The sequence below is a fragment of the Astyanax mexicanus genome, chromosome 6 (genome assembly GCF_023375975.1).
Source record: "Astyanax mexicanus isolate ESR-SI-001 chromosome 6, AstMex3_surface, whole genome shotgun sequence".
Taxonomy (NCBI): domain Eukaryota; kingdom Metazoa; phylum Chordata; class Actinopteri; order Characiformes; family Acestrorhamphidae; genus Astyanax; species Astyanax mexicanus.
Window position 1 is genome coordinate 14,120,546 of NC_064413.1, and position 72,089 is coordinate 14,192,634.

Sequence of the window (72,089 nt, forward strand, 5' to 3'; positions counted from 1 at the left end):
GCACTCCCACACCAGTAAGAACTGCGCTGTCTGCCCCAGAGCCCATGGACATTCAGAAAACCCGGCTAACTCCGGAGGAGCGGCAGCGCCGGATCCGGTTTCATCTGTGCTTATATTGCGGGGAGGCTGGTCATCTCAAGGCTGAGTGTGGTCTCCTGACCCGACCTGGGAAAGCTCCAGCCCTGGGACAGCATGTGGAGTGCTCTCCACGCGCTAACGTGGTACGTAAGTGAAACTCAATTATTCGTTCCAAATGTTTCACGTTACAAGTTAATATTGTATTACCCGCTGGTATGCTCTCTGTCCCAGCGCTTGTAGATTCCGGGTCGGAGGGGAATTTCATCAGCCTGGACCTGGTTAAGGAGCATGGTGTACCCACCCGAGAACTTCTGCGTCCTCTATCCATTCATGCTGTGGATGGGAAGACGGTTCGCTCCAAGCCAGTTACTCCGCAGACACTACCGATCACCCTACAAGCCAGCGCTCTCCATTTTGAGGAACTGCCACTCTTCGTGCTTCCCAGCACCGAGCATCCAGTTATCCTGGGCATGCCATGGCTCAAGACCCATGATCCCACTGTCTCTTGGCGCGACAGGGATATCACGGTTTGGTCCAAACATTGTCATGAGAACTGTTTAGTTTTGGATAGTCTAGTCATTCAGTCCACTTCTGTGGAGAGTCCCGAGGTTTCTGAATCCCCTGTCATTCCTCCTGAGTATTCTGATTTTTTAGAAGTCTTTAGTAAAGCTAACGCTACTAACCTGCCTCCTCATCGCCCCTGTGACTGTGCTGTCGATCTAGTGGAGGGTGCCACCTTACCCAAAGCTAGAGTGTACCCCCTTACTCTCAATGAGGAGAAGGCTATGGCAGATTACGTCACCGAAGCTTTAGCTCAGGGTTTCATTCGCCCGTCGAAGTCTCCTGTCGGTTCTGGCTTCTTCTTTGTGAAGAAAAAGGACGGGGGGACTGAGACCCTGTATAGATTACCGAGGCTTGAACGCTATTACTAAGAAATTTGCGTACCCCTTGCCCCTCATTCCGTGCGCTCTTGAGCAGTTGCGCAACGCTACCTATTTCACCAAGCTCGATTTACGTAGTGCATATAATTTGATCCGCATTAGGGAGGGGGACGAGTGGAAAACCGCGTTTACTACTACTAATGGCCACTATGAGTACTTAGTGATGAGTTATGGTCTCGCTAACGCCCCTGCAGTGTTTCAGTCGTTTATGAACAACATTTTTAGAGACATGATTGGCAAGTATGTCACACTTTTTATAGACGACATATTAATCTATTCGTCGAATCTAGATTCCGACGTGCAGCACGTGTGCTCGGTTCTCCAACGACTTTTGGAGAACAGCCTCTATGCTAAAGCCGAGAAATGCGAGTTCCATCTTCAGAGAGTCACATTTCTCGGCTATGTCATCAGCTCCCAGGGAGTTCTCATGGATGACTCTAAAGTAGATGCCGTAACTAGCTGGCCCGTTCCCCAATCCATCAAAGACCTTCAACGTTTCTTAGGATTTGCGAATTTTTATAGACGTTTTATACGTAACTTCAGCAGTATAGCTGCCCCACTCACCGCGCTCACTAAGAATGCCACCAAGGTTCTTAAGTGGTCTCCTGAAGCTGACCAAGTTAAAAGCCGCTTTCGTCTCGGCTCCCGTTCTCATGCACCCCAAACCTGAACTACCGTTCATAGTCGAGGTCGACACATCTGATACTGGCGTAGGAGCCGTTCTCTCCCAACGCAGCGGTTCACCACCTAAACTACATCCCATAGCCTTCTTCTCACGTAAGATGTCACCTGCGGAGCGCAACTATGGGATAGGGGATAGAGAGCTGCTGGCTGTAAAACTAGCTCTAGAGGAATGGCGTCACTGGCTGGAGGGGGCTGCACACCCATTCACAGTACTCACTGATCATAAAAACTTGGAATATCTCTGTACTGCTAAACGTCTAAAGCTCGTTGGTCCTTGTTTTTCTCATGTTTCAATTTCTCTATCTCGTTTCGTCCAGGTAACCGTAATACTAAGGCTGACGCTTTATCCCGAGTTTTCAGTTCCCCAGACTACACATGCCGTCCTTCTGAGCCCGAATACATTCTGCCACCCACAGTTCGTGTAGCTGCTATTAGATGGGAACTTGACGATCTTATTCAGCAGAGTTTAGTTAACACACCACCTCCGGAGGGCTGTCCTCCTCACAAGACTTATGTACCCGAACAATTTCGCGACCGACTCATTCTGCCCTTACTTCTGATCACCCAGGTGTTACATGTACGCTACAGCTGATCTCAGCTCGCTATTGCTGGGAAACCATGCGAGCTGACATACAATATTTCGTAGTTTCTTGTTCCGTCTGTGCACAATGCAAAACACCCAAAACCCTTCCAGCTGGTAAACTATGTCGTCTGCCTGTTCCTGAAAGACCATGGTCACACATTGCTGTAGATTTTGTTACAGATCTACCTGAGTCTGAGGGTTACACTACTATTCTCACAGTCGTTGACAGATTTTCTAGGGGGGGTTAAATTTATCCCTTTTCCTGCACTACCTAATGCTCTTCAGACAGCTCAGGCCATTTATACACACATTTTCAGACATTTTGGTGTCCCTGAGGACATTCTTTCTGATAGAGGCCCACAATTTACCTCCAGAGTTTGGAACTCCTTCTTTGAACACTTAGGTGTCCACGTCAGTCTCACCTCTGGGTTTCATCCCACCAGCAATGGGCAATGTGAAAGGGTAAATCAGGAACTAGGCAAATTTTTGAGGTTATATAGTTTTAAGCATCCTACTGATTGGTCTCAGTACCTCATTTGGGCTGAAATAGCTCAGAACTCGCTCATCAACTCCACATCTTTTCAGTGCGTTCTGGGGTACCAGCCTCCGTTGGCTCTGTGGACAGCGTTGTCTTCTGAGGTACCTGCTGTGGACGACTGGATGAAGCGGAGTGAGCAGGTGTGGGAGGAGACACATCAACAGGTTTTGGAGGTTTTGCGCAAGTATAAGGAGCAGTCTGACAGACACCGAGGTACCACCCCCCAATACCAGCCCGGAGACAGGGTGTGGTTGTCGACCAGGGACTTGAGGTTTGAGGGGTCCTGTAAGAAACTACTGCCCAGATATATTGACCCGTTTAAAGTTCTGTCTCAAGTTAACAAGGTAACTTATTAAATTGAGTTGCCTGCTCAGTACAGAGTGCATAACTCTTTCCATGTTTCTTTGCTCAAGCTTCTTGTCCCAGGTCCGCTTGCTGAGGGTGTTCCAGATGACTAGCCGCCCGCGGCAGTGGAGGGGGAGGATTCATCTACCTATGCGGTTCGAGAGGTGCTGGATTCACGCAGGAGTGGCGGTGTGATCCAGTACCTTATAGACTGGGAGGGCTACGGCCCTGAGGAGCGTTGCTGGGTAGCCGCCGGTGATGTGCTGGATCCTGCTCTTCTGGCCGAATTTCATGCCCGTCACCCTGGTAAACCTGCTCCTAGACCCCGTGGGCGTCCCAAGCGCTCACTCTCTTCTGCAGTTCCTGTGCGTCGGGGTTCTCAGTCTCGCAACCCCGCCTGTCTGGCACCTCTGTGGCTACTCCTGTTTCTCCCGCCGGTACTCCCTGCTCGTCGGGTGGACGTCGTTGTGGTCGTCCCCGTTCCGTCTCCATTCCGACTCCCTCGGGGGGAGGTACTGTCACGTCTGGTGCTGTTAGCTCCTCTGTCCCTTCCACACCCAGCTCTAACGGAGGCTCTCAGGCTAACAACTACACTACCCAGAATGCACCACCCACTGACATCACGCACACACCTGATCACATGACACCTCACCTGCTTCCTCCAGGAAGTCCTGAATACTGATTACTGGCACTATATAAGAGCACACCACATACACGCCGCATATTGTAGGTTCTTCTCATTACAAAGCGTTTCTGTATCTCTTGTCTCAGCTATTTTCGTGTATGACCTTGCCTTTTGTTTTCTCGACGCCAATTATTGCCTTTGCCTCTGATATTGGATTTTCTGTGTTTGACCTGGACTGTGTATCATTACTGCCTTTTGGATGATCTCTGCTGCTGGATATCTCGTGTTTGAACTCTGGACTGTTTCATGGTTATGGTATGGTTTTGTCTACGTTGCTCCTGTTATTGGTGATTATCTATTTTTCTGTACCGACCACGATCTGCCTTTGTTTATTTTATAATAAACATTGTTTTATCAGTATCTGTACGTGTCTGCATTCTGTACATGCCATGACAACTGTAAAAAATTGTAAAACTGTAATGTCCAGAAAACGTTCTACTAACCGAACATTGTTAACTGCGTATTTATGTACTACATACTAATACTATAAGGTACAGTACATACAATAATAGTGTGTATTTGGCATAAGAAATTCTGCCTACTCAGATAGGATTCTGTGGTTGGAAGGGACCCAGTTGAAACATTCAGTTGGAAGGGAATTTTATACTATGTTTGAACCCTAAATAAAATTAATACAAAAGAGTTTTTTTGTCTAACTTTGATAACAATCACACTGCTATTGCAGTTGCTATATTTTCTTTATGAAATATGTCTTCTTTTATGTATGAATTATGTCTTTGACCTAGGTCGTTTCTGGATTTCTCTGCCAAATAACTTAAAATCAACACTCTGCTCATGATGAAGGGCTTGATAATGAGTTACAGAGTTGAACAGGGTGCAGGACTGGGACAAATCCAGAAGTTAAGAGCTATGCTCACTTTGGCATCGCCTAAGCAGTGAGCAGCACTCAGGTATTTTCAGCATAGGCATAGAAACCTATGTATTTTGACCTATGTAACTTTAAGTATTGGTTTATATGGGTTTGATCAGAGAAGGGCTTCATAGCCCTCCCCCACATCTAAACAGTAGCCTACACCCTCTCTGACTGCACTGTCACAGTGCTTGATCTGCTAAATTGTGCATAGTCTTTTGGCCTACTTCTTTCTTTTGTCCACTCTCTCACTCACAGCCACACGCAACAGTTGTTGGCAGGTATACTTCATCATTTGGGCCAGGCCAAAATAACACCAATTACATAAGATTATATGAATCCACATCACAATTAATATTACAAAGAAACCCATCCAAGGCTTAAGGTTAGATAAATATATTGTATATTTAAAGAGCTGGGTATTATTAACCATAACTGAGTAACTAATAATTGATCATTATTTGTTTAGAAAATGTGAACAAGTATACATTTTTCGGAATTATGTATCAATAGGTTTCCTTCTTAGCTTAGCTACATCACAATGTTCTGCTTTTTTTTTATTCCAACTTTTTAATGTGAAAGACCAGATCAAACCATTGTTCGAATGATTTCCAATGATGATGACCCATTTTAGCTGACTCAGCCCTACATTATAAAAGAGACTTCAAATGTGAATGAAAACACTCAGCATGGCTGGTGTTGTATGGAGAGCACCACTCTTCACTTAAACCAGTCAGTCAACCTATGTTTTGGCTAATTAATTTATTAGGCTTATGCTAGTGCCATCTCTTTCAAAACATGACTATAACATGATCCAAAAAGGAGTAAATAAAACTGCATTTTGTTCTTAGGCAATTTGTACTTCTTCTGTATCTTTTTTATCTCATGGTGGGGTCCATGTTTGATGTATGTGTGACAACAATACACGTCTGCTAGTTAGCTAGGAAAAAAGCGCACTGGTTATTCAGCTGTAACCTTTGTGTGTGTTTTTGTAGCTGTAGTTTTTTTTTTTTAGGAACTAGCCCATTTTTAAGAGCTTGTGTTACCATGAAATGAAATGTTATGTAGCTACTCCAACCCAAACCAGTTTCAGGTATTTCATCCACTCCATTTTTCCCAGAGATGTAGCCACCGTTTTGTAAAAATGATTGCTGCTGAAATAGATAGAATAGGTAAGGTAGATAGAAATTTATAAAAAAAAATATATATACATAAAAGTTTTAATTAATGCCCTTTAAACCTGTTAGATTGTAAGATTTTGTTTAATTTATTTGTTAGATAGCAGCCAGGCTAAAAGTGCTAGATTTTTGTATTTTTATGTGTGGAGACTATTAGAATGGAATAAACGGTGAAGGCCTTCACTGGAAGGTTTGATTACTTATTTTATTTTGATTTCATTAACATTAAAGATTAACATGATCAAATTAAAGCTTCTATCATTTAAATTTGTTCTAATGCCCTATTTTATGGCGTGATGTTTAAATATAATTTCACAATTTCAAACTATTATTTATGACAGACACCAGATAAAAGCTAAGGTAAACTGTGTGAATTCTGTAGTTTTTAGTTGTAAAATTCACACTCAAGCAACAAAAAGAAAGCCATGCAATGTTAGTAAAACATCACCATTATACACCTCACACACACACTCTCTCTCTATCTCGCTCTCTTTCTCTCTGTCTCTCTCACACTGTATAACTAGGACAGACAGTCTCCAGCCTTCAGGGAAGTGTTGATTAAGCTTCTCATTCTTTTAATTAAAAGTTGTTTGTTAATTAAACCCCAGGCTACACTCTATGCCAACAAGTATTGTGTGTTTTCTCCAGTGGCTGATCAAAACAAAATCTGAAGTATTACACATTGTTTTCAACATATGAAAATCTATTTTGAAAGCAGTATGATTCAGATTAGCATGGCAGACTGCTGCTTTAGGAGATTTAGGTCTTGCCTTATCAGGTTCAGTTTTATCTGTGTGATCAATGAGTGTTGAGTATTGAACTCATTCATTTTTTTATTTTATAAACTCCACACTCTGACATGTGTACAAAATAAACTTTAAATGTGCACAATAAAACCTTTAACTCTTAATCGGACCAGGAGAGGTAAGTGAGTTTGTCCACAATGGAAGAATGTGAGAGTATATCTCATTTATGTGTACACATTCACACCCACACACACACATACACACACCACATATATTTACTGTCAGCATGACCGATGATAACTTGGCCATGTTGGTTGTGTTGTATGGCTCATTTCTTCCATTAAGTGAATTTAGAGTGTAGAGATAAACCGGCAAACTAGTTCAGCTGCTTCTGTTCATTCACACGAACAAATGTCCGACAAAGGTCAAACCACTTCCAGTGTCCTGCTCTTCCTCTTTGGCCAAAGAGGACAGGGACACAGAGTTCTAGCTCTGTGAGTATGTGTGTGTGTGTGTGTGTAGGGGGGGGGGGGGGTCTGTGTTGGTGTGTGTGTGTGTGGGTGAAGGGTTAACAAACAAATTCCTCCATATGTAGTAGGCCTACATTCCTCCAGATGGCACCCCCTGTACTGTAATGCATCAGTCAACCAAAACAAATGTACACACATGCACACCCACTCACATCCATATTCTTCCATCCATACATGTGGATATTTTTTTAACAACAATAATAATATTGTTGCTGTTGGTGATGACGATTCATATTGTTTGAAAAAAAAAAAACAATAATAATGAGACTGATATAAAATAAATAAAATAGTGTTATTATTAAAATTATCATTAGTAGTATGATTATTAATATCGTTGTTGTTTATGGTGGTTGTTTGCTGTTGTCAGCATTATTGTTTTAAATAATAATATAATCATATAATAATATATAATAATATAATATAATACATACTAAAACTGTGATAAATAGATCAACAATATTTAAGAATAACAGGTACTATTTCAAATAAAAAAAAAAAAAAAAACGTTTTGATACTAAGATTTAACCCCAAAAATAAGTCAACAGCCCCGGGTTCTGCGTCCGTTCCAGCTAAACAACACGGATTTTAAATGTAGCCAAAATATTTCCCACCTGTATCCGTCCCGCCTCCCTAGGCTGAAAATGGCATATCACATCGCAGCGTCGTGGATACTGACGGATGTTCTAGCCAATCGTAGCACAGGACTCTCCTTAATAGTCATAGACATGTTTAATAGTAGCCAACAGGAGTGCGAGAGGCGGGGCTTTTCGGAATATGGGTGGGTTAAGAAAAAAAAACATTTCTCCGTGCGTTCACGTCAACATCAACGTACGATGCTCAGCTGGGGGCCAATTAAAATCTGTATCTAGCTGTGATTGACACAGCCAGCGTTGGTTAGCAACGGAGCGGCTCAAATTGCGCCTGGATCATAATTCGTGTTGGGATAAACTTAGCTAACCTAGCCAACGCTGTCTGGATAATAAAGAAAGAGACGAAAAATATGGAAATTTAACTACAGGAGACGCGAACAGGAGTCTTAAATTACTTTTCCTCCACTTGCGGGCAGAGTTTTGGATGTTTGTCGTGTTTTTTTCTTCGCAATCTGAGATTAGCCCTGGTTTCTGTATTTTCCCTCTTTTCTGTAATTCTGACGGAGTGTTAATCCCAGTGCGCCTGTGGTCCGGTGTGACTTGAGTAAAGGAATTTTATTTATTGTAAAATTTCCTTAAAAATGGATTTTCTGCTGAGACAATTTTGCCTGCGCTGATGGAGACTGACCGAGTTTCCCCCGAACTGAGTTCATAACAAGTGGAGCGGATCAGCCGGACTGATGGACGAGGCTTTGTGTTGAGATCTCAGAAGATAAAATGCGTCTTTGCCTGATAAAGGTGGGTAAATGATCACACAAACACATCCCGAATCAGGTAAACACAGTCACACAGACAGTAGGATATATTTAACAGCTATTAAAGCAACTCCTGTAGTTATAACTGACTCCTAGATAAGAAGAAGTAGCGTTATAATATCAGTAAAGCGCTCTCAGCTAAAGGCAGGTCTCTGAGGATCTACAGGGGAATGTTCTATAGTCTCCAGCAGCATCTGTCTCTCTGTATCAGAGCTGCTGTAGTCTGTCAGGAGTCTAATCATTATGCCAGTTCTATTGGTCTTATTTTAATAAAAGATATAAGTTAATAAAAACTAAATCTCCAAAGTGAGATGTGAGGAAATCACCCCAAACAGAACAGAAATTAAATTAACACAACACAACACATTAGCCAAAAATAGATAACACACAGCTTTGGAAAAAAATAAGATACCACTTCAGTTTATATGTTTGAGTAAAATAAACATTGTTGTTTTATTCTATAAACTACACACAATATTTCTCCCAAATGCCAAATAAAAAATATTGTCATTTAAAGCATGTGTTTGCTGAAAATATGTAGCTATAGCTTTCAGATTTCAAATAATGCAAAGAAAACAAGTTCATATTCATGAAGATTTAAGAGTTCAAACATCAACATTTGGTGGAATAACCCTGTCTTTTAATCACAGTTTCCAGGCGTCTTGGCATGTTCTCCTCCACCAGTCTTACACACTGCTTTTGGATACCTTTATTTCAATCCTGGTGCAAAAATTCAAGCAGTTCAGCTTGGTTTGATGGCTTGTGATCATCCATCTTCCTCTTGATTATATTCCAGAGGTTTTCAATTTGGTAAAATCAAAGAAAGATTTCTTAAATTAAGCAAAACACAAGTGCAGTAAGACTTAAATAAAGCAAAAATCACAGATTTTTTTTGTAAGATTTATTTTTTAATAAGCAATCACAATGTCTCAAAATTAGTATTTTTTAAAAAGATTTTAATCAAGCTAAAAATTACATATTTTCGGGGCTATACCTAAACACAATAATCAAAATAACTTTACTGGTGTCTTTTCAGGCTTATTTTGAATTTAAATAACTTAACATAAGGTGAAAATTCTAAGTAAGACTGAATTAGAAAAACTACTTACTATGCTCAGTAAGCCAAATTTCATTTGAGATCTAGTTTTTAGTACCTAAACAACCTAATCAGGGAGATCAGAATGAAGGAAAAAATGAAAATGCTCAAAAAGAGCAAATCAGTGTTCCCTACTTGGTTTTAAATTAATATTTGTCACATGTCTATGATTAGGGAAGTCTGTTATCCATGACACACTGACATATATAAGGACATTAGTAGCTGTTTATATTGCTCATGTATCTTAACTGACTTGCCCCTTTAGTCTTACCTCTTACATCACTTACCCTTTAGTGATGGTGAATGAATTGGTAATTGGTAATTGTTTATTTAAAAAAAATTAATTGTCATAGGACACATGCATGGTGTTAAATCAGGCAAAGGTAGCCTTTACGTTGGATAGTAAAAAATGGCTGTTATTGTGGTATTAACACATTATGTTTTTTTTTTGCATATTCACATTGTGATGATACTGCAATCATATTGTGCAGCCCTATATTGCAGCATATTTTCTTTTGATATGTGATAATAAACAATACAGGATTTTTTAGCAGAAGTGAATTATCTTACATGTAGCAATAATATTATTGCACTCTTTGAATGCACAATTAGAGTGAAGTAAATGATAAGGCCAGTTATAATCAGCCTCTAGTAAGTCATGGCGAATGAGAATACCAAATGTTTACTTTTGAATCAAGCAGTAGAAAAGTTGTTAAATATATATATTTGATTTAATTTCACATTGTGTGTAACATAGGGCTGGACAGTATGGTAAAATATTGTATGATGATATTTAAATAACTTTCATGATATACAGTATTTATCATATTATTTTAGTAGCGACAGATTCTTAAAAACATTATTCATATAGGCTACTACAGTTGTACAATTTATTAAAATATGATAAAATATTGTTGTATTACCCAGCTCTAATGTGACAGTGCATGTCTGGCAATGTGATGCATGCACACACTGTAAAAAAAAAAGACTAAAACAATATATTAAAGAGGCCTAGTAGAATTTTATCACATTGTTCTGTGCCTTGAGCAGCCAGCACTCTGCAGGTTGCCATGAATGCTATCATATCTTTGCTCACAATAATCCCATTCACACTACATTTAAAAGGTTTTGACATTTCACAACTCGAGAAGATTTAGTGAAACCCCAGGGCTACGTTTCAGAATGAATTACCCTCACAATGTGGAGGCGTCAATACTATGCCTATACTATATATTGCAGTGAGCAGTCTGGTGAATCAATGTTTAAATCACATTAGATCAGCATCAGGATTAATATTACAAAGAAATGTTTTGGTTTTACATAGTTTGGTTTAACATATTGTCAGATCTAAACATCTGTCAGATGTTAGTATTTTTAAACAGTTATCTGTAGGTGATTTTGAAATTGTTGTGAATCCCTGATTGGGAAAACCAAACTGTGATAAAGTTGAGAGACTAAAAGTTAGATGGTACTTATTGCAAAAGTACAGACAGTGTTAATGTCAATTCTTTCTACAGCCTGTTTTCTCTTCCTACAGATTCCACCAGAGTTCAGCCTTCTATGTTGCTGAGTTTTCTCATTTAGATAACTAAGATGTTTTAAATAAAAAAATACTGAGTTTAGGAATCCAACAACTTCTTTGGGCCAACCTCTGTTGAGATCTGCTTTTAATTAGCAAAACAATGTTGAGTGTTATGAATATTAGAGTAAGAAAAGTTATAATTCATGGTTTTAAAGCGTGTATAGCATTCCTGATGCACACCAGTATGATGCATTAGGTGCTCATATTAAACATGAAATCGCTCATGTAGACACAGAATGAAATTAACCACCTGATATAGATGTATAAGAAGTGTTGACTTTGGCTCACTTCCAGTTTAGCTTGCAGTGCAGAGGATTTGAACTGGGATTTAAAAAGCGCAGTGTGTTTAACATTACAGGAAGTTTTCTTTCCCTCCAAAGTTTTGCGTCTGCCTCTCAGATTAGGAGGGATTAGGAGCCCATTTTAGAACCGGACTTTACCATGTGGGTCTCGCTAATCTGAGATTAGCTGGATGGGAATAATGGGGTTTCTCAGACACTCAGCTAAAGGCCAAATCCCTGGGATGAGACTGTCACGTCGGAATCACAAAACCACTCACACAACATCAAGGATTTATTTTGGTCTGAGGCACTAGCAATGTTGTGTATGAAGAGGACATTTAGGAATATGGACTCGAATGGTTCGTCCTGAGGATGGGAAATGTGGTATACAATTTGATGTCATTGTACTTTACACAGTAATTTTCGCAGTCTGCACTAAGTATGATATTCAATTTGCGAACATGAATTCCGATTTGATTGTTCTCATTAGGGAGTCTGTTGCTGTATTCAAGAAATGCAGTTTTAGTTTTCTATTATCAAAGTGTTATCAGAACTCTTTCTGTGTATTTATGAAACTCATATAACTGTGTGTCTGCACAGATCTGAAAATTTCAGATTTTCATTAGATTAAGGCAAAAATCCTATTGTGTCACACCAACCACGTAAGGTGAGCATAGTCTTAAAACTAGGGCTTCAACGATTAATCAATATAATCAACAATGTTGATTCTAACATTTTTCAACTCCACATTTCAGTGTCAAATAATTGTTAATTTGTAACGGCTCTGCGCTGCACAAAGTGCTGGGGACAGAAACGCAATTGGAGAGGGGTAATGGGCTCACTTACACAGTTTACACTCAACTTGTGTCTCCAAAAGTGTCCAAACACAACAGATCTCATACTGTATGTGCTTACTAAATATCAGTACTTTCCATATTTAAACATTTTCTGAGCATTTAAATCCCATCTTCAGTTAAAGAGATGGAGGGTGTAGAAGAAAAAATCGTTGACCAATAAAAAAAACATATCAGATTAGTCAACTGCCAGAATAATCATTGTATGCATTGTATGCAAAACTCTGATGTCTTTTCTCCGAGTGATTATTACACCTCAGTGACCTCTGGTCCAGCAATCCGATTTACTTTAATGATCTTATGCATATAAACTTAAGGACCATGTTTACCTCAGAATCAGAGCCACACATATTCATAAAAGACAGTTTCAAATACAGCAAATGAACAGAATAATAGTAAAACAATATCAATATTGTATTAAATGTAACAATGTGTGTGGAAAACTTTCGACCTCAAGCAAAAGCAACTGCAAGACATCAGATGAGCTCCGCATGGGTCTGCTAAATTTATGACTTTAATTATTTTAGGCTACCTAAATCTTTTTTTCTGACTGTCTGAGTCTTGTTCAAAGCCTTTCTGGATTATTATGCTCTGAAATCCCTCTAAGGAAAAGAAAAAATGGGATGCAAAGCAAATGAGAAACTACATAATAACGAATTAGCACAGTTCATAGGTTGCTGGCTCCATAATCTATTGGGAGCAGTAATTGTGATATTTTAATGAATTCCACCATCATCTCACATATATTTGAGTGTTCCCTCCTCACACTTGCCCACAAAAATTGATAATAGTAAAAATTAAAAAAATTAAAAATTGTGTATGGATAAATACTGTTGAGGCTCTTTTTTGCTCAATTTAAATTCAGATACAGGCAAAGCCTTCAGTCTGTACTCTGCATTCATTTTGTCCAAATGTTCTCTAAACGCTAATGGATATAGATGTAGTGGAGCAATACCACTTAAAACCATGAGGGAGTGTAGCCAAGAAATCAAGCAAAACAGGACCACTGCCGTATATATACACAGTGATAAATATTGCAGAACTTTATCATTGCAGAACTTCTTAACACCAATATCAGACTTTTACACTGATGTCTCCTTCTTCATTTTTGCCTAAAATACCATATTACCACCTCCTTCACCATTTCATGTTTGTTGTTGTCAGAAACGTTTGACTCTGCATTCTATTGCAGACTGTGATCATGTGACATAAGGGGCTGGAGGTAAATTGAGGTAGAGGTCCACAATTAACATACACCAAACTACCTCTTTGCCTGGGTAAATTGCGAAGCCAAGCCAAGTGGCAAAAATAAATAAATTAAGAGCTTAATTAATTAGATTTACATCAGTATCAGGATATCCAACATCATCACACTTTTAGTGGGCAGTGCTAATTACAAATGTGATGTTTAAAACTGACTGTATATGTATATGTATATTTTTGTATGTAGAGGGGGTATAATTGTGCCTTGGTATGGGATATTTCTTTTTGATCCCAACTAGTATGTATAAACAATTAAAAAAACTACAAGCCTTCAATTAAAATCATTGGAAAAAGGTGTCCAAATATTTTGGGGCATTTCTGTTTGTCCATTTATCATAAAATAGTAAAAAAAAAAAAGGTAAAGAACACCACCAGATTTACATTATGTCCAAAAAGTACAAAATTGTGAGAACCATAATAAAAAAATTATGTTAACACTATACACTGAAAGAACAAAACATTGTAAACCGACACAGATAAGACAAAAGGTCTGGGATATCTGTAAAGCTGGTTCTTGTAGTTGACATGTTAGTTGATTGTAAGTGGTTGTGATAGAAACAGGCAGGCATACAGATCTTTGACAAGGACCAAATCAGTATGATGAGAGGACAAGCTTAGAGCATCTCAGAAATGGCAAGGCTTGTGGGGTGCACCAGGTCAGCAGAGGTGAGTGTTGCAAGAAAAGGCAAATGACAAACCAGTTTAGGGCAAAGACTGCCCTGTTATTGCTTAACTGACAAAATTGGGCTGTTCTGACGAATACCACATTTTTAAAGCAGTTGTGTAGCTACTAGGGCTGTGTAATGACAAGGACTTGGCAATATGTTATATATTACAATACAGGGGTTGTGTTTTAATAAATCATGATATGTATTGCAATATTGTAGAGAAGGTTATATATTGTAGTTGTTTGAATAAAAATGTATAAAAACGTTCATACTATAAAGCGCTTAGAGAAAGCTCTAAACTGGACCATGGAGCAAGGGATGAGGCTCATGTAGACAGCCGGGGACATGTGTATCCTTTTCCTGGGATAGTGATGACACCAGGATACGCTGTGAAAAAAGACAAGCCCGTGGAGGGAGCTGCTGGGAAACCCTAGGGCCGTTCAAGGTTCAGAGTGTTGCCCTGGACTTTACCCCGATTTCAATCCGGTTGTGTATCTGTAGGGATGTTTTTAATACCTGAAAGTCTGGACCAAAGTTTAAGCCAAAGTTCATGTTTATGTTATATTGTTGACACTGATAGTCAGAATCTAGAAGGGCATGTGTGCCAAATTCTTTCCTCCAGAATCCGACTCCCTACAAGTGGATGTTTGCATTGTAGTAGAATAAGCTTAATAATCTGCACACTCTGATTCTTTTCATTTCTGTTTGATCTACAGTTACAGGATTCCTAGTAGATACAGGAATCACAAACATAATCTGTTGCACACATGCTGCTGTTTGACATGAACCGGAGTGTCAGACTTCTGCCCTTTTCTTCTACTATTGTTTAATACATGCACTGTAAAAAAATATTTATTTGTTCAGCTTAACTCAGTCAAGTTACCATTTTGCTTAGACTCAGTTAAGTTGTAAATATATAACATTTTAAGTAGATTCAACTTAACTCAGTCAAGCTATAATTTAGATTTGTAAATATATACAATTTTAAGTTAATTCAACTTAACCTACAACAATAGTTTAATTAACTCATCAGTTTTTTTTACGTATTGTGGGCTTAAATAATTAAGTTTATTTAGTATATATATATATATATATATATATATATATATATATATATATATATATATATATATATATATATATATATGTGCGATTGCAATATACTCATCAAAGTAATTTGCTCTCACAGCCTACAACACAGAGGCCTGACAATCAACACATATATTATACTAATACATGTCTAGGATAAGGTAGCTTTGGGCAACAAACAGGACAACACAAAGATGGTAAGTAAGGGAGCAACCACACTCATTATGCAAATATATGGTGCCACGAGCATAATGGGAAAGCTGTATGATCCAACACTGTAGAAATAGCTACATGTGTACATTGATACATGTGTAGTGTACTATAAGGTCGGCTCAACAAGCATTTTTAAGTTTTCAGTTTGAAGTTCTCTGAACTCGTTTTATTGAGTGTTACTGGCCGGAAAATTCACTCAACTTAATAATATTAGTTCTTCTGACTAAAACACTAAATCACTTTTTAGAGTGTGGTATTAGCCAGTCTCAACATTGTGTAATTGGTTTGAAAGTCTGAACTATCTAAAACAGTGTTTTCACACTGTCCACCATACTAAACATGGTTTGTTTAATCCAGAACAAGACCAACTCTTTTGGTCGGACAAAATTAGGTCCTTTGTTCTGGACTGTTGTTTTTGCCACATTTTACACCTGCTATTTTTGTTCGGATCAATTTTCAAAGGCAAATTAATTGAATTCCTTGTCCATTTTGTGCCTTAAAAAAGCGTTTGTATAGTTTTAAAACAGGCTTATTAGTTCATATTTAATCAAGTTGCAAGTAAACAACTAAACAACTGGATGTAGTTCTCTTTGGTAGACAGTTATAGTACCTGAGCTGCCAGAATATATTTAATGTGTTTGTCTCTTTCATTCCATTCCTCAGGTACTGCCTGTCCTGTGTTTGTTGGTCACGAGGGTGTCCACTGATCTCACCTGCGATACAGTGCTTATGCTAGCAACTGGAAACCGCACAAGTATGTTACAAGTATGCATGTGTGTGTGTTTTCAGTTTTAGATTTGGCCAGGTTATGAAGCTATGTCCCCCTGCTGCTTTTCCAGACATGCCCATCACACAGCTATTTGTGCTGCCTAGACTGATTCACTATAGATGATGCACCGCAACCCTCGAGACTTGTCAATCATTGTCAGTCCAATTTAGACTTCCTGCTGGAGGGGCCCAAACAATCTGGAGCTGTGACCCACCTCTCAGTGGGAAACACTCACTCAGTATGTAAAAGCTTGCTATAGGAAATGTGCATGTCCCTTTCTGTTTGAGGAAAACCATTATTGAGTGCTGGTGTTACTTAAAAAAAAGAAACACAAAAAACAGCACAGAAAATATGAATGCCTGCAATGGTTAAAAACATGCTTTGTTAGTGTTTCAGTCTATCTGGTTTGGGGTAAAATATCTATAGTTTCAGTCTATATTATTTAACAGTGCTTGTTATAAGGGCAGAGAATCTAGAATCGCAAATTTGAAAGAGTGTGATGTAGTGTGTAAACATTCCTGAAGTTTCCGAGTGTACACAGAAGCTCGTACAGTCCGTATGTGGAAACATTTACATACAGTGCAAAAGTTTGAGCACACTTGTCTGAATGACATTTGTCTTTAATTTTAATTGAGATGGAGTAAACACAAAATAAAAATGTATTTGTGCAACTTTCTAAGATTTAGTGTATATAGCTCTTAAAACAATTGGCATTTATGCATACAAGGCAAACACGCACACATTCATATGAGTGCCAGAATCTGCAAAAAAGTAGTTGAGTTAACAGGGTGGTGGGCCTAAACCTTTCCATAAGTCTGTATATGTTCCAGTTCAGCCTACAGCAATTTAGCCGGTGTCATTCAAATACAGTGGTATAATTTTCATGATTTTCCTTTATAAATCATTAGTTGTTCAGATCAGCAATTTTAGTTAAATATATCATTTAGCAGGTCAAAATACCTTCAACCAGAAGCCAGATTCTCATTGGAAGCTATAGGAAGCATTTAGAGGCTGTTATTTCTGCAAAAGGAGCATCTGCTAAATACTGATGTATTTTTTTCTTTTGGGGTGCCCAAATTTATGTACCTGCCTAATTTTGTTTAAAGAATTAAAGCACTTTCTGTAAACCTTATAAACTTAATTTCACTATAATAAGAAAATTATAAAGGAAAATCATGAAAATGATCAGTGGTGCCAACATTTTTCATACCACTGTGTAAAGTTTAATTTAAAAAAAGTTTAATTTAAAAAACCACACACGTCATAAATAGTACTTAGGGTGACTTAACATATTAGCAATTGGGATGCCCCATGTGTTTGGCAACCAAACATATTTGTCTGAAAATCAACACCAAAAACATTTTCTTTGTTTAAGCAACTATGTGAAACAACCAAATGCTTTATACAGAGTGAAGACTTATTCATTTTAAGTCATTTTGCAGTGTTTTCTCCAAAGTTAGGATTTTTTAAGCAGTGGCTCACAGTCCTCTCCTTTCTCTGGCACTCAGCAATGCTGCTTTGTACAGAGTGACAGAGCCGGCATGGAGAGGCAACAAACAAACATTAAACATTTTGACACACTCTTAACATTTATCATATTAGATAAAGCATTCAAAATCACTTACCATGCTTGGTATCAGTTACTGTTTCTTCACAAACTGGCTGTTTTCCAGCTAAAAGATTCAGAGGGCTAGGATAGTAGCTAACATTAAGTTAGCTAGCTAGCTCACTCAGCTTTAGCATTTGTGACTGTATATCTCTGTGTAAATTCCAAGTTAGTTAACTTGCTAGCTAGCTACATGTGTCTTGAGTAGCACTGCTGACGTCAGTTCATGATATACATTGCATAAGTATGTTTACGATTAGAAGGGCACAAGTAAGGTTTAAAATTTATGATGGAAAAAACACTGCTGTGGTAAACAGTTACTTAGCTGTGGTTGTTTACAGCTAGGCAGCTAGCTAATACTAGCTATATTTAGTTTGTTTAAATTTACAAATAAGATAGTGTTGCTGTAGTACATTTATAATTGGAATGTCACTGGTGAAGTAGCTAGTAACTAATTAACTAGTTACTAGCTACTACTAAGTAACTACTAAGTTGGTCTGCTAAGATATTAATGTTAAATGTTAAATAAATATGTTTAAATAGTTTTGGAATCGCTTTTTGCTTAAAAATTAAGAGAAATAATACATTTAAACTATGTAGTTTATTAATTGGTAAGAAAAAGGCATATTTAATAAAATAAAATTATATTCATGTTTTATTTTGCTTATTTTGCAGATTCAGAAAAATGTTTCATTTTGGTGCTTGCCTTTACGTTCATACACAATTCTAAAGATCTCAGATCAGTTATTATATCACAGGCATTGCTTTCTAACAGTTGTTTTCTGTCTGGTGTTATCTCTCTGTGTGTATCTGCAGTGTACTCTGTGGACCCCTCTACTCAGGCAGACAGTAATAGCTCAGGTGAGTGTCATGGTCAAATTTTATAGCTGTTCCCTCTCTGCCCATCTGTTTCCCGCTATTATAGCATATAGATAATCTCTTAATGCTTGTGTAACTGTCTGTGCTTGCGTGCGTGCATATCAGGTGTATTTTGCAGAACATCCATTGATGGCATTGGTACATGCTGGCCTCGCAGTATGGCAGGAGAAATGGTGTCACGTCCCTGTCCTGAACTCCTTTATGGAGTGCGATACAACACCACCAGTAAGAACTGATTTTCAATTTTAATGATAAGGCAAAAACTAACCACAAACTGTTTTATTAATAACATAGTTTCTGTACAGTCTTTACAGTAATTGACAGTATGTGGAAAAAAATATTTTTTAAGTAGGACTCTAATTCCAGACTTCTACTTTGGCCACTGTGAACATGTGTAAAGTCCAAATACACTGGGAGAAATAAAAGAAAATATATAATAGAAATCAGGGTTTAAAGATGTCACAGTTTCAGAAATGTCCAATATAAATAAACACAGCAAATCTAGCCAGGGTCCAGCTGACCCACCTAACTGAAGGTCTGTATATGTAAAACTTCTGGTCCATCCTGATCATCCATGTTTTGACTTTTCACTAACTGCTGGAATTTTTAGGAGGATCTTTAATTTGACAACATGACCCACTGGTGAACTTTGACATTTCCTCCTTAGCTTATTATGTTTTATACACGCACAAATGAACACTGTCCATCATATGCGTCTGTCTGTCTCTCTCTCTCTCTCTTTCTCCCTCTCTCTCTGTTTATTTAGAACTTTCTTTGTCTCTGTCTTGTTGTCTCTAAATTCAGAGCCCATCTGACATGCCTAATAGACCCCTCAATGAAAACTTTCTCAACCACTTCCTGTTGACCTGTGCACTGCTTTTGTAGCTTCATTGCCAAATACTGTGTGTAGTTATGTCTAGCATTTAGCCAAACTCCTACATTACAGAAGTGGACGTGTATGGCTTGCTGAGAGATGAACCAGGGCAACATGTCTTATTATAGTTCATTTAAGTCAGCGTTCAGTACATTGCTGGACTGTATGTCGTGTGAACATGAGTAGGTGTGTATGTGTAAATGTATGCGTTTGTGAATGATGGGGTACAAAAGTATTCTTCACCTCTTTATTTAGCTTTACAATCCATCAGTCTCACATAGTAATCATTCACAGACCTTGCACATACACACATAAACACCAATACACATTAAAACTATACATGTATACATGTAAAACTGTCCTTCACCCTGTACACAAGTAGTGTATAAAATGTTCATTATTAACCTAAACCTGCATATTGAATGGTAATGGTAATGGAATGGAAACTTACACAGCTCAGTGGAAAAAGGCAACGTGTCTTTATTATTATTTTCTTACAGTCATAATTAAGAATGAACAAAGATTTGTTTTATTTTTGTATATTTGATGTGCACCAGCAAATTTAATTCCAGTTGAATGATTTATTATTGCTTTGTAGTTAACATAGCCTAATAGCTTACTGTGGGTTTAAATAGGGTTAAGTACTAAATATAGTCCAGATTGTATTGATGTTTATTCTGACACTGCCAACAGCCAGCCTCCCAAATAGGGCAACTCGGTTGGTGTGGGAATAAAACTGGAGCTGGAAAGAGATCCAGTTCTTGTTTCTATAATCACATAATCACTTACTGGAAAATACAACAAACAAGCATTCCATCCAATCCTGTTAATAAGTACAAGTGAATTACAACCAGTGATGCACACATTCAAGTTTTTCACATAATTATGCTCTATTGCTATTCTTTAGATTTTATTTTACAATGACGTGACACATATCAATGAACAGGACTTTTGTCATGTCATTGAAGCCAGAAAAATACTGCACTGATTAATGCATTAAACATTGATGTGGTGTCTGACACTGTTCGTAGTACAGATGTGACACTGTAGATTAGAGAATGTTAAATACCTGAACAACTTTAAAAATGAGTGTCCCATCTATCTGGCCTCGCCCGAACTCCCTCGCTCACAAGATAACACCTTACAGCTTATACAAGTGAGGGCGTTCCGAAGACTTTTCAGACAGGTTTGTTACGCTTCATGATCAATTTACATACAGCTTTCCCATTACGGTTGTTTTCTTATTGTTTATGCTTTAACTATATATTTTCTAAATGTCAAATCATCTTTGTGAACATTGCCATTTTATCACACACAGCCTATTGGCATAAGTTATTGTTAAAATATTTATTCAAGGTGTGGTTTATCTAGTGTCTGTATGAGAATGTTGAGCTTTTTAGCTCTGCAATACCAGATTTCATATCCTGGCATTTTGCCATGGAGCCTAAGAGTCATTTTCTTGGACACACAGTTCATACAAACACACACACACTTGTAATCTAATTAGACTTTAATACATTTATTCACAACACACTGAGCAAAATGTACACAACGCAGAGAGACTAACAGTTGTGAAAACATTCTCTTTCACAAAGAGCGTCTAAATTATGTCTTTCATTTGATTTGGCCTTTGCTCAGCCAGCCAGTTAAGAACAATTAGGCCAATTCTGTACAAAAGCAGCCAAACACTCAAAGAGGAAGGGGAATGGCTGACCCACTGCTGTGCCCCTGGCGCTAGTTCTGTGCGGGTTTACGTGCAGCGTTGCTTTAGCACAGGTAGAAAGGTGTAGTGCAGAACAGAGTGTCTCATTCTCTGGACATCCTCCAAGACTGCTAGCATCTCTGCCAGACTGGAGTCTGTCAATCAAAGTGGGATCTGCTCAGAATAGTACCTCTCTGGCAGGCAAACGTCTGTTTTAGCATCTGGAACCCTGACTGCTGGATTACAGAGCTAGTACAATAACTACAGCAAAGCTCTACGCTGCATAAAAGAATCTTTATTGTCTTTCATAATAAAAAACAAATGTGATAAAACTATTCAAGTCTAAATATGTACATATAACGTAATAGTAATGTGATACTTAATAAGGAACTATAAATAAATAAGGTAATGTGTGTAATTGTGTCTTTTAGGGAGGTCATCATAAGTTTATTACTTAATCCTATTTTATATTTTAGCTGTTTATAGGTGCTTGCTTGAAGTGTATTAGAACTTTACTAATTTGACGTTTCTGTTAGTAAATTATTGTGGGTTTATTTGCACTAATTGTAGATTTTTAAAGCCTAAACATGACAAACAAGGACACAGGAGCCATTTAAATTAGTATACTTTATTCCCTGCAGTTAAGTGTTAAAGTAACTATCATATCTTCTTACTTAAAAAGGATATATTTTAAACTAAGAACCTGAATGATGGTTTGAAAATGCATAATAAATAACATAACAGAGAAATTATAGGACGAGTTGGAACAACCAAATAATTATTAAATGAACTAGAAAAGTAGGAAATGCTGAACTGTTGTATTTTACTTCCAGATTTACTGGACTGTGGTTTTGCTATGGTGTGGCTAAGCGACCATTTGTAGATGATTGTGATTGCATCTAAGGTCCTTGGTGGTTGCTATTGGTGGTATCTCATGTAGTTCCTTTAGCATTCCTTAGTGGTTACTGGGTGGTGGTTATGGTGTTACAAAGTGGTTGTTAACTGGTTATAGTGTTGCTTAGCATTTCTTTGTTGTTTTGGCATGGTGTTGCTAAATGGTTAACTAAGTGGTAACTTAGTTATATTGTGTAACATAGGTGTTGCTATGGTGTTGTGTTAATAAGTGGTTGCAATGTGGTTGATGGAGTGTTGTTAGATGGTGCCTATGGTGTCTAGGATGCTTGCTATGGTGTAGCTGGGTGGGTGCTGTGGTTTTGCTTTGTGTTGATAAGGGGTTGCTATGGTATCCCAGGTGGTTGCTATGGAGTTTTTAAGTGGTTACTTTGTGGTTACTATGATATCTAAGTTAGTTCCTGTGCTCTTAAGTAGTTGCTCTGGTCGCCCAGGTGGTTGCATAGTGCCTAAGTGGAAAGATAATATAGTGTGGCAAAGAGATTGCTACGGCAAGTGAATTGATGTTGCTTAGTGGTTGCTAGGGTAACCTGTGTGGCTGCTGTGGCAACCGAGGTGGTTGTTCAGATGTTGCCAAGTAGTTTGTATCGTTATTACAGTAAATGGTACCAAAACTTTGGCACCCTATTCCTTAAACTTAAAAAGTCTGGAAAAATGTGGCTAAGTGACTGTTTGGAAAGTTGTCGACATCATGATAACTGTGAACCAAGACAGAAAATAAATTGGTTAACAATGCAGTATAGTTGCAGTATGCAATCATTATTAATACATGTTTAAATCTCCCTGTGAGCCCTGTAGTATCAGTAAATACAAAGTAATAGTGCATTAGACTATGTTTATAGTGTTCTGATATTTAAAAAGAAAGCATTCCCAGACTCCCTTTCTATAATTAGCTTTTGCCATTATGAGCATTCCAATTCTCTAAAGATGTGTTCAATGTTTCTATTGGACAAACCTTCAGTTTGTAATATACAGCATGTATGGCCAATCAGACACATGGGCAGGTCCTGGTACCAAAAACATTAAAAAAAGCCTCCTGACAAATTTTAGCACCCCTGCAAAACTCGTGTATGAAGACACAAATGGGTCAGATAGCACTTAAAATGAGTAAATTAGAGTACAACCTCACTAGTCAACAATGTACAGACCACTCTTAAAATTGTCCTGGTAACAAGAAAAAGAGTCCTTATTAAGGTGAGAACTAAACAGAAATTTTAGTGGTGGCGGCAGCATGCTCTGGAATGCTTTTCATCAACAGACATGGAATTATATTAATAAAAATGATAAGCAACACAAAACATAGGGTGACTTGGAAAAAAGGAGCTGATTCAGTCTAATATGATGACTGTTGGTTCAACAAAACTGAAGAGTGGTCTTAAATGTCAAAGCAACATTGGAATAAATCAAAAAGTAAATGGCAAATGTCCTACAGTGGCCCATTTGGCCCTCTCTTAATCCCATAAGATTTGGTTAAAACAAACAATATTTTACCAACCTAAAAGATTTACTGTATGAAAGTATGATTTCTAGGAAAGTAATCTAGGAAATGTTACAATTTTATATAAGAATAATTCCTAAAAGGTTACTGTAAATAAGGGCATCGTCTCATTTGGTCTATGATAAGTCTAAAGCTTACTCGAAGTACTTTTCTAAACTTCTTCTAACATCCCCTGTTTTTTCTGTTTAGATAAAATCTTCAGAAAGTGTCTGGCCAACGGGACCTGGGCCTCCAAAGGCAACTATTCTCAGTGTAAAGCTATTCTTAATGTACAGGTAATAAATTATTACATAGACACACATGTACTCATATTATTCACAAACATTCAAATGTAAAGTTCATTATTTAGATTTTTTAGAAGGACAAAAAGTTAAGGATATTAAGAGTGACGTTCACATACAAACAACATTATGACCAGCTCACTCTGTAAGACTTCTGAAGGTACCCTGTGGAATCTGACACAAAGTCCTGTAAGCTGCTCTAAAATAAAAAAACTTGTTTTTCCAGTATATCCTGTATGTACATAGTGCACACATACCTGGGCCCCCATGTAACCAGGCAACTTTTATTTATTAATTGTTCCAAGATCCAATTCAGACGCTCACAATGCCCTTTGCTGACATTGTTGACACTTTTGGTGGACAGGGCTCTCTGGGCCCTCTGACTAGATTTTGTGCAATGTCATACACAGCAGGGAGCAATAAATTGTGTTGAAATCCACCCATTTTAGTAACCATCATTGAAATTTTTAGTTTCTTGTGTTACAGTAGCCCTGGATGAGGTACACTTTCTTGATATTGTGCATCTGTTAACCTTGGAAGCCAAAAGTGCTGTTTCCAGTTTTCAGTTTGTCCTATCTCAGATCACTGTTGGTAGGTACTCACCACAGCTGACTTGAGTGACTTGTAATTTTGGAGAGGGTCAAATCGTCCAATTGCCGCTGTAGTTTTGATCTTGGTTATATGTATTCCGCACAGTTTTGTGTGGATAGTGGCATTTTTTTTTTACTGTGTTGCTGTGCTAATAGCTACTCACTGTACGGACTGACAGATACACTCACGATAGGGGAATTCCGGTTAGTGGCTTTATTCTCTTTTCTCCACAAGACATGTTAGTCTTATACATTCTACAAACAAATGAGTTTGAGGCAAAAATAAAACAAACACCAGACTGACAGAGCAGAACTGAGCCAAGCCTAGCCTACACACACAGTGAGGAGTACAACATTGAGCTCCTAGAGTGAGCCTTACACAGGTTTTCTGTAAACTTTAGTATGTAAAAATGATCTGATCAGCTCCCAGCATCAGCTAAAAAAGAGAAATTTGACAGTTGGCTGAATGTGATCTTTCAATCTGTGAACTGTTTTTGTGGTATGAAATACCAACAGTATACAAGTTTAAGTTGGTATACATGTTTAAACAGTATTTTTCATTTTCCATTTTCTTTAGAGTTTTTATGTGTGTATGTATGTGTGTGTGTGTTTGTTTTACAGAGGAAAAGCAAGCTTCACTATCGGATCGCTGTCATTATCAACTACATGGGTCACTGTTTGTCTTTATTCACTCTTCTCATTGCCTTCACACTCTTCTTACGACTCAGGTAAGCTTAACGAGGCACCTCACTAACTAATGATGATGATGAAAGTTACACTTACATAGCAGCTTTCTAGACACCCATAGACGCTATACACTCAACCATCACACACCGGCAAACTAAAGTTACTGAAGTTATAATTTATTGCTTTTACACTGACATGCCAAATATCATGGAAAAGGAAATAATACAGTGTCTTTTGGCTTTTGTCTCATTCCATAGAAGCTAAAAAATGCTTCGATTATCAACTTACATACTGCTATCCCATGGCTTTTGGCATGTCCTTGGCATAATTAGTATTCAAGTCTCCATTCATGGATTTAGAATGTGTATTATTACACTGCATGGGATGTTCCTCACATTTGCATTTCTAGGTCAGCAAGGTTTTATACACACAAGAACTCATTCTAAGGCAGCGCTTTTTTTGGGTACCAGGACAAGAGATGTTATCTTTTTGTCTCCCTGCTGTTTTCTGGTCTAGAAACCTCCATCTGGCTCTCAGGGAGGGTTTGAACAGTTAAACTAGGCCATTCTACACTCCAGCATCACCCAGTACTGAAAATAACAATAACAGTAAACCCCCTACTGCTACAGCATGCTCACTCAGCAGGGGTGTGTTTGCCTATGTGAGTGTGCGTGCATTAGTCGTCTGATATTTTGTATCTCTAGGCAGAGTGTATTTATAATGTCATTGATGTTGAGTAATACTTTATAGCCTCAAACACTTTTCTCTCATGTAGTCATTTTATTATTTTATTGCTATCAAGAATTCTGCTTCATTAAAGCCTGGCTGTTTTTGGACGCTAATGCGACAGCAGCTGTTCCACTCTCTCTGATTAGCAGAAATTATGCGCTTTATAGATTTAATTGACCTTTGATTCCTATGTTGTACCCTGGACTCTCAAGGGCACAGGGCAAGCCCTACATTAGTGTGGCCTTTTTTGTTTGCCAAGTGAACATTAAGCCCCATGACAACTGCTGCCATCCTAACCCATGTCTCGCCTATGCAACATGTAATCGGATTAGAGTGCTGACAGACTGACACGTGAGACTAACTGTTTTTTTCAAGGGGAAAATAAATTAGTGATTATCATAAATAACTCACGAGAAACTTCTATAAAAAGCTTGGAGGCAAAGTTACTAAGGTCCACTGTGATGCTCTCTATTTAAGGTCATGTGGAAGTTAGTTAAACAAAGTTATCATAGATTCTGTTCTGAGGTAACATTTAATGATCATACTATTTGCAAGGGGTGGGAATCACAGGGCATCTCACAATACGATATTATCATGACAAGACAAGACAATTATTTTGTGTTACTGAAGAGCATACAATATTCCTACATAAATAAATACCAGGAATTATGGATTTTTGGTGTCAGTTTCACAGAATTGTACAACAAATATTCCTCGCCAGAGGTAAAGTAAGGAAGCAGTTAGTTTAGTAAGTCAAATTGGGGCAAGTTTAGAGCACCTGTGTGTCAACAAAAATGCAGATATTTGTATCAAAAATGTGTATCGATATTTACATACTGCTACCTCAAGAGATTTTTTTAGTTTTTAAACTGTACTTTAGATCATAAAATCATAAAAACATGTAAATGGCTAGAACTATTTACAGGAGTTTTTGCTTTAATTTGAAAGGCCATTTAACCAGGCAAAACATTTATGCACCACTGCCTTAACTAAACTAATGTTTAAAAATGCATAAATAATTTACTATGCTATAGCCACAAATCGGCAAAAGAGTTTTCTTCTGATTTTGTACATTTTTAAAATTTATAAGTCTACCAGTATTCTGAGGGTAAAAGCTAGCATGCTTTCTCAGATTTTTTTTTTTTGTATTTGGAGGAGAACTGCTAAGCTGCTCAGTGACTGTCCAGCTGACTAACAGATGTCTGTACTGGCTAGAATCACGCTGAGTTTAAGGAGGAAAAGTTTCATTATCTTACTCGTTCAGAGAGTGCTGAAAAGTATGTTCTCTCGGACTCCTACTTACATGTGGGTGTGGCATCACAAGGGATCTAACCTGCTGTTTCCCTCCAAAGACAGGGCAGTGCATAGATGGCTGTGCCACCCGGGAACCCCTTTGTCCAGTCTCTTTTAAATGGTGAAATTCTAAACACTGATCTTATCTGTTTGTCTGGATCCTTTGGTGAATTTATTGTCCATGATCTTTTAAAGAATCTTGGAGCCTGCTATTTTGAGATAAGAGCTTTCAGAGTGGTTTATTGGCCTTAATGTGAATGTGAAGGATGGATCTTTTGGATTAGGCGCCGAAACACTGTTCTTGTTATACCTTGAGTATAGTTTCTTTACAAAAAAACATTCTAGAGTTATGTGCAATGTGATTGGCTGAAAGGTGTTCTGTGAGTGCCATTATCAGCGGGGCTCTCCATGTACTATTCCACCGCATACAGGTAACCTAGGTAGCCAAACAGCACAGCTACAAACACAGCAGCAATGGAACTATTTTAGGGTGAAGGTATTAGGGTGAAGACTGATCAGACATGGATTTACAATACTTTTTAAAAGCCTGTTCTTTTTTGCTTCACAACAAAAAACACACAGCTTTTACTTTTATAATTTAAATGAGCTCTCCTCTGATTGGTCACTGCAACAAATCACAGAAGCTGTGTAAAATTACACAACATAGCTTTGTTGTATATTAAATTTGGCCTATTGAATTTCACGTGAAGGTCTCTGTTAGTGGTACAGAGCCATATCAAAATAATATCAGCTTAAGCAATTTCTCGAAACAATATTAAGTTTAAATTCTTTTCAAGAATTTAGCAATATTTCAATTTAATATAATGTTTTTCAGCTCTGGTGCTGAAGGCACCCTGTCTGCACATTCATTCAACTAATTAATTCATTACCAAGTCAACATGTATCCAAATATTTAAAAAAATGTTTAACTTTGTTTTAATTTCCTTTAACCCAGAAATTAAACAGTATTATATATTTTAATAAATTTTAATAGTGTGTAAACTGTATGCTTGCTAGGTTACTGTTTTAATATCTGCATTTAATTTAGTTTACTGCATTTGTAACCCTAATATAATATATATATATATATATATATATATATATATATATATATATATATATATATACATATATATATATATATATATATATATATATATATATATATATATATATATATACAGTTGTGGTCAAAAGTTTACATACACTTGTAAAAAAACATAATGTTATGGCTGTCTTGAGTTTTCAATAAGTTCTACAACTCTTATTTTTCTGTGATAGAGTGATCGGAACACATACATGTTTGTCACAAAAAACAGTCATAAAATTTGGTTCTTTCATAAATTTATTATGGGTCTGCTGAAAATGTCACCAAATCTGCTGGGTCAAAAATATACATACAGCAACATTAGTATTTGGTTACATGTCCCTTGGCCATTTTCACGGCAACTAGGCGCTTTTGGTAGCCATCCACAAGCTCCTGGCAAGCTTCAGGTCGAATGTTTGACCCCTCTTCTTGACAGAATTGGTGCAGTTCAGCTAAATGTGATGGTTTTCTTGCATGAACCCATTTCTTTAGCACTGTCCACATGTTCTCAATGGGGTTTAAGTCAGGACTTTGGGAAGGCCATTCTAAAACCTTAATTCTAGCCTGGTTTAGCCATTCCTTTACCACTTTTGATGTGTGTTTTGGGTCATTGTCTTGTTGGAACACCCAACTGCGCCCAAGACCCAACCTTCGGGATGATGGTTTTAAGTTTTCCTGCAGAATTTGGAGGTAATCCTCCTTCTTCATTATCCCATTTACTTTCTGCAAAGAACCAGTTCCACTGGCAGCAAAACATCCCCAGAGCATAATACTACCACCACCATGCTTGACAGTAGGCATGGTGTTCCTGGGATTAAAGGCCTCACCTTTTCTCCTCCAAACATATTGCTGGGTGTTGTGGCCAAACAGCTCAATTTTTGTTTCGTCTGACCAGAGAACTTTCCTCCAGAAGGTTTTATCTTTGTCCATGTGATCAGCAGCAAACTTCAGCCGAGTCTTAAGGTGCCTTTTCTGGAGCAAGGGCTTCTTTCTTGCACGGCAGCCTCTCAGTCCATGGCGATGTAAAACACGCTTGACTGTGGAGACTGACACCTGTGTTCCATCAGCTTCCAAATCCTTGCAGACCTGCTTCTTGGTGATTCTTGGTTGACTCTTGACCATCCTGACCAATCTCCTCTCGGCAGCATGTGATAGCTTGCGTTTTCTTCCTGATCGTGGCAGTGACACAACTGTTCCATGCACTTTATACTTGCGTATAATTGTCTGCACAGTTGCTCTTGGGACCTGTAGCTGCTTTGAAATGGCTCCAAGTGACTTCCCTGACTTGTTCAAGTCAATAATTCGCTTTTTCAGATCCACACTGAGTTCCTTTGACTTTCCCATTGTAGCTTTTGTAGCTGAGTCTAATCACTGGGTCAAATGAGCCCTATTTAAATGGGCTCATGAGAAGTCAACAGCTGTAGTCAATCAGAATCACTTACAAGAAGTGAAGAGGCCATGACATGAAGCTAATTTGATTGACACAACTCGCTACATCACCAAAATTGACAAATTTTGTTGCTGTATGTATATTTTTGACCCAGCAGATTTGGTGACATTTTCAGCAGACCCATAATAAATTTATGAAAGAACCAAATTTTATGACTGTTTTTTGTGACAAACATGTATGTGTTCCGATCACTCTATCACAGAAAAATAAGAGTTGTAGAACTTATTGAAAACTCAAGACAGCCATAACATAGTTTTTTTACAAGTGTATGTAAACTTTTGACCACAACTGTGTATATATGTATCTGTAGTGCTGATCATGCTGATGTAGTTTCTACATTTTATAAATGTTTATGTATCAGCAGTAGCAGATACTAGTCTCAGTACAAAGAGAAGGGTCATTAAAAATGGAGACAGCCGAGAAGGACAGTTCTGCATGTTCAGCATGACAGCAGTGACACTTAAATGAATGAGTGCCCCAGTGACTGACTAATTCAAAGTGTCTTTAATATTCGGCCAAAGGATGGCCTGAGACTGCAGCAGTCCTGGGACGCATCAATAATAAATAAATGTGGAATATTAATAAGTTGTGCAGTGACAAGCAGCCTCAGGGCACCACATCTAAAGTAATCACTTAATACTACATGTCAGATTGGTCTTATTTTTAGCCCTGTGGCTTGCTATGGGAGATGCACCAACAACTACATCTAGAATATGAAAGAAACTACATGTCTTGTAAGTTTTGGAAAGAAGTCAGTACTACTTTTCTTGTGGGTGTGTTTAGGTGGAGCGGACTCCGTGATATTATAGGGCAGTGTAGCAGAAAGGAATTAGTCCTAGTGATAGACATATCCATAAAGCCTGGTGTCATATCAGTATTAGACTCTTCACTGAAGATGATCTGCTGCCATCCTTAGTCACCCCATGACATTACTACCCACCAAGTTTCCTACTGGCATTTAAAAGACATCTGCACATAAAACCTTTATATATTAATAAATATTATTATTAGTTATAGATGTTTGGAAACCTTCAGCATTAAAAGGAACCTAAGAGGTTTATGTTTGTGTCAGGTCTTTTGTCTGTCTGCTTCTCATGTCTGTGTTATTCTCAGGTCTGTGTTTCATTCCCAGTGTTTTTCCACTCACCTGTGTTCATTTGTAGCTCCGCCCCTTCGTCCCAGGTGTTTCCTGTTCCCTTTGTGTGTGCACCTCTATTTAAGGTGTTCCATTTCCCCGGTGTCGATCCATGTACGTTTATCGTCTGTCAGTGCTCCATGTTTTCCCCAGGTTACTCAGTCCTGTTTTCGGTAGTTCCCTGTGTATTTTGTATTTGTTTTTCGTTAATAAATCCCATTTTGTTTGCATTTGCGTCCGCCTCCGCGTCCTCCCTGCACCCGCACCTGACAGAAGGATCGACCAAATATGGACGCAGCAAACGAGTGGACCGGCTCCAGGTTGGCGATCCGCCATGCACCATGCGGGACCCCGGCGTTGGAATCCCCGAGGCCTAAAGGACGCCACAGGCCTCGGGGTAGACGTTCTAAGGGGTCCCGCCAGCATAAAGAGGATCCCTTTACGGGGGAGGATTTTCTTGGGGGGGCGCTAAGGGTTGGTGCGTTGAGCCTCGGGTCTCATCCCGTGTTAGGCAGTAGCCATGAGTACCCGAGGCAAGTGGCGCGCAGCCCGTGGGACTACCTGGGATGTGCGCCCAGTAGCTCCGAGGAGGAGGAGGAGCTCTACCCCCGGCTGAGGCTCCGCGCTCCGAGACCCCCGCGGCCCATCCGCGCTCCGAGAAGCTCGCGGCTGAGGCTCCGCGCTCCGAGACCGCCGCGGCTCATCCGCGCTCCGAGAAGCTCGCGGCTGAGGCTCCGCGCTCCGAGACCCCCGCGGCTCATCCGCTCCCCGAGACTTCAGCGGTGGCCGCGCCGCCCCCAGAGAAAGCGCCGGCGGCAGCACCGCTCTCTGAAGCTCCGGCTAAGCTAGCTAGCCTGCTAGCTCCACCGTGCTCTCAAGCCCCACCTGCTTCCAGCTCTCAAGCCCTACCTGCTTCCAGCTCTCCAGCCCGGCCGGATTCCAGGTCTGCGACTCCTGCTCCAGAAGCAAGCTCCGGTCCGGTTTCTACAGCCTCGCCCACTGCTGAATCTGCGGTTCCAGGCCGGATCTTGGCGGCAGCCGCACTCTCAGCTCCCGCTGAATCGGCGTCTTTGCCAGCTGTATCAGCGCTGCCCGCGGCTCCGGCCGCCTCTGACTCTGTGCCCGCGGCTCAGGCCGCCTCTGACTCTGGTACCCACTGCTTCAGCTCCATTGCCAGCGGTGCCCGCCGCTCCTGTTCCTGTACCTGCTCCAAGAACAATGTTTGGCCCTAGGCCCCTTGTCCCTAGGCCAGCAAGGCCTCCTGACTTTGCCCCCAGTACTGTGCCCAGGCTGTCCCCACAGACTTTTGCTGGTCCTGGGCACCCTCCTATGTTTTTGGTCCCCCTGTCTCTCCCTGTCCTGGTCCCCGTATCTGTGTTCGTTCATGTTCCTGTCCCCTTAGGTTTTTCTGTTACTGTCCCCGTCACTGTGCTAGTTTCTGTCCCTGTAAGTGTATTTGTCCCGGTTCTCTCGTCCACAGTCCAGTCTCTGTCCCAGTCTAACGTCCAACCCCATGTCCAGTCTTTCGTCCAGTCTCTGTCCCCTGTCCAGTCTTTGTTCATGTCCCCTGCCCTGTCTGCATCCCTGACCGATGTACAGCCCTCTGTCCAGTCTCAGTTCTCGTCCCCTGTCCGGTCTCTGCTTTTCCCACCTCCCCGGTCTCCATTCCAGTCCCAGTCTGTATCCCCTGTCCAGCCCAATGTCCAGTCTCTGTTTATGCCCACTGTCCAGTCCCCTGTTCAGTCTCATTTCCCATCCCCTGTCCTGCCCCATATCCAGTCTCCATTTGTGTCTAGTGTCCAGTCTGACGTCCAATGTCCGTTCACATCCTTAGTCCAGTCCCCTGTTCGATCTCCAGTCCAGTCCCCTTTGTTGTCTAGGGTCCAGTCTGTGTTTCAGTTTCCTGTCCCGTCCTTTGGCCAGTCTCCTCTCGTCTGTGCTCAGTCTTAGTCTTGTTTGGTATCCTGTTGTGTTTTCCACCCCCTCTTGCCCGGCTCCTGGGGATCTGTTTTTACGCGCCCCGGGAGTTGCGCGTTAAAAGGGGGGTTCTGTCAGGTCTTTTGTCTGTCTGCTTCTCAGGTCTGTGTTTCATTCCCAGTGTTTTTCCACTCACCTGTGTTCATTTGTAGCTCCGCCCCTTCGTCCCAGGTGTTTCCTGTTTCCTGTGTGTGTGCACCTCTATTTAAGGTCCGTGTTCCATTTCCCCGGTGTCGATCCATGTACGTTTATCGTCTGTCAGTGCTCCATGTTTTCCCCAGGTTACTCAGTCCTGTTTTCGGTAGTTCCCTGTGTATTTTGTATTTGTTTTTCGTTAATAAATCCCATTTTGTTTGCATTTGCGTCCGCCTCCGCGTCCTCCCTGCACCCGCACCTGACAGTTTGTAATAAAACCCACCGCTGTGATATAACCTACACACTATATAGTAGCAATCATTCAGTAAATCACAGATAAGTTTACATAAAAACAGATATGAGGGATATGAGGGTGTTTGATAAAATAATGGAACCCTTAAAGAAACAACATATCGTCGCTGTCCTATAAAGATTTTTAGTTTACTACAGAATTTGAACAGACAGACTGTCCCTTACGCTGTGCCAAAATTTCTTGATGAACGGACCAACAGATATACTTCAAAATGACCTAAAATATACTCTTTTTAAATTGACTTCCATTGAAATTTTACACAGTTTTTTCTCTCTCCTATAAAGCGACGATATGTGCTGGTATCATATGGAATCATGTTCTCCCATTTCTTCCTCTTTATAGGAGTATTCGCTGTCTAAGGAACATCATCCACTGGAATCTCATTTCTGCCTTTATCTTGAGGAATGCGACATGGTTCATTGTTCAGCTCACCATGAGCCCGGATGTACATGAGAGCAACGTAGTGAGTATCTGAACAGTACTCTTACTTCTGCTGAGGTCTAACTTTAAGCTGGGATTGATGTTAACTTCTTATACACTTCATATATAATATTTAAACACTAGTTCATATTTATTTATTTAATAATTCAGTGTAAATTGCAGAACAAACAGATTGCTTTATCCAGATGTTTCAGATGCAAAAATGGGTCGCACCTGTGGTCTGACATCGCCCCTTAAGGCTTAAGTTATGAGATACATCAACACAGCCCATCACTGCAGATAATTTTCCTCAAGGCCTTAGTCTTTCATGATTTATGCCGACTGTCCTTTCATATTAAACTGCTGGTATTTCTCAGACTCCCCCAGGTCTATTTTTTATCTCATTTCATTTAGTTGTCATTTAAAAAATTAAAAATAACCTTAACCCAGATCTGTCCAACTTGTAGCAGTATCCCATTTTCCACCTCATATTTTTGACTTTCTCTCTCTCTCTTTCTGTCTCTCTCTCTTTAAGCCATGGTGCCGTTTGGTGACAACCCTGTATAATTATTTCCACATGGCAAATTTTTTCTGGATGTTCGGGGAGGGCTGCTACCTGCACACAGCCATCGTACTCACATACTCCACCGACAGGCTCAAGAAATGGATGTTCATCTGTATTGGATGGTGTAAGTCTGTGTAAATACTTAGAGGATGATGCAATAGTCTAGCTTGGTTATAGTTAGCAGAAAGTGCTGTTTATGTAAACTTTTTGTATAGAATAAATGTCTACGGCTGTGACCGAAAAGGCTCCCTATTTACTATTTAGGGCACTATTGAGTGTCTGAATCGTAAGGGGGAATTGGAACGTGATTTTGAGGGCACTATAAACTCCCATAATGCATCAGGATTTATAGTTTATAGAGTTGAGTGTGTCCCAGAATGCATTGTGAGTTTCCTTACTCAGCAACAGACAGACGAACAAACAGAATGGACAGCGAGCCCTCAGTGTTGCCAGATTGTTACAGTGGGATTTAGGTAAACCCAATTTGCTGATAAAACGTGTTTCAAATCCACCAAAATGCAGAGAAAAACGACCAAAAACTAAATAGCTAGTGTTTAGCATATCAGCAGTATTACAGGGTTCATTCCAACATGATCTTAAATAAAATACCTTATCTTAAATATCACTAAATACAAAAAAACTACATTTCAATGAATATTATCTGCTTGTGTGTATTATATACATGTTTAGCGTATCGTAAGATGCAAGAACCAAGAAAAGTAGTTACAGTACATAAAAATAAACTTACAAGCAACAAGAGAAGTAAATACGCAAACATAATAGCAAACACAAACAATGCTTATTCAAATTTCCTTCAGCAGGACTGTCTCTGCAAAGGTTAGTGTTCGATATCTACAACACAGATGAGTTCAATATTTAAACTCTTAACACTTGGTAGTTTCCTCCAGACAATTTCAGACACAACTCGACATTTGGCATAAAACCACCCAATCTGGCAACACTGCGAGCTGGTGTACGCTGTTAATTTCAGACGTTTCTCCATGTAGTTCATTAATGTGAGGATTGTGTTTCTAAACAGCGTAAATATAACAGTCAGAAAGATTATTTACTCTGTGATTAGCTCAGAGATTAGCTCAGAGCTCAGCTCGTGTGTTTATGGAGTTTTAAACATAGTTTAGTTATTCAGGTGTTCAGGTGTTTCAAAGATCTGAGTGGGCACGTGAAAATGATGAGATTTCACTCCTGTTTTCACCACTACTTAGTGAACTACATAGCCACTCCCTATATATCACAACACTAATGAGGGAGTAGGGAGCCATTTCGGTCACAGCCTACGTCACATTTTGTCCCATGACTTTTGTCATTTCTCTGGTAATATACAAAATGCTGTATTTTCCTGCCTAATATTCATGTGGGGCATTGAGTTTGGATATGATTTTTGCCACAGTCTGGTCACACAGACAATTTTAGGCAGATGCCGACGACCACTGCACTGTCCACTGTGGGTTGTAATGCCTTCTTTAAAGTTTTTCCTGTACATATGTGACACAGTGGCTTAAGGAATTCATCCATCCGGCACCCACTATTGGGCTTTACTTCAACTTTAATAAATAATGTCACTTTGCCATAAGCATATAGGCCAGCATTCAGCCTCACTCTCAAGATAACACCTTACAATTTATATAGGTGTGGGCGTTCCCAATCCATCCTCTGAGTGGACTGTCTGTGTTGTTTTAGTGATGATTTAGTTTAGTCTCATTAAATATTTTTTTTCCTTATTTAAAAAAAAATTAATTATATACATTTATTCTTATTGTTTTTTTTTATTCAGGTATTCCTTTACCAATTATTGTAGCCTGGGCCTTTGGGAAGCTTTACTATGACAATGAGAAGTAAGTTTTTATCATAATTGATTTGTAAACGATTTCATTTTGTATTATTGCTGTGGTAAATTTGTGAGTTAATCTGTTTATGAACTGGTACTTTTAGTTTATTCCTAGGATACAAATTGCTTTAAAGTTGTTATATTAGTTATATTCTTAAGTATTTTCCTACTAGTGGAACAAGCTTTTTTAGAGCATAAATTGTTTTCAGTATAAGGTTGCTGATTAGCAGGTGCACTTAAAAAAAATAAAAATGTATTTATTTTAGTAATTCAATTCAAAAAGTGATATGAGATTTTACAGAGATTCATTACACATAGAGAGATTTACACTGAACAATAACATAAAGGCAACACTTTTTCTATGTACACAAGTTTTTTTCTCTCAAATTTTGTTCACAATTGTGTCTAAATCTGTGTTCGTGAGCACTTTTCCTTTGCTGAGATAAATCATCCCCCAGTCACAGGTGTAGCATATCAAGATGCTGATTAGACACAGTCTTGGACTGGCCACAGTAAAAGGCCACTCTAAAATGTGCAGTGTAGCACATCTCCTTCACATAGAATTTATCAGGTTTTTGATTGTATTCTGTGGAATGCTGGTCCACTCCTCTTCAATGGCTGTGTGAAGCTGCTGGATACTGGCAGGAACTGGAACCCGTTGTCGTATACGCCGATTCAGAGCATCCTGGGTACTGAGTACAGATCCTTACAGCATGGGGCTATCTATTATCATGCTGCAACATGAGGTAATGGTCGTGGATGAATGGCACAACAATGGGCCTGAGGATCTCGTCAAGGTATTATTATGCTTTGTGACAAAACCGCACATTTTAGAGCGGCCTTTTACTGTGGCCAGCCCATGGTAAACCTGTGTAATAATCACTGGGTCTAATCAGCATCAGATTTACAACAAAATTTAAGAGACATATGCCTTTTGTGTACATAGAAAAAGTCTTAGATCTCATGGTGCTCATAACAATTAGAGCAAAACTAAAAGTGCTGTGTTCAGGATGGGTGTTTCTATATTTCTGAATTAAAGAAAAATAATAATTAATTGGTTTTATGTAATTTTGTAATTGTCTGAGAAACGGAATTTTGTTTTTTTATTATAGCTGTAAGCTATAATAATCAGCATTAAAATGAATAAACACTGAAATAGCATTAAAATAAATTAAAAAACTGAAATAAATTAACTTTTGATGTTATTCAAAATTTTGAGATGCACCTGTATGCTTGCTAATAATTATCTAGCTTATTCCATTTTTGTTCTCTGACATTCCTCATGTCAACTTTTAGACTTTTCCATGAATGTATGTTTATTTTAACTTTTAGGCTTAAGGTTAACATTTCTCCCGGCTAAATATTATCCCTAAATATTAAACATTATATTTTTTCCAGCAAGTGTAGAATTCAAGAAAAATGAACAATCCAATGTAGCGACGACAGGCTTGATTCTAAGTGTAAACTAGAAAACAATGACTATTTTTAAACATTTACACTTTTAAAAGCTGTCTTGAATGGCTTTATACGATTTGTAGCATTGAATACGATGCAATAGAGATGTTCTTAAAGACTGACACACTGACAGATGTTGTTTTCTTGCTTTAGCTACATAGGACATTAACAAGTAACAAGACTTTTACCATAAAAGCTTAGGCCATCCTTACGTGATTAACAGATTTTCTCCACGTGGCCCTGGTCTACTACATCCCTGTTTATTTCACGTGTTCCACTTCTCCCAACATGGCAGCTGCTACCCTTTCTGCTGTAAACTGGATGTGTTAGAGCAGGAGAACTCTATGAAATGTTTCAGAGCTCCTATGAGAAACAAAAGAAACATATCCAAGCAATGTTTACTGAAATAACTGATTAATTACTAACCATATTGTGAACTCTATATAACAAAGAACAAAAAACCCTTGACTTGCTATAACTGTTAATATTCTTTTTAATTGCGTTAGATTGCAAACGTATTACAATAAAAGTTATATTATTGCCAACCTATAAAAAAATAGAATTGTAATTGCATTAGCTATATAAACTTAAAATCAATAGTCCGTCCTAACAATTTAATTGTGTTGTTGTCTTGGTGTCAGTTGTAACATGAAAAAGTAGTGTAACTTCCCTACAAGAACATCAGCTTCTTTAGAAAATAGAAGATTCAGGTGTTTTTTATGATGAACATAAATAAAATTTGCTGGAAACAGAGGTTCCTTTAGGAATTCAGGGTGTACCCCTCTAAGGAGTATTTTACACAAAATACATCAGCTGTTCTTGCGTAATATGCTAACAGTTCAGACTGTCTCAGCCAATGTCTATATCTGGGGAAAACATGCTAACCGTGACTTATTGGGGACATGACTTTGGAGGAAGAATGTGAAAATGTTCTTATTAAAAACTGAAATGGGAGGAAGCTGTAAAATTAGAGCAAGATTCGGAGCTACAATTAAATCTGACAATAATTCTCGGGCAAAAGTGACTCTTCTTTATTAGCTAATATATATTCTTAAAGCCATTTATTTTCATAAACTCTCATTTTACTGTTTCTTTTTAAGTCTGATCAACATGTCTGTCTACAGTTAAAAGTAAAAAACATCATAATTGTTTCTTCTTTTTGATCAGATGTTGGTTTGGGAAAAGAGCAGGTGTGTACACAGACTACATCTACCAGGGTCCCATGATACTGGTGCTCATGGTAGGAACTTTATTTACAGTGATATATTAATGAAGCACAACGTGTGTTTTATGTAAATGTATTAGAAATTATGAACTAATTTAAGCTCAGGCTGTATTATTTTTACTTCTGTATACACTGTCTGCTGCAAGAAGTTTATAAATGTCTTGCAGATAAATTTCATCTTCCTCTTCAACATTGTGAGAATCCTCATGACCAAACTTAGAGCCTCCACCACCTCAGAAACCATCCAGTACAGGTACACACACACACACACATTTTTTATGCAGTATTTTAGATAATTACATTTGAAATTGACCAATGCAGCAATATTTGCATAAGACAATGAATAAAATACTTATAAAATAAATATTTATCTACTTAAAATACATTTCCAAATACATTTAACTCAAGATTTGATCACCACTTTTTATTTTAACTGTATTATGATTGTCGTATTGTTTCTATACTGGTCAAAATAGTTGGGAATGAGCATTTCTAAAGATTCTGTCTTGCTATTAAACACTGACATGACATAAGTCATGGGACAGGGACATGCCTTATTGCCACTTAACCCTTGTGTTGTCTTGCGGGTCAAAAGTGACCCGCTACCATGTTTAACTGTAGAACAAAATACCTCAAACTATCTTTTTCCAACTTGAAATTTTAGTACACCCCATCATTAGAAAGAGTGATACTTTGTTTTTGTTTATGTTTCTATGTGGGCTGTACTCCTCTAGGGTACAAAGATTGTCTTATGGGTCATTTTTTACCCATGAATTATAAAAGCATTTAAACACCAGAAAAAAAGTATAGTATCCTGTAGAATACAATATTGGAGGACCCAAAATTCAAATAGGCTGCTTAATTTTTTTTTTTTTTTTTTAGGGCGGGTCATTTTTGATCCTTAGGAAAAGGGGAGTAAACAGAATGTTAAGATCGCACAACGGTTAAAAAGCTGTACTGACCTTCAGGATGTGCATGTGGGGCCTTCTGCTTTGAACATAGATGTGATTTCTGCCAAATTTGCCCTTCTGCTAACATGGACAATTCTGACCAAATGCCACCACTCATGATAATTACTATCCACTGTGCTGTCCACTGCCGATTGTAATACCTTCTATGATGTATTCAGTAATGGTACACATGTGACACTTAATCCAGAAATGTTGAATTCCTGAACTTCAGAAATTAGATGTCCCATTTGACACCGATAATTCGCGTTGCCTTACCATTAGCACGCTGGGCATTGTTCAACATCACTAACAAGATAGCACCTTACAACTTATGTGGGAGTGGGCGTTCCCAAGCCGTCTCCTGGATAACACTGGATAATCTATTTGCATGCTGCTATTTAATGTCTACATGTCAGTGTAATATTTAAAAACACGTAACAAAGCTAAACATAGCTTTCTTATTGGAATGAATTTATACGTCTATTTTTGACCGAACTTTGATTTTGACATTTTGACAGATTTTCACATAAGTTTATCTCTCCTATTCCTTATTTTTTTTTCTTCTCTTACATCTGCAACCCATTAGGAAGGCCGTGAAGGCCACTCTAGTGCTGTTGCCTCTGTTGGGCATTACCTACATGCTGTTCTTCGTAAACCCAGGAGAAGATGAGGTCTCCCAAATTGTCTTCATTTACTTTAATTCCTTCCTTCAGTCCTTTCAGGTTGGTCTTCTTTACCTGCACTAAAACCACAGAATTATCATTTTATATGTTATGGTTTGGTAACGCATGTAAAGGTTAGTGTGAGATTATACTAAGCATTTAAGAAAAAAGCACTGTTTTATCATAGGATTGTAATCATTTATTTTTTCCACAGGGCTTCTTTGTGTCTGTGTTCTACTGTTTTTTGAATAGTGAGGTAAGTTCTGTGCTTCACACAAACACACACACATAACAACCACCACATTAGATATTGTTTTATGGCACTTCATTCTTTTGTTACATAGCACTCGCCTAGTGTATCCTAGGACATGTTTACTCTGCTCCAAGAAGCTAAATTTAAGTGTTTCATCTTGCTATATTCCAGTAAGCACACAATTACACAGTCACAATAAAACAGAGATCAAGTGGACTTTTGGAATACATTTGGCTTAGAGAATAAACTACACTGTTACTTTAATCTTAGAGGAACATGAATGGCAGATACCACCTTTGGGGAGGTCATTATCAATCACTCAACCTTTACTAAACTCGGAGTTGAGGGTGGCCCTCATTTACAATGTAGCTGAGCATTTACATAGGGAAGAAATTGACAGAAACAACAACCACAAAAAGTAGATAATAAAATAAGTAATAAAAAAGCATAAACAAACAGCATTATAATACACACTAAGAAAAGGAAGTACAGATTTGTACTTAAAAGGGTATAAAGCTTGTCGCTGGGGCTGTACCTTATATTGAGGTACAAAAAAGTAGCTTTCAGTGAAAGTCCTTTTTTGTACCCATGGTTTTTGTGCCAGTAAAGATTATAAAGATTATAAACATTATCCTCAACTAAATATGGCTCCAAAACTTGGTATTTAAATTTGTACTTATTGCTGTTAGAAATTAATTTGTACTTTAGAGGGACCTGTAAAGACCAATATTGTACCTTTGAGGGTACAATTATGAAGAGTGTACCTTTGAGTACAAAAAAGTACTCATATCCTACCTCTGTTTTTCGAGTGTAAGGTATAAGAATTATTAAAAAAAGAGGATAATAATAAAAAAAATATTAAGATATAAAACAAATAAGGTAAAAATAATAGTTTAAGGGTAGGAATCATAAAAGAGAAGACCATCCAGCTTTTTCATAAAGCGAACAGTGATGTGTACAATACGGGTCGCCAGTAATGAATCTGAGGTATACAGAATCTAGTGGTTTAGGTGTAGTTGCTGATGCATGTCTATAAATTACATCACCATAATCTAGCATAGATAAAAATGTTGCTTCTACAATCTTTTTTCTTGTGTGCGTTGGGAAGCATGATTTATTTCTATATAGGAAGCCGAGTTTTTGCCTTAGCTTACCTGAAAGCTTGTTAATATAGTGCTTAAAAGTAAATTTGTCGTCAAGCCATGTGCCAAGGTACTTATATTTATTAACTCTTTCCACTTTAAAACCCTTCAAAGTTGTAATTTTAATAGAATTAAAATCAATGTTAAATTATCTGGAGAACAGCATGTATTTGGTTTTCTCAGCATTTAAAAGAAATTTATGGTTATAAATGGCAACCTGTATGGCATTAAAAGTTTGCTGCAGTTTATCTACTGCCGCACTAATGTGGTCAGCTGAGCAATATAAAATTGTGTCATCAGCATATAAATGTATTTTACAGTCCACAATGGAGGTGACAATATCATTAATGTATATATTAAATAATATTGGGCCAAGGATTGATCCTTGTGGGAAACCTTTAGAGATGGGTAGCGGTTCTGGTCTACATTGTCCCAGGACTACACACTGCTTTCTATGAGATAAGTAGTTTCTAAACCATTCTAGGGCATTGTGGTTTTGTAGACTTTTTAAAAGTAGAGAATGATCAACTGTATCAAAAGCTTATGCAGATTGAACCCTGTGTGTGCCTTTGTCTTTCCAGGTACGCTCAGCAGTACGGAAGCGCTGGCACCGCTGGCAGGACAAACATTCCATTCGCACAAGAGTTGCAAGAGCGATGTCCATCCCCACCTCACCCTCACGCCTCAGCTTCCACAGCATCAAACAGTCCACCTCTGTCTGAAAGACTGAGAAATTGAGGCTGTAAAAGAGAGTCAGACAAAAAGGACCACAAACTTGGAAGCCAACCTTTGTTTAAAGCAGCAGCAACTGTGAAGAAAGCTTTATATCTGTCCGATAATAACTGGTGGAAACTTTCAGCACAGACTTTTCTACAGAGAATACCTCACCAGTTCTACCATCCACTGGTAGAAAATCCAAAGGGAGTTCCTGATTAAAAACTGTTTTTAGTACAACATTACTTTCTGCTGAGCCGCACAAAGACACTAATGGCACTAAAGGAACAGATGATACAGATGAGCCAGGCAGAAGAGTTCCAGTATGAGAAGGACTTATTCAGTGGACCATCTCCTGAAGGAGTGTATTCCATTACATGTTTATTTAAAGACAAGACTTTTCTTTTTGTATAATACTGGAGTTATTTATGGTTTAACACTATTTCAATCAAAAACCAAGAAGGTCTTTCTTGGTATTTCTTAATTTTCACTGTATGTTTTGTATTTGTGTGTATGTGAGTTTGTGTGAGTAAGTGAGTGAGTGATTGAGTGAGTGAGAGAGAGAAGCAAAAAAAAGAAAGAAAAGAAAGGGTCCTCCAGGGGCTGCACTTTAAATCAGCTTCAGGAGATACAAGTAGAATAAATTATTACCTGGTGGAAAGAAACCACATGCACTGCTACACATCTCTGTTTTCCCTTTTTCCTTTATTCCAGCTCATGGTGAGTTTTTTGAGAACATTATGATCACAAATTAAAGTGCACTGTCAGTTTTAATATTTAAAGTGCATTTTAAAAAGTACTCACTCTATTGAATATTTAAATACTTGCTTTCCTAAATGGAATCATTGTTAATATAATTTGGCTGTTGGATTCGCTTCGCCAACATTTTGTAGTGGATTAACCAGAGGATTTCTTCATTGCTTGGACACAAACACACACTACCCCCACTTTACGGCCTATAAGGAAACTTCGAACCCAGAACACTCTAAAAAAACCTTGGAGTAATCTTTTTTTCAAACAACCTTAAATTTCAAAATGACATTTACTGACTATTTCTTCACTCAGCCTCGCCCGAGAGCCCTAAATGCGAGTTTAGGGTAAAATTCTGTTTACATTCCTCCAAGTCATAAACCTCGGAGTTAATGTAAACATTTGGAACATTTGCAACACATTTGCAACATTTGCATCACTAGGACAGGACTACGGGACTTGAGAGAGGGTTCAAAACTTAATGAATGCCTTGGAAATTGTAAATTCACCAAATATATTATACCAATTTAGGGGTTTGTGCTTTCTGCAACCACTTAGAAATAAGATTCATGAAGTTAAAATGAATGCTCTTAGCTTGGAAATTACATTCCCAACACCAACTTCACCAACTTCCCCCACGGTCGTAAATTCCGACGACAGCCGCTTATCTAAACACAGCAGAGGGGAGGAATTTCTCACTAAGAAGATTTTGCTTAAAATACATATATATTGACTATATAAAAAAGGTGTTTTATAGAATGTTTACTAAATAATGGTATATGTGTCTGGTATATGGTATATGTGTTTGGATGTGTCCTGATTGAATTCTCCTACACATTCAAGTCTGAATCAACAAGGTTTAATTAGCATTTGATAATATAGCTTTATTTGGTTATCAGTGGTTTAATCATGTATTTTCTTTTAAGTGATTTAATTGGGTTTAAATAATATCATAACTCTTGATCTCTTTCTGACAGAGTACCATCCATCATTGTATTTCTAAGATTATCTTGAGTATTACAAAACTGTTTGTGGGCAATATATATATATTACATTTATTGTGATTCAATTGTAAGATTGTGTTTCCTGAATTTATCCTCACAAACTGATATGCTGAAAAATGTATTTTGATCCACTGTTTAGTTGAGTTTTCTTTTGGTTGGGTCTATTAGACAAATAGACCACTAGCTGATGCATGCTGACCATGTGAGGGGGGGGTTTATGGCCCTTTGTGAATCCCCACCAAAGTTTGAAATTGCTCCTAGACCAATCAAAACACAGACATTTGGGCCACAGGGCCAATCATAGCTCAGGGGCCAAACAGGCCACAGGGACTAATAGTTTAAACTGGGCAGACACAGTTCAGTTTGCCAGTTTTAGAGTTTTTCCAGCAGAGTCCAGTTTTAGTTCAGTTGGAGGAGTTGGCAGTTCAGTTGCAGTTAGAGAAGGAGTTGGAGAAGATGAGTTGAGGAAAACAGTTAGAGGAGAGAGGTTAGGGAGCCCAGAGATGGATAAAGGATAGACTGTTAGTTTAGTCATCTTAAGTTAGTTTTCTTAGACTAGTGCATTTAATCTTCAAGTATATTAATATTAGCTATCCTAGTTAAAATATCTAAGGTTATTTTACAATCTACGAAGCCAAGCATTATTCCATCTAAGTTTAGCTAAAGTACAGCTGAAAAGGAGATCCGCCAGATCCAACCCAGAAACCTGCGGTCCGGAGGCCACCAGCAAGCCACCTGAGAGCGAAGGGATTTCCCTGTGGGTTCTCATGGGGCTCCGTGCTGACACAGGAAGTCAAGCCACCCTGCAGACCGGCTCACGTGATCCTTTTTCGGGGTGAAGCATCAGACGACCAACCCAGGCGGACTCACCAAGGCCCACTTCAACAACTCAGAGTAAGGCAGAGCTGGGTTTAATCTTTCGGCAGATGGTGTCTGTTGGTCATGGTTTGGTCGGGTCTTTAATAGAGCGTCTTTAGTATAGATGACTCATTTTGAGTGGCTTGGTTGGAAATAAGAATTGGTTTCGTAGACTTAAAATGCCTTAGACCCTTATTTAGAAATATTCACTTAATAGTTCTATTAATCTCTATTCCTTTCATGTCAGCATTATAACGTGTTTGTTCTTTTATTTCTCATTTATTATTCTACACTATGATTTGATATATAATGGCTACATTATGACTTTTTAATGAATTATTTACTCATATCTGTGTGATTTAATAAATACTTTTATTTTACAAAACCTGTCATTTCAGTGTGTTTTTCTGGATAACTTGGTTATGAAAATTTCTGTCACCTGTAGAAACCACACCCTGAGATGTCTTGTGTTATTAATTAATTTGATTAATTAATTAATTAATTAATTAATCTAATTAAATTAATTTAATAACTGGCGCCCAATTAAAAAATATTTCAACATCTCAATTAGCACCAGGTATTAAACCACTGAGCCGCTACATAATTGGCGCCCAACGTGGGGCAGGATTATTATTGGCTCTCCGCCGCGAGACCAGAATATACACATTTCATAACCAGTTCCAGAAAATAGCGCTGTAAGTTGCAGAATAAAGTGTATTTTGTTTTTATTGCTAAATGCGTTAGCTGCTGGCTAGCTGGCCTAGCTGGAGTTAACTGCATAAACCCAGCGTGTTAGAAACACACGCACATGTTCTACACGTGTTTTTGTTTACAATTTAGGACTGGCCAGTCCCCTGTGTGTGTGCGTGTCACGCGCACGCTCCCCTATGTGTCTAAATAACGTGTACAGTTTTGTGTGTGTGGTATGCGAGCGCTCTTGAAAATATTACGCTTATTTGTAAAATAAGCTTGGTTGACACACCGCCGTGTGTGGGTAACCTTAAACCCGGGTGTATATACGTGTATATACGTGTGTACTTACATAAAGTTCGAACTGTTTCCGGTAAAATAGACATATTTTGCCAGTGTTGATCTGATAAGGCCTTCGCGCAGCTCTGAGCCGCGGATTTCCGGCTCACTGACTCCGCGCTCCAGTTAAAACTGCCGGTTTTTGCGCGAAATCCGTAAAATCCTGCAGTACTGGACACTTCCACGTGCGTAAAAGAGTAGCTAACTTTTACGTAACACCACCCTGAGTGGCAGGAAGTCTATTGTGTGCGTGATTAAACTAACCACGCCAGGATGTAAATCCTCTTTGCTCATCTTGTGAAGTGTGTTGCTGCTGTGTTAAACTTTAGGACAGCCGAGTCCTTCTCCTCTGCTATTCACAGTCGACTGAGTCAGTCAAATCTGCTGACCAGGTCCCAGACCCAAGGGGCGGTCCTTAACGTGGCATCATCAGTGGGCGTGACCACTCCCACCAGTCGGCCTCTGCCACCATCTGGTGGACAGCCTGACTATTTACACTCAAACTCAAAGGGTGTTTTACTACCCCTCACCACTAGGGGGGGTACACTGCCACATCGCCATCTGGTGTTTGATTTGGTTAACTGCATACAGTGCAGAAAGGTGCATTTCATTTGTTTGACCACCAGAGGGAGCCACTTAGCCATATAGCTGTGTCGCCACCTGGTGTTGTACTTGTGTAATTGCTATCATCCTGTAGAGTGCATTTAGAGTTTCTGTCGCCAGAGGGTGCCAATTTCAAACAAACTTTTTGTTAAGTTAATAAAGGGAATTTGCATTGTGGTGGGGTTAAATGGTTTGTAAATAAGTAAACAAATAACTGCATTCATTTAATCGGTTAATATTAAATAGTTAAATTTAAGTTTCAGGTCTGCTCTCTCAAACATTACTCTTTATGTTACATTGAACCAAGCTAAATAGCTATCTCCATTGAGTAACTAATCACAACATAAAATAATTAACTGGTCATTTTAATCAATTTGATTAAGTAAAGTTAATTAAATTTTTGTTAATTAATTATTTTCAATTTAATTCAACCATCTTCAAATAAATTAAGCTTAATTATTGATCGATTAAGATCAATTATTAATAACTGATTGAAATTAATTAATTAATTAACCATTAAAAAAAAAAAAAAAAAAAAAAAAAAAATCTATCCAGTTATCAGTTACTCAACCATATACCCAGCACACCTGTGCTTAATACATAGTTAAATTCTCCCATCCTGTACATAGTTAATAACTCTACCCATATTTAGATTTAGACATTGTGTATAGTGCCCTACAGTTATTAAACTGTTCACTAGCATCACTGACAACAAATCTAACTATTCTTTTAAAATTAATCTACTAATTGTAACCTTAGGTCGCCCACTTTTAACAGATTTTCTTCTTAGAAAAGGCACAATGCTAATTGACTCGAACATAAAATAAACTTGTTTGTCATCAAAATTGTTTGATTCCACGTGCTTTACGTAAATCAACATGTGTGCCACCGAAAAAGCTCTTTTAGAGCTTACAGCTGGTTTACCCCCAGGACTTACCGTCCCAGTCCAACAAACGGACAGTGGGGGTCTCCATGCACTAATTGCCAAAAGCCTCAATGAGTGTGTATCTAAAATCCTTGAGGGCAAGCAACAAGTGGATCCGATTTCCCTAATACTGTGGAAACAACTGCTGTTGTCACAGGATCAACTTGCTGCTTCCTCCAAAACCATTCAAAATCTCCAAGCAGAGATTGTGACTTTAAATGATAGAGTTGCAGACCTAGAGAACAAAACTGTACAGTCTGAAATTAACCAAAGAGACCTCAAAACCGAAGTGCAGCTGCTTCAAAAGGAAGCCAACATAGCTACCCAACTTGCAGCTCAGTCACAGGAAAAACTAAAACATGCTATTGCAAGACAGGTTGAGCTACAAACTGAATTAGCACATGCTAACAATGCAGTCAAATTAACTCGAGACCAAACAGAGTTAACATTTGAGCTGATGATGGAGGGAGACTCCCCCATCAATCCAGCTGGTAAATCAGGAACCCCTGGGGTTCCGGATCCTAGGCAACAACCATCCACAAATACAATCCCTCTAGTCTCCCTTAAAGGTGCTGAAGCGCCAGTAGAACCAAGGTTCACTCAGCGTTCCCAGCCACATGGGACCTCTGTGCAACCTCAAGCACCCTCTGATAGAGATTTGGACAAAATTGCGCGTAACATCCCACGCTTTGAACCAGAACCGGACGGTTCTAATGATGTCCACCAGTATCTTCGCGACATTGACTTCTTCTTACGCCGTTTCCCCAAGGCCACGGTAGATGATAAAATCTACCTCATTAAGGTGTCCTCTAGTCGGGAAGTTGGACGTTTCATTGAGCGCCAACCACCCCAGGTTAAGAGAGATTATCCTGCTCTTTGCAAGGCTTTGGAGAATGAGTTCTCCAACCACCTTGTTCAAACCGGCCTTGCTGCAGCTCTTGCAATTAAGCAGAGCCGCCAGGAAACACCCCTACAGTACTATCACCGCCTCAGGCTAGCTTATTTCGGCTATAGAAATGAGCCTGGAATGGAGGAAGAGGAAGTTTTCAAAACATTGTTCGTGAGAAACCTCCATCCCTCCACCAGTCACTCTTTTGGAGTCGCAGCCTGCCCTCGTACGCTAACAAGCCGGCAGCTGCGTGATTTGGCTCTCAGAGGATTTGCTAAGTTCCAACAAAACATTAATAAAAAATCAGAGTCAAATGACGTCCTGATAATTAATGAGCAGTCCTCCCACGTCAAGCAAAAAGGGGCACACAAGGCTCCAATGCCACCTAAGACCCAGTTAAACCACAAAAACCAGAGAGTGTTCCACTCTTGGCGTCGCTCGTCCCTACATTGGGCCCAGCAAAGTGACCAAAAGCCCTCCTATCGAAAGAAAGGTAGGATAAAACGCAGTTGGAATGGCAAACACTCACAGCACCATGCTCGAGCACAGAGCTCCAGCAAACTTCAATCTCCGCTCAGGAGAAAGAGCCCAAAGCACCACAAACGTTGGTGTCCACCTAAAGGGCACAAGGATGAGACATATCCAACTAACCTGAGCACTAAAGACGGCAGTGTGCTCAGACAATTTCGTAACGAAATACGCAAGCAGGACAATGCTGAATCTGAATTCTTGCCAATTGTCCAAGCTCCAGATCAACCTGCTTGGGGGGGTGCGAAATCCATCCACCCCAATGCAGCCTTGGTTGTACAGCCAGACGCTGAAAACAACCACACTGAGGAAGCTTCTTTCCTCAGCCTGGAGGATCCACCACCTAAACAATTCTTGGGTTTCTTAACCGAGAAAGGTTCAACACCAAAATTCTACCTAGCCACCTGGCTGGAAGATGTGTTCGGGTATGAAGCTCTTTTGGACACGGGGTCAGACATTTCTTTAATGTCAAATTCACTTTTTGACCAGGTGAGGGCGACAGCCCGCCGAAACAACAAAGAGATACCTCTGAAAAAGTGTGCTCTTCACCTTCAACCATATTCGCACACTGGTATCACTCTGCATTCTGCAGCCCTGGTGCACGTTGCCATCGGTCCAATGAGCCTCACCCATCCAATTCACATTTCTCCATTGGAGAACGTCCCATTGCTCTTTGGCAAAGACCTCCTTGACCGGTTCAAACCATTGATTGACTTTCAGCATCGTAGAATCTGGGCACAGGTTTGCGAACCCCTGCCCTGTCCTAAGGCACAGGATAGAGTTCAATGCTATCATGTTGCTAGCAACATTGAGCCACACAAGCTCATTGAACCTTCAAATTCCACGGGAATCAATGAGAAGCTCACAGTCAGGATTCTGAAACCACCATCTTCAGAGTCCCCTAGCATGACTCTAAAACAAAACACCTGTTCATGGGCATTGACTCCCTCTATGGCTGTAGATGAGTACAACCCAAAAGCTGGAAAGTCATTCACTCTTAACACAACGGTCAACGGTGAAATCTTTGTTCCATGGGCTGACAAGTCAGCTGTTCACAGAACACCTGCAGGTTCCTTGCCACGGACTAACTGTGATCCTCTGTTCGTGCACCAAAAGGATTGTTCTCTTCTTGTTCCTGCACCAGTGGTTCCAGACAAACACAGTCCCTTGGATTCTTATGAATGTAAAAACATTCCCACCATCTACACAGATGGATGTGCTTTTCGGAATGCTCAGATCAAATGGAAAGTTAACATGACAATTGGTGCATGTGGCAACACTTTTTTCAGAACACTGGCATTTCAACTTGATCCACTTGCCACTTACTGTGCGTCTTTCAGGATGCTCAAGGGCCTGTTTGTTTATGCCCCAGATACACACGCTTCATCTTCATTCGTGGTGCCTCAGCGCCATGGGGGGGAGAGCCTGGCCCAGGCCCTCGATCACCCATGGGTGGACCACAAAATGATGGGGGAAACACACCAAGCATTCCCACAATTGACATATCTGCCACTTGTTGGAAAAAGGCTAGTGTGTTTTCAGCCCCAATCTTCAGAAGATCTGTGGGGTATATGGCCAATTCCACAAATGGATTGGGTCGAAAGACTCATGAAATTTGTTCGAAGGAACAAACATCGCATCACTGTGGCAGGTGCATTTGCCAGATGGAGGGGACGTCCCCCAGACCCTATTGAAATGGCTCAGGCCACAACTTTTTCGCTGAACCACACTTTCTCAGGTGTTGGTATATCTCACCGTTCTAGCGGAGAACTGCGGAAACACCCAAAACTGGGAAAAAGCACGCTTGGATACCAACCATTGTGCTACACTGCTGACAAGCTACTGGTGAGGTCCCAGCACAGCACTGGCAAAACAATTCGCGAGCTCAGGTCTCATTGGTTTGGTCCTCATGCAGGGGCAGACAAACTGCCTCGCATCTGGAACCAAATCCCGCATCGTCAGTGTTTTATTAAACCGATTCTCAAACAAGTTCACTGTAACCCAATTAAACTATGCAAAAGCCCCATGGGACAAGTCGGGACCAATAATGCCCTAGGTTAAATCATAATACGGGGCTAAATACCTAGACACACTGAGTGTTCATTGTCCACCATATTCTGACCTGACGCAATTGTTAAATTGAGAACGTACCACACATTCACTGTCTGGAACTCACCTATCCAAGTAGCATAACTCACAACAAATTGGATATTTTGTTAAACCTAGTGTTTGAATCACCATTTCAAACCATTAGCATAGCAGTATAATAAATACATGGAGAAGGGGGGGTGCCAATTTTTTTTTTTTCTCTTCTCTTCAGGTGCCCAAAACATATTTTGTTTCCCTTCTGACTACGTTTGCTCCGCTATATTGTTCTCAATTGTTGACTAAGTAGTGGCTAATTATTGAAGCATACCTTATGGGTAGGTTGTCTTGATAAAGTTATAAAGGAACAAATAGCTAGCAAACTATTTGTGACCCTTTCATATGCTTGTTGCCACACTATCACATTAAATTAACTATTCTATTCAGAACCAAAAGCCAATAGCTACAACAAAAAAAAAAAAAAACTGATCATCAGAGAAATTGTATATCCATTAGACCAAAAACTCTGTCAGCGACCTTGTAGTAGATTGTCTTAAGAAAGCATGACCAACAAGACACCAATTGCATGAAAGATGTACCCTAACATGCTCTGTCTACAGAAATCCACGTTGACATCGACCGATGACCCAACGTCCAGTGGCCCATCGATCGATGGGGGGGGAATGTAGTGGATTAACCAGAGGATTTCTTCATTGCTTGGACACAAACACACACTACCCCCACTTTACGGCCTATAAGGAAACTTCGAACCCAGAACACTCTAAAAAAACCTTGGAGTAATCTTTTTTTCAAACAACCTTAAATTTCAAAATGACATTTACTGACTATTTCTTCACTCAGCCTCGCCCGAGAGCCCTAAATGCGAGTTTAGGGTAAAATTCTGTTTACATTCCTCCAAGTCATAAACCTCGGAGTTAATGTAAACATTTGGAACATTTGCAACACATTTGCAACATTTGCATCACTAGGACAGGACTACGGGACTTGAGAGAGGGTTCAAAACTTAATGAATGCCTTGGAAATTGTAAATTCACCAAATATATTATACCAATTTAGGGGTTTGTGCTTTCTGCAACCACTTAGAAATAAGATTCATGAAGTTAAAATGAATGCTCTTAGCTTGGAAATTACATTCCCAACACCAACTTCACCAACTTCCCCCACGGTCGTAAATTCCGACGACAGCCGCTTATCTAAACACAGCAGAGGGGAGGAATTTCTCACTAAGAAGATTTTGCTTAAAATACATATATATTGACTATATAAAAAAGGTGTTTTATAGAATGTTTACTAAATAATGGTATATGTGTCTGGTATATGGTATATGTGTTTGGATGTGTCCTGATTGAATTCTCCTACACATTCAAGTCTGAATCAACAAGGTTTAATTAGCATTTGATAATATAGCTTTATTTGGTTATCAGTGGTTTAATCATGTATTTTCTTTTAAGTGATTTAATTGGGTTTAAATAATATCATAACTCTTGATCTCTTTCTGACAGAGTACCATCCATCATTGTATTTCTAAGATTATCTTGAGTATTACAAAACTGTTTGTGGGCAATATATATATATTACATTTATTGTGATTCAATTGTAAGATTGTGTTTCCTGAATTTATCCTCACAAACTGATATGCTGAAAAATGTATTTTGATCCACTGTTTAGTTGAGTTTTCTTTTGGTTGGGTCTATTAGACAAATAGACCACTAGCTGATGCATGCTGACCATGTGAGGGGGGGGTTTATGGCCCTTTGTGAATCCCCACCAAAGTTTGAAATTGCTCCTAGACCAATCAAAACACAGACATTTGGGCCACAGGGCCAATCATAGCTCAGGGGCCAAACAGGCCACAGGGACTAATAGTTTAAACTGGGCAGACACAGTTCAGTTTGCCAGTTTTAGAGTTTTTCCAGCAGAGTCCAGTTTTAGTTCAGTTGGAGGAGTTGGCAGTTCAGTTGCAGTTAGAGAAGGAGTTGGAGAAGATGAGTTGAGGAAAACAGTTAGAGGAGAGAGGTTAGGGAGCCCAGAGATGGATAAAGGATAGACTGTTAGTTTAGTCATCTTAAGTTAGTTTTCTTAGACTAGTGCATTTAATCTTCAAGTATATTAATATTAGCTATCCTAGTTAAAATATCTAAGGTTATTTTACAATCTACGAAGCCAAGCATTATTCCATCTAAGTTTAGCTAAAGTACAGCTGAAAAGGAGATCCGCCAGATCCAACCCAGAAACCTGCGGTCCGGAGGCCACCAGCAAGCCACCTGAGAGCGAAGGGATTTCCCTGTGGGTTCTCATGGGGCTCCGTGCTGACACAGGAAGTCAAGCCACCCTGCAGACCGGCTCACGTGATCCTTTTTCGGGGTGAAGCATCAGACGACCAACCCAGGCGGACTCACCAAGGCCCACTTCAACAACTCAGAGTAAGGCAGAGCTGGGTTTAATCTTTCGGCAGATGGTGTCTGTTGGTCATGGTTTGGTCGGGTCTTTAATAGAGCGTCTTTAGTATAGATGACTCATTTTGAGTGGCTTGGTTGGAAATAAGAATTGGTTTCGTAGACTTAAAATGCCTTAGACCCTTATTTAGAAATATTCACTTAATAGTTCTATTAATCTCTATTCCTTTCATGTCAGCATTATAACGTGTTTGTTCTTTTATTTCTCATTTATTATTCTACACTATGATTTGATATATAATGGCTACATTATGACTTTTTAATGAATTATTTACTCATATCTGTGTGATTTAATAAATACTTTTATTTTACAAAACCTGTCATTTCAGTGTGTTTTTCTGGATAACTTGGTTATGAAAATTTCTGTCACCTGTAGAAACCACACCCTGAGATGTCTTGTGTTATTAATTAATTTGATTAATTAATTAATTAATTAATTAATCTAATTAAATTAATTTAATAACTGGCGCCCAATTAAAAAATATTTCAACATCTCAATTAGCACCAGGTATTAAACCACTGAGCCGCTACATAATATGCACTTATTTTGCATTTTTATTTATACAATACTTTTTTAAGTCTTACATTTTTTTCACAAGTCCAGAACAAAACTGAATCTTTTTTAATTTAGCAGCATGTAAGTCATGTTATGTGTAACTTTTTAATTTAAATATTAGATGAAATGTTATTTTTTATGCAACAACTCAAGTTATTCACATTTTTCATATAGCTCAGAGAACAATCAAACAGCAGCTCATGTAAAAGAAAATCAGTATGTTTTAAAAGAAATTAAAGTCTAAAATTATAACACAGTACAATACATAGTAAAGTTTTATCACCTAAATAATTCATTTGGTTCCATGATTTTTTTTTGCCCTTTCATCTAACAGATACACACTGTGTATATGGTCTGTTTCTAAAAACATAATAAGTTTACATCTTCAATAAATTCCAATGCATAAACACTATGTGTTTGTTTACGTAAACAAATATGCTGAATTCACATAAATGTCTCAAAGTATAGCTGCATTTAGAACAATCGCTTATTACAGAATTAATACATTACAGAATTAATACATTACAGAATTTAAAAATCATACTTTACTGCAATGTGTTCTTGTTTTGCTAACAACAAAGAAGTGGTTGCATTGTATCAGGTCTATCCCAGAGGAGCAGAAATACACAAATTTTCAAGAAAACAGTTTTATGTACAACCATAAGGAATTTATTCTGTTTTAATCATTTATTTTTGAAACTTTTAATGAAAGTATGCATATATATATATGTGTGTGTGTGTGTGTGTGTGTGTGGGTACAGAAGGTACAGGTCTGAGGAGTTTCCCTGTACTAGATGTGAAAACAACCCTTTGCATAATGTCTGGGTTAAAACAGCAAACAAGTCCTCTACATTTCAAGTTTAAGTGAGATTAGGTGATTTGGTAGAAAGTCATTTATCCAACCTAGCTCAATTAGACAGATAACAGGCAAGTCTTAATGCTATAATCATTATAAAATTCAAACAGTACAGTATTTTTTTGTTTTACTTTTCAAAGCATTTGATTTATTTATTGCTGTTGGGATATAAAGAATATTTTCAGAAGCATAATGATACTTGTGTCTAAAATAACTCACTTAGCCTAGCTTTAAGATTTAATAGAATCGCAATTTTAATAATGGGATTTCTCTGTTGCTTTGTTTTGTTTTTGACATCAAATCATCAGAGACTTTAACACTCACAAAAATGCCTAAGTTCAAACAATGAAAAGAGAGAAGGAGGAAATAGTTTGTGAATGTGGGCCCAGGATGCATTTGAAAATCATGCCACATCAGTTCAGGTCAACTCGTCACAAAGCTTGTTCAGTTGGAATGATTTGGTACAGCTGCACTTCTTTTGGGTTATACCGGCCACTGGTCCCTGATAGGACTTAAAGCTTGTATTTAACAGAGGGAGTGCATCGCTGTACGCTGGCCAAGCGGGTGTGCAGATGGGCATTTCCTGCTGGGAGCTATATTTTCTGGAGCATACCACCCAACCAGATGGGCTGATAACTGTTCACAGTGCCTTTTTGCCTGGTATCTTTTTGACTCCTTTTTTAGTAAAAAAATATGTCCCAGGGTTTGTCTTTTATAGATACAGTGATATGAAAAAGTTTGGGCACCCCTGATCATTTTTTATGATTTTCCTTTATAAATCATTGGTTGTTCGGATCAGCAATTTTAGTTAAATATATCATATAGCAGATGAACACAGTGATATTTGAGAAATGAACTGAAGTTTATAGGATTTACAGAAAGTGTGCAATAATTCCTTAAACAAAATTAGACAGGTGCAGAAATGTGGTGCCTTGTCGTTTTATTGATTTGAAAACCTTTAGCTCTAATTATTGGGACACAAAATTAGTATGGTAAGCTCACTGACCCTTGACCTACAAACACAGGTGAATCCAGAGAATTATGAGAAAGGGTTAAGGTGATCAATTGCAAGTTTTTTTTTCCTCTTTGCATTTTCTCTGAAGAGTGGCAACATGGGAGCCTCTAATCAACTCAAATTACCTGAAAATGAAGATTGTTCAACGTCATGGTTTAGAGGAGAAATACAAAAAGCGATCTTAGAGATTTCAGCTGTCAGTTTCCACTGTGAGGAATATAGTGAGGCGATGGAAGACCACAGTCACAGTTCTAGTTAAGACCCGAAGTGAAAGAACAAGAAAACTCTAAGATAAGCAGAGGAGCAGTATTGTGAGAACAGTCATAGTAAACCCACATACCAGCTCCAAAGATCTACATCATCATCTTGCTGCAGATGGAGTCACTGTTCATCGTTCAGTTATTCAGCACACTTTACACAAGGAGAGGCTGTATGGGAGAGAAATGCAGAAGAAGCCTTTTCTGAGCACACGCCACAAACAGAGTCGCTTGAGGTATGCTAAAGCTAAAGCACATTTGAACAAGACAGCGTCATTTTGGAACAAGGTGCTGTGGACTGATGAAGCTAAAATTGAGTAATTTGGAGGGCGGTATGCATGGCAGAAAAAGAACACTGCATTTCAAGACAAACACTTTACTGCTGCCCACAGTAAAATTTGGTGGTGGTTCCATCATGCTGTGGGGCTGTGTGATCAGTGCAGGTACTGGGAATCTTGTTAAAGTTGAGGGTCACATGGATTTCAGTCAATATCAAGATTCTTGAGAACAATGTTCAAGAATCAGTGAGAAAGTTAAAGCTTCACCGGAGCTGGATACTTCAACAAGACCCACTAATTCCAACAAAATCCACTAATTCATGCAGAGGAACAATAACAACGTTCTGGAATGATCATCTCAGTCCCCAGACCTGAATATTATTGAAAATATGTGGTGTGATTTAAAGCGGGCTGCTCATGCTCAGAAACCATCAATACTGACTGAACTGGAGATGTTTTGTAAAGAATAATGATCCAAAATACCTTTAACCAGAAGTCAGACTCTCATTGGAAGATATAGGAAGCGTTTAGAGACTGTTATTTCTGCAAAAGGAGGATCTACTAAATATTGATGTAATTTTTTTCTGTTGGGGTACCCAAATTTACACACCTGCCTTATTTAGTTGAAAGAATTATTGCACATATTCTGTAAATCCTATAAACTTTATGTGACTCTCAAATATCACTGTGTTCATCTGCTATATGAAACTAAAATTGCTGATTCAAACAATCAATGATTTATAAAGGACCACTGTATTACCTAAATTTTCTTAATCATAAGTTTGACTGTGGTAATTTTAACATTTTATAAACTCAGTGGTTCAGTTAATCTAAGTTAAAATCTTAAAAACAGAAACTTTACATGAGAAGTAAATCACTTCTTAACTTTTACTGGAAATCACTGTTAAATGTATTCCAAGTAGTTTGGAGCATTTCTATTGGTCCATTTATCACACAATTTCTGAAACTGACACAGTGTAAAGAATTACTGCTAGATTAAAGTACTGTAAGCTGTAAGCCACTGTAACCTCACTTCATATCTTAATTTTACCATCTCAAACTGCTTTTACATTACATTACATTACATTACATTTGGCAGACGCTTTTGTCCAAAGCGACTTACAATAGTCGAGTACAATGTAAAATAAGTTTAAAGGTAAAACATCTTTGGATAGAGATAAAAGGAGGTCAAAGGGGAATAATAGGATAGAGGAGTGAAGGAGGGGAAGAAGGAAATGAGGTTAGAAGTAGTTAGTGTGTTAGAGGTGTTAAGAGAGTAAGTGCTCTTTGAAGAGCTCTGTCTTCAGGAGTTTCTTAAAGATAGCGAGAGATTCTCCTGATCTGGTAGTGGAAGGTAGTTTGTTCCACCATTGGGGAACTCTGTATGAGAACAGTCTGGATTGCTTTGTGTGAGTGTTTGGCAAAGCGAGGCGACGTTCGTTGGAGGAGCGCAGCGGCCGGGAGGTAGCGTAAGCCTTCAGGAGCGAGTGCAGGTAGGAAGGAGCCTGTTCTGTCATCACCTTGTAGGCGATAGTAAGAGCTTTGAATTTGATGCGAGCATCAACTGGTAGCCAATGGAGCTCAATGAGCAGCGGGGTGACATGTGCCCGTTTTGGCTGGTTGAAGACCAGATGTGCTGCTGCGTTCTGGATCATCTGGAGTGGTTTTACTACACAGGCCGGGAGGCCAGTTAGCAGGGCATTGCAGTAGTCGAGGCGTGAGATGACGACCGCTTGCACCAGGAGTTGGGTGGCCTGTTGCGTCAAGAACGGTCTAATTTTTCGGATGTTATAGAGCGCAAAGCGGCAACTGAGGCCACATGGTGCGTGAAGGAGAGTTGGTCATCAACCAGAACACCCAGGTTCCTAGCAACCTTTGTCGGTGAGAGAGAGAGAGTCGATACTTATAGAGAAGTTGTGTTGAAAAGATGGTTTTGCTGGTATAACCAGAAGTTCAGTCTTTGAGAGATTTAATTGAAGGTGATGCTCCTTCATCCATGAGGATATGTCAGAGAGACACTGCTATATCCGTGCAGAGATTGAGTGATCTTCAGGTGAGAACGACAGGTATAGCTGGGTGTCATCAGCAAAGCAATGGTAGGAAAATCGGTGTGAGCGGACAACCTGACCAAGAGAGGTGGTGTATATGGAGAAGAGAAGGGGTCCCAGTACCGAACCTTGGGGAACCCCAGTGGATAAGGAGCGGGCTGAGGACAGCTGTCCTTGCCACGACACCTTGAACGAGCGCCCAGTGAGGTACGATCTGAACCATGACAGCACATTGTCTGCGATCCCCATGTTTGAGAGTATAGTTAGGAGAAAGTCATGGTTGACTGTGTCAAATGCGGCCGAGAGGTCCAGCAGAATGAGCACTGAGGACTGACCTGCAGCTCTGGCAGTTTTCAACGCTTCAGTCACAGACAACAGAGCCGTCTCGGTAAAGTGTCCTTTTTAGAACCCAGATTGGTTCTGGTCCAGAAGGTCATTCTGGGAGAGGAAGCCAGAGACCTGATTTAGAACTGCTACACACTGCTACACACTGCTTTCACACTGAACACAGAAAATTTGCAGCTGTCCTTTCAAACACACCGTTTAGGTTCATAACAAGTTCAAATGATTTCAACTTTTGCGCACCGCAAAACACAAACAGTCAAAACTCACAGCCAGACGCTCCCAGAGAGCACTTCACTATCCACATGAACACTTGGAGATCCCTGAAGGGACATTTGGAGATCTCAAAGGTACACTTGGATATATCCAAAAGGACATTCAGAGATATCCGAAAGAACATTTGGAGATCTCAAAGGGTCACTTGGAGATTCCCAATAGGGACACTTGAAAATCTTAAAGGGATACTTGGAGATATTCACAAGGACACTCAGAGATCCCCGAAGGGACACTTGTAGATCTCAAAAGGACACTTGGAGATCCCTAAAAGGACACTTGAAGATTCCCAAAGGGACAATTGGAGATCTCAAGGGACACTTGGAGATATCTACAAGGACACACAGAGGTCCCCGAAGGGACACATGGAGATCCTCAAAGGGACACTTGGAGATATCCACAAGGATATGCAGAGATCCCCAAAGGGACATTTAGAGATATCCACAGGAACACTCAGAGATCACTAAAGAGAGACACTTGGAGATCTCAAAGGGAGACTTGGAGATATCCACAAGGACACGCAGAAGTCCCCAAAGGGACACTTGAAGATCCCCAAAGGGACACTTGGAGATATCCACAAGGACACTCAGAGATCAACAAAAAGACATTTGGAGGTCTCAAAGGGACACTTGGAGATCCCTTAAAGGATACTTAGAGCTATCCAACTTGGAGATGTCAACAAGGACACTCATAGTGCTTTTCCACCATTCGCACCGTTTCCACCAACAAAAGTAGGTTCCAGAACCAAGAACTCCGTTTGCAGCGGGAACCAAAGAAAACTAGGTTCCTCAGCGCGAACGGTGACGACATCTGTGGGCGTGTCTGAGAATGCACTGTGGTCTGCTGAGGAAACACAGTATTTACTCTCAATTTGGTGTTCTGCGGAGTTTCAGGAACTTGAAGGGAGAACTAGGGAGGAGAAACTCTACGGTGAACTAGAGGAGGATTTATCTGGAGGAGGATATGTTCGCACTAAAAAGCAAGTGATAAACAAGCTTAAAAAGCTTAAAAATGGAGTGGAGCTGGGCGGTGGAGTGTATCGGAGTTTATGATGTGCTGGATACCGTGCTGGGCAGTAGGTTAGCTAACCAGATGACTGGGGCGCTGAATTCGGCCACAGCAGCAGACCAATGCAACCCTGGCTCTCCGACTCCGTCCACATCAGCCAATAGTGCCGGTACATTTACTGATGTGACGTTTTGACGGTTCCACTAAAACTGGTGAAAACGCGGGCCGGTTCACTGAAAAGCACTGTGGTTCTTAAGTCCGAATGGAACTGGTTCAAGAACCAGAGTTCTTTTGGTAAAAAAGCGCTATCAAAGATTCCTTAAAGGATACTTAGCGCTATCTACAAGGACACTCTGAGATCCCAGAAGGGACACTTGGAGATATCCAAAAGGATATTTGGAGATGCTAAAAATGACACTTGCAAGCGCCAAAAAAGACAATTAGTAACTCCTAAAATAAGCCACTGGGATACTGCGAGATAACCAATGGTACACTTGGAGTAGCCCAAAAGCACATCAAATGGCACATCTTTTCAGCTGGTACATTAACTGCACATTTAAATGCTTGATTTTATATATTCAAATATAGCAAGAAAATCTAGAAAAAAACTGTGGGTCCTCTTCTGCTTTGCTTCTGTTTTGAAGTGCCTGTCTTTTTGTAAAACATGTTTCTAAGCTGGCATGTGTTATGTGGCCTCTTTCTTCTTTTCAGCCCCGGCCTTCAGAAACATGGGCACTCGTAGGTAATTAGTGTGTGGAGTGAGGGTGTACAGGTTACAACAATAATCACTGCAGATATTCATGTGAAACACGGCATCTGAATGGGGGCGAGAGCACATAGCTGAGGAAGGCCAGCAAGGGCAAGTTCATGCAATGGTCGGGAGTTTGGGGGGGATAATAAACAGCCTTGTTTCTTCACTCTTTAGAAACCCAGTCAATGTGTTAGTGTTACAGTCTCATGTCGTGCTATGAAGGGGGTTCCACTGTGTTCACAGCCGCATTCCCGACAGAGTGAATGGATTCAATGATAGAGAAAGTAATGTTATTATATTCATGTCACTCATTCAGTGGGGTGGGAAAGAGATTAGTTCACATTAAATGTGTCACTGAAACAATGATTTCATCAAGGCAATTCCTTTCTTCGGGTATTAAAATGTTTTTTTAAGTATTCTACAGTAAAATTGTTCCTGTTTGGATTCTATGGGGCACAGGGCCGCTGCTAAGGTTTTGGAGGCCCTAAGCATAACTGGTCAGGGAGGACCCCCCCCCCCCTCCCCCCCCCCCCAAAAAAAAAAACACACACACACACAAACACAAAAGGTTTACGCAAAATTTTACTATTTATTAAAATTACACATGTAACTGTGAATATTTACAACGTTATAAGTAAGGCCAATAACAGTGAAGAACAGCACAAGAGTACTATTTATAATGTATAAATAATAAAGGAAACGATGCATGTCTATTTTAAGCAGTGGACACGTCATTTACACAAGCCAGCCTTAAAGGTTATGAAATTATCGTTTATATTCGTGGTGTATTTATATCAGCCTGTCAAAATCTATAGAGCTGTCTGATCCTGCTGTCATACAGACCATTTGGATAGTGCACTGACGGCATTAGTCAATAGGTAGGCTACTCTGTTTATTAATTTTTTATTAAAGTCACTAAAAATCTTCAAACTACACTACTACTATTTGCAAACGTGCCACGTGCCTTGCAATACCCAGATTAGTTTCTAGTTAAGCGTTTAAAGCTACCAAATCAGCAAAGCCAACGTAACTAGCTCAGGCAACACCACTGAACATGAAGTAATCAAAACTATTTAAACCTTTATCATCAAAGTTACTCACCAGAAAGGGATGCATGGGCCTCATCTTTCTGCTTCTTTTTCTTCTTCTCAGCTCCAGACTCAAACCGTCGCTTCATAGTTGAATTACCATTTAGTAGCAACTTCGCGCGGTGAACTTGTCTCCTGCCAAACTCAAGTAGCGTTGCTACTTTAGTTAGGACTAAGGTTGCCAGATAAGTTACGATTTTTCATCCTATTTGTTTATTTTATTTTAAGTTTTTAACTTACACAAATATTGCACTGGACAAGTTTTTGTATAGAATGGCCACATACACTTTAAAAATGGTTAAACATGCGCAAGATTTAGCGCCTCCATGCATTTTTTGATTATTTATTTGACTGGAAAATGTCACATCTGGCAACAACCAACAGAGCAAACCGAGCCGTGCCATTTCAGGCAATAGGGGTGGGGGCATTATATTATGCACAAAAATAATAACGTGGCGCTTTTAAGTAGTAGAGTAGGTGCCCCATGCAATGTTTAAAGACAAAAAAGATGAGCGTATCATAAATAATTCACATTGGGTTTTAAATTTAATAATGTCATAATCAGTGTTGGGCACGTTACTTTGAAAAAGTAATTAGTTATAGTTACTCGTTACTTCTCCAAAAAAGTAACTGAGTTACTAACGGAGTTACTCCACTATAAAAGTAATTAGTTACCAGTAAAAGTAACTATCGCGTTACTTTTTATTATTCGCCCGTCAAAAAAAGGAAATCAATTATGCATTTACTATTATTATTAGAAAAATAACAAAAAATAACAAACGAAAATAAACCCAAAATGTTGACAAAAATATAATCTAACGAATTTCAAAAAAATAAAACGAAATTCTCCACACAACCAAAGAAAATTACTAAAACTTGTAATACTGAAAAAAGCGGAAAAACGCGTCTGGGGATGAAATTTAACAAACCAAGCCACACTCAAAAGAAATATGTATATATAAAACAAAATAATGGACAAAAACAACAATTTAATGCCCGTTAAAATGGTATTAATATAACAGCTTCACCAAAAGAGAATAGAGCTTAGATCATGCCCAAAAAATCCGACCCAGCCGGAGCCCGTGCACATTCTGCCCAAGCCCGAACCATAAACTGTCATTATGAGCCTGACCCGATCCGCCCCATAAACTGTCTGTTTTCGGGCTGATTGAATGAGCGAAATATAATCAGAATTATGTTAATTAACACTGTAACATAGAAGCATAGAACTATTATTTAATTTAAATGATTTTTAAGAACAGCTACACACAATGCTGCAAGTCAAACGCTGAGGCGTTCACGTGCGCCCAGAGCTACGTGATTACAGTTTTCATTTTTATTATAGTTTAATTTTATTTTGTTTTTATTTTTTCTGTTCATTTTAGGGTGGGCTTGCTAGCGCGAGCGCTTTACACAAGAACTAACGGACCACGAGTGCCGCGCGCTCGGCACAACAACTCCCGCTGTACAACTCCGCTGTACAACAGCGCTTATAAATAAATTAAACACAAAAATGAGGGTATTCTATCAGTAATTTCAGTTCGTTTTAGTTAGTTTTATAAACACAAAATACAGTTCGAGATAGTTATGTTTTTCCTTTTAATTACCGTTTTTATTAGATTCAGTTAACACAAATGTTTTTCACTTTCAATTTTCGCTATTTCGTTCGCTTTAGTGAACAATAATAATTGGTTACTTAGCAACATTGTGATTATCACACCAGAGCTTTATATAAAATAAAAATAGGAGCCTGATTTCGGGTCGGTCCTCAGGTCAGGTGGGATTCGGGCAGAGAATCTAAGCTCTAAATTAGAAAGCAGCAGCACCACAAAAACCGGAGCAGCTAAAAAGAGCTTAACGTCCTTAATTCGGAACTTGGGTTGTCCACGGCAATCACTGAATTGATTAGAGCACGCAAATCGTCACAATTGTGCCTCACTTCACCACGCCAAACCACAGGCACAGCGGTCAGAAGCTCAAGTTCACCGGACAGAGGAGGGGTTAACCAGGGCAAAGCGAAATAAAAAAAAAAGTTCATAGAGCGGCTAAAGTAACGTGCAGTAACGGGGTGTCGGAAATGGTAACGGCGTTATAGTTACAGTCATAGTAATTAGTTAGATTACTCGTTACTGAAAAAAGTAACGGCGTTAGTAACGCCGTTAGTTTTAACGCCGTTACTCCCAACACTGGTCATAATTTCAACACATTTCATTCTCAGTCAATTTGGCTCCCTGCAACTGCAAAATGGTTGAGGCCTAACGCTGGCTGCGTTGTCTGCGTATGCAGAGCGGCGGCCCTGATGGGGCATACAACTTCATCCAGGTCAGTAGAGCACCGGGTGGATTGGCCAATGGAAATCTGGAATGGAAAATAATTTTCTACGGTGAACCAGTCTTGTAAGGGCCAGTAGTTTTTCCAGCTCATGAATTGTATAGCCTATATTCAATAGGTAATCATAGCTAGCTATTCTGCTATATCTAGAATTTTGGTAGCATCTAGCTAAAAGTTAAATGTAAACGTAGCATCTATCATGCACTGATATAAAGTGTGTAGCACTCTAGAAGTTGGTATCTACAAAAAAATCTCTTCGTAGTACACTGGAAGTTAATATAGAACCTCAATAAAAGTTTGTATCACTTTGACAGTTGTTATCTAGCAAGGCCTCGTTAATACTTTGTTGCATTATACTTAAAAAAATGCTTTTTTTGGTTTACTGCACACCTATAGCGCTGAAAAGATATGTTCAGAACCTTGTACGTTTTATTCTGTGTACATTTTCCTCCTGATCATCGCTAGATCCTCTGAATTACGAAATCGCTTAAAAGTCGTAATTAGAATAATGCTAGCTTTAAGCTTAACTATCAACTGATGTCACAGCACAGCAGCAGAGAACGCGAGCGGACTCAATTTGGCGCAACACCCGCAAACTCCAGTCATATTTTACAGCATATTTACAGCATTTTTAGCCCAGCTGATCCAACTAGTGAACTGCCCTCGCTGAGGTGAGCTGGGTGCATTACAGTAGAAAATCAGCACAGAAGCACAGTGTTACTCCAGAACCAGGTGTAAACACTGTAACTTTACCAGTGTGTCTGAGATGAGTGGTATTAGCATGTTTAATTAAAGAAGCAGATTCTACACTCTTTCTATGCACTACTCTATAAGTATGAGCTCTAAATATACTGAACAACTACCCTGATTATCTTGACAGACCAGCTAGACCACCAAACTCAAAATACATCATTTGCTGTGCTGGTCAAGATCTACTCAGCCAGCCTGTTTACTCTCTAGTCTTTGTAGATTTTACAGCGGTTCAGTAATGGGGGTTACAGTGAAGGGGTTTGTTTATATTATGAAGATTCAGATTAAGTTTATTATGCAGTAAAATAAATGAGAAGTTTGGTGTTTTGGTTCGTTGTTTTAATCAATTTAGCTACAATAAGATTGTATCTTAAAATAGGTTTCAGTTGAAAGTTAAGTGTTTCAGACCCTTATTGCTTCTTCAGGAAGATAGATTCGCTCTGTGGTTCTGGAGTAACACTGTCCTGCTAGTTTTCCTGTTTTCCTGTTGTAACACCCAGCTCTCCTCAGCAAGGGCAGTTAGTTAGTTGATTAGTTAGTTGATTAGTTGCATCAGGTGTGCTGTAAATAGTATAAACTAATGACCATAATTAAATAATAAACCTGCAGGAAGTGCTACTCCAGGACCAGCACTGAGAACCACTGAGCAGCTAATGCTCACTTTCTCTTATTATTTTCCTTTTAAAGCTCTAACACAGGGGTCTCAAACTCGCGGCCCGCGGGACGATAGTTTGTGGCCCCGCCTTAATATGAAAGTTAAATGTTAGCGCGGCCCCCGAGTTTGAATTTGTCATTATATGCACGCGGCGCATGCGCAATTCCCGCGGCTGCTCCCGCTTCACGCGCTGTCTGAACCCGGAAGTTGCTGTTCCACAGGACAGAAAAAGAAGCAGAAAAGACTCAACGCGACAGCGACACCAAGTGGAATTATATATATTATACAGCCCCAAACATGTCTTTTTCAAAGCCTGCAGTGAAGAGAAAGATTTGTGATGAGCACAGACAATTTCAGGAATCAATTTCATTTGAATCTGAATAATAATAATTACATTTCTCTAGTCAGCAACTATATGTGGTTTCTTCAGTGTTATTCTTCTTATTCTTCTTCTTCTTATTATAATTATTATTTTCATTTAATTTATTTTTTACTGATTTTTATTTTTTTCTTATGAATTGTTAATTAATTTATTTTTTCATCTTATTTTGTGTTAAAAAATAAAGACATTTGATAACATTGGAATGTTTTTGTAAGAGCTTTTCTTGTGGAAAACCTGATGCGGCCCAGCCTCACCCAGACTCTACCTCCAGCGGCCCCCGGGTAAATTGAGTTTGAGACCCCTGCTCTAACACATAGGGTACACTGCTCAACATCACCAGACTGAAAGTGTTTCACCTCTCTAAACACTTTAGTGATCCTCTGTGAAGAAAAATAATAATTCAAAACGCGATCCAACCGGAGTTCCACAGGCGGTGTTATATCTCCGCTAGCTTGCTCGTATTCTGAGCCACTGTGCTGATACATAGTTCAGTGCACTGTAGCATTTGTCCTATTACGACTCTTAAACAATCTCATAATTTAGAGGATCTAGTGATGTTCAGGTGTAAAATGTACAAAAATTTAAATGTACAGGGTTCTGAACATATTTGTTTACCACAGATTACACATAAACAAAATGGCGCCGACTACAAAATGATGACACGACTGCAGTTGTCTATTTACTTACAATTTCTGGAATTTCATAGTAACAGCCAGCACATGATTAGGCATCTAACTCTGGCAGTTAGTAGTACCCTTTCACACTTCCGTGTCCATTAATGCAGAGTATAATAATTAGCACCGTAAATTTTTGGTTGTGCTCTTATCAGTTAGCTAGCACTCTATAAATATCTACCTCCATGGGCAGTTAGCATCTAGCTAACCAAGTGCTCTTTTAAAGTATTTAGCAGCACTGAGCAGTTAGCATTTAGCTAACCAAATGTTCTTTATAAGTATTTAGCACACTGGGAAGTTGGCATTTAGCTAACCAATCGCTTTTTATAAGTATTTAGCCCACTGGGCAGTTAGCATCTAGCTAACCAGGTGCTTTTTATAAGTTGGGTTGGGTTGGGTAGTCGAGTTTAACGCCACATCAGCTCGTCGGCTATTTCGCGGCAGGAAAGGTACTGTCTAATCACAAGGTTCTACGATCTAAGCCATCGCAAGGCAGACAGACACAGACAGACACATTCACTCACACACTCACACCTAAGGGGCAATTTCAATCAAGTTCCAATTAGCCTGAACGTGCCGTCTTTGGACTGTGGGAGGAAACCGGAGAACCCGGAGGAAACCTGGGTCGCCCCAGCCGGGAATCGAACCCAGACCGTCTTGCTGTGAGGTGGAAGTGCTACCCACCGCGCCACCGTGCCGCCCGCTTTTTATAAGTACTTAGCAGTACTGAGCAGTTAGCATTTACATAACCAAGCACATTTATAAGTATTTAGCACATTGGGCAGTTAGCCTCTAGTTAACCATGCACTCTTTATATGTATTTAGCAGCACTGGACAGTATTCATTTAGCTAATCAAGTGCTTTTTGTAAACATTTAGCACACTGGGCAGTTAGCATTCAGCTAACCAAGTGCTTTTTATAAGTATTTAGCACACTGGGTAGGTAGCATTTTGCTAACCAATCACTTTTTATAAGTATGTAACATTACTGAGCAGTTATCGTTTAGCTAACCAAGCACTCTTAATAAGTATTTAGCACACTTGGCAGTTAGCATTTAGCTAACCAAGCGCACTTTATAAGTATTTAGCATACTGGGTAGTTAGCATTTAGTTAACCAAGCACTCTTTATAAGTACTTAGCATTACTGAGCAGTTAACATTTAGTTAACCAAGTGCTCCTTATAAGTATTTGGCACGCTGGGCTGTTAACATTTAGCTAGTGCTTGTTACAAGTATCTACCACACTGCGCATTCAGCTAGTTGTCTTTAAAAGTATTTAGCAGCACTGGGAACATAGCATTTAAGTATCTTTTGTGAAAAGTATCTAGCACATAACTTGCATTTAGTATCTAAAGCACTCATACTGATAGCTAATATAATATGTTTGGGATTATGCCATCAAATAATAAAATTTAACCCAGTATCTGATAATTTTGATAATACAATGGCAAGTTATTTTTTGTATAAATAAACTTTTAAATAATATTTAGGACTTACTCTTTTAATCTACTTTTAATATAGTATATTTTACTACTTTCAAATCCAGTATTCAGTCTTTGTGTCCATGTCAATAAGCCTTGAGTGCTATTTTTACGCAACACCTCCATCTAGTGTTTAATGGGTTCATAACACATATTGAGGAAAGTAGATCCTATCACACCAAGAGCTCACTATCATTCCACCAAAACAATACAATCCATTGGCCCTTGGATGTTATGAGTTAAGCCTGATTTAGAATAAAAAAAGGCTCTGCAGCCTGATGACCACCAATGTGCTCTAAAGCATGAAATCTAGAACTCAGGTCAGACATTAAAAGCTAGAATATATTGAGCAAATGTAATGGGTAGTTGGACATCTGGCTCCTTTGTGTTTCTCTGTGTGTGTGTGCATATGACATGAGTTTATTCCATATGTATGTGCATCTGGAGTCTGTTGCTGAATAAAATGAAAATAAAGTAGGTGATTACAAATACTAAAATAAAATGATCATACCAATTTTGTAAGTATTAGGTACCACATTTCTATTGCTCACTCGCTAACAATATAAATATTCTTATATCAGTGATGAAATTCATCTAAAGCCATGTCAAATTCTAATAAGCTGCTTCTAATTTAATAACAGAAACGTTCAGGTTAAATTTGACAGATTTTCTGTATACTTAGGAACTTAGTATAGAAACTAGCATGGCATCCCATGAGTTTTGTCATGTTCCATGGAAGCTAAAGAATGCTGCACTAAAATGCAAGCTATGTATGTAGGGCCTTCTGCATTGAAATTAAATATAATTTATGCATTTTGTCTGTTCACATGGGCAGTTCTAGTCAGACTGTGGCAGTCATGATCATACTGTGCTGTCCCCTGTGGGTAGTAATGATATTAAATGCCTGCACAAGTTTGGCAATGGATTGTCAAATTCATCTGGCATCCATTAGTAGGCCTCATATCAACTTCCATAATTCATGTTGCCTTGCTATGAGCACACTGGCAAGGGTTGAGCCTCAATCACAAGATAACACCTTACAAATTATGTAGCAAAGGTCATTCCCAAGCTTTCATGACTTGTTGCGCACATATCAGTGTGTATCCATTTCAGATACTATAAAAACTGTAAACATAAAAATGTGTTTTGGAATTTATATGTGAGGTGATTGATGTTAAATGGCACATATTATGCAAAACTCACTTTTTGCATGCTTTGTATTTCCACTTGGGTCTTGACTGCCCCTATAAACACTTCAAGCCCAAAAAAATCCATTCATTTTCTGTAAAATAGTTGAAAGAGTTTGGTGTCAGAAATGAAATACTTCCATGAGCCAATTCGATGGCTACCTTATTGTGCCTTCACCATAAAGAAAGGTGCATAGAACCATCTAGGCACCACCCCTCACCCATGAACACCCACCAATGCCCCAACCACTAGCTTAGTTTAAGAAATGGCATTTTGGTCAAATTGGTTGAGAGCCTGTGGTTGTACTACACCACAGGATTAGCCAGCAGACGTCCTCTGACGAAGGAATCTGTACCGAGGCAAGTCGGCAGATGAGGAAGATGTAAGTACTCATAATGAGTTTTGTGCTTCTATTACAGTAAAGCATGACTAACTTGTTCGTGTTTTGCCATTTAGTGACAGTGCACTTAAGTGGCTCATTCTACAAGTGACTGTAACTGTCAAGAATTGAGCCGGTGAGATCTCTTTATTTCAGTGTGATATTGCAAAGAACTTGATGAACATGTTTTAAGTAGAACATAGACCCATTCAACATGTGTTTCCTTTGGGGACAACCCTGCATGTATCAATTAAATTAAATTAAAATTGTTAATAAAATAATAATATATATTTAAAAATGATCACTCACATTGAATGGTTATTTAAAAACTATTGTAAAGCAATATCTCAACGATTAAACAGCATATTAATAACTATTTCATATATTAACTAAAAAAATCTGTATTGCCACTACTGTGAACAAGTTTTTTCTGCTCTTCTTCAGTCGTGTTCTTAGTGAGGTTGAGAGTGATCAAACAGCATTCTAGCAGTGCTTCTCCCTCTGCTCTCATCACAGCTGAACAAACATTTATTCCAACCTCTTATGTTTATTTGTGCAGTCTGATGTGAGGCTGAATGCTAGGGCACAGCATGCAGCGTCAGCAGTATAAGCAGTGCAACATTATCTGTGAGACACAGACAAAAATGATGCATAATTTAAACTGCACACACAGCATGTACTGGTCCAGGCACAGACCTATTATGTAGTTGTGGAACAACTGGGTCACTAAAGAGGTCCAGTTATAAATGTGCTAATCGCGTGGGCAAATATGCCTTAAACTCCTAACCCGATCAAAGCCGCCTTCAGTTCACAAATTACATGAAACACATTCATTCAGCTGTGCCAAACTGAGCAGAACAGGAACACGACCTCTGGCCTAGATCGCAGAGTTACGTAAGTTTCGCTTTGCTTTTGTTTCTGTGGCGAACGCCACGTAACATCTGATTGGTCGATCTCGCCAACAATCAGCCCTGCGGTCCAATCAGATGCGAGCGCGTTTTGACATGGACTGAATCAGTGTGAGAGCCGACCGCGGGGGAGGGGAGTTTGATTCACTTTGCTGAACCGATTCGATAGAACCGCCCACTTCAGCGAATCGACCGCCCAATTTATTAATTTTTTATCATGCTGTGGTTTTATAGTTAACATACAGCTCTGAAAAAAAATTCTCAGATTTTGCTATTTATAGGTATATGTTTGAGTAAAATGAACATTGTTGTTTTATTCTATAAACTACGGTCAGCATTTCTCCCAAATTTCAAATATAAATTTTGTCATTTCGGGCATTTATTTGCAGAAAATGAGAAGTGGGTAAAAAAGCAAAAAAGATGCAAAGCTGTCACACCTCAAATAATGCAAAGGAAACAAGTTCATATTCATAAAGTTTTAATAGTTCAGAAATCAATATTTGGTGGTATAACCCTTGTTTCATTCATGGCATGTTCTCCACCAGTCTTACACACTGCTTTTGGATAACTTTATGCCACTCCTAGTGCAAAAAGTCAAGCAGTTCAGCTTGGTTTGATGGCTTGTGGTCAACCATATTCCTCTTTATAATATTGCAGAGGTTTTCAATTTGGTAAAATGAAAGAAAGTCATCATTTTTAAGTGGTCTCTTATTTTTTTCCAGACCTGTATAACATTGTCCATTTTATTTTCCTTATTTTTATTCGTAATTACTTTTTTTGTTTACTACTTTACACTCTTTTAACTGTAACTGTTAGGGGCATATGCTTATTATTATTATTATTATTATTATTATTATTATTAAATAAAAAGTCAGAATCGTGATAAATGTGTTCATAAGAACATTTCCTTTTTTTTATCTTCAATAATTCGCTCGAGCCGATT

At 38.9% G+C, this 72,089-nt stretch overlaps 1 protein-coding gene across 3 annotated transcripts; it reads left to right on the forward strand.

Annotated features, from left to right (window-relative positions):
- The first annotated feature begins 7,980 nt into the window (after positions 1-7,980).
- On the forward strand, positions 7,981-43,459 carry LOC103036295 (corticotropin-releasing factor receptor 1). Of its 3 annotated transcripts, XM_022674061.2 has the most exons (14): positions 7,982-8,567; positions 16,294-16,384; positions 18,822-18,866; positions 18,990-19,109; positions 24,060-24,145; positions 25,363-25,469; positions 33,890-34,010; positions 34,503-34,656; positions 36,325-36,385; positions 39,001-39,073; positions 39,226-39,311; positions 40,595-40,730; positions 40,885-40,926; positions 42,647-43,459. In XM_022674061.2, the coding sequence occupies exons 1-14, from the start codon at positions 8,547-8,549 to the stop codon at positions 42,785-42,787; spliced, it is 1,284 nt and encodes a 427-aa protein (XP_022529782.1). In that variant the 5' UTR covers positions 7,982-8,546; the 3' UTR covers positions 42,788-43,459. The 3 variants fall into 3 exon arrangements, with proteins under 3 accessions (XP_049336507.1, XP_022529782.1, XP_007233012.1); XM_049480550.1 differs by lacking the exons at positions 16,294-16,384; positions 24,060-24,145 and having other exon boundaries at positions 7,981-8,567; XM_007232950.4 differs by lacking the exons at positions 7,982-8,567; positions 24,060-24,145 and having other exon boundaries at positions 16,295-16,384.
- Positions 43,460-72,089: the final 28,630 nt, after the last annotated feature.

Excerpts from the sequence above, each read along its gene's own strand:
- LOC103036295 (XM_022674061.2), top strand. The coding sequence starts at position 8,547 with ATGCGTCTTTGCCTGATAAAG. Across the intron at positions 25,470-33,889 it reads ACACTCTTCTTACGACTCAG|GAGTATTCGCTGTCTAAGGA; the intron begins GTAAGCTTAACG and ends TCCTCTTTATAG. Across the intron at positions 34,011-34,502 it reads ATGTACATGAGAGCAACGTA|CCATGGTGCCGTTTGGTGAC; the intron begins GTGAGTATCTGA and ends TCTCTCTTTAAG.